At 42.2% G+C, this 72,089-nt stretch overlaps 1 protein-coding gene and 1 long non-coding RNA gene across 4 annotated transcripts in view; both read right to left on the bottom strand.

Moving 5' to 3' along the window:
• Positions 1-28,753: 28,753 nt before the first annotated feature.
• LOC143511632 (uncharacterized) lies at positions 28,754-58,977 on the bottom strand. The gene is made up of 3 exons (XR_013130201.1): positions 58,906-58,977; positions 41,256-41,394; positions 28,754-29,149 (listed from the first exon to the last, which is right to left on the bottom strand). It is a non-coding gene; the product is annotated as an uncharacterized LOC143511632 (long non-coding RNA).
• Positions 58,978-70,852: 11,875 nt separating this feature from the next.
• The window catches only part of slc20a1a (solute carrier family 20 member 1a), a 14,505-nt gene continuing 13,268 nt past the window's right edge, over positions 70,853-72,089 (bottom strand). For all 3 annotated transcript variants that reach the window (XM_077002956.1, XM_077002957.1, XM_077002955.1), the window contains one exon: positions 70,853-71,274. The gene's annotated coding sequence lies outside the window, so the exon portion shown is untranslated. The remainder of the gene's footprint in view (positions 71,275-72,089) is intronic.

Genomic DNA, 72,089 nt, shown 5'->3' on the forward strand with positions numbered 1-72,089 from the left:
GTGGCGAGTTGTTGACGGGGTGGCGAACGTAAATTGTTACCGGGGCGGTGTAAAATTGACACAAATTAAGTATTATATTGCATTGAGTAGGATCTGCCTCATCCGTCTGTAATTCTGTTTTGACTGTGCCTGTAACGATGTTAACCTTGTGCAGTTTGGTTGCCCCTATGATGTGTTTGATACCATGATTCTGCCCTTTTACGCTACTGGACTGTCCTGTGTGTGGTCGCCGGGATGGCTGACCTCCTGGGGGGGGGGGGGGGGGGGGGGTTGGCTGTGTAGCGTCGGGCCAATGGGGAGGGGTGCCAGAGGGTGATGTCATTACCCATGAGCCCTTGCGGCTCTGGCCCTGTTGTGCGTATTATGTGGTGTTTATGTCTGTATAGTGTTATTAATGATTATTAATTGTGTGTTATTAGTTAAGTCACCCCGGTCCATCTTTTTATGTACATATGCATTATCTTACTTCACCCTCCATGTATGTGTAACGTTGCCGTCTTCATGACCTCCCCATGTGTTTCATGTGCAAGGCCAACCTGACTTAGGTCTCAAGTTGTATGAATTGTGTTTGTGGGTGCTGGTTTTATTGAAAGTGAAGAATAAAACCTCTGTTCTGTGGGAGAATGGACTTGTCTGCAGCGTCTTTCTCACAAGTCACAATGTTGTATGACTGTTATGCAGTTTGGACATATTTGTTTAAAATAAAATGATCCGAATGATACATTTTAAGTGCATAGTATGCTTTAATGTTATGTTATTAGTTACATTGCATTTTATTTCTTTCAGCTAACCCATGGGTTAAAGCAAGAAATTTTCATTTGACTGAAAATTTTTCCTGGCAAAAGACAATGCCAGCAATTACTGAAAATGTGGTGTAGCCTCTTTTGTCTAATTCTACACAATAAACACATTTATAAAGTATATTTATCTAAACAGCCTGTGTAATGAGAGAAGAGAGAATCTATGAAGCGACAAAATGCAACACCTGAGCTATAAATGTACATAAATGTTTTTATAATGGAGTTATCTGGGGGTCCTCTTCCAGAACATTGTTTAAAGATCAAGTCAAATTTAGTGAATCCTGGTGAGTTTTAAAATGGTATGAAGCTCTCTTGTTTTTATCAGATTCACTATCGCAAAAACATAAGCAGTAAGATTACCTGGTTTATCTTACAAAAAAATTTAATGTCCAAAAATGGCAAATTAAATCGCACCACTGGATGGAGCTTTTAAATACAAACAGAACAACACCATCCATGTTAAACTGGCTTAGAAATAAAAAAGTTGACATTTCAAATGGAAGAAATGCGCCTTTTTTCTTCGACTATTAAAGCTAAACGAAGAAAAGTCTGTGATCGGTGGAGAGATTCTTCAGTATAAATAACCATAACTTCTATATTTCACTACAAATTCAAATAAAATTTGAAATGTAGTCACTTTATAGTATGGACATGACAGTATAATATTCAAAATGAATGAACAAATGAATATTTAATGATTAATCTTTAAATTAATTAATAAATAAGTCAGGTAATCATTATGGTGAAATAAAAAAAAACTACATTTCTATTAATATTCTGAGAAAACGCTGTAACCTAAAGATTCTGTTAACACAATTAAGACACAATATGATAAAAACAGGCATGTAGGCATGATTAATTCATTATTTATTTATTTATTACTGTTATTAAAATTATCTGATACAAGACAACTCAAAGAAATTATGTCAATAAAGTTTAAAAGTATTGCAACTATTATGATTATAGTTAGTTTAAATATATAAAATATTTTATAAATATTTCGTGTTGGTTTATTAGGACATAAATTATGTGATTTTGTATTACGCCTTACGGTCTGACCACCTGTACCGGCTCAAAAAAAAACACTCTTATATTTCTGATAAAAATTTAACTTTATCAGAATAAGGATAAAATACTGAATTTATCTTACATCTACCTCTGAAGCTCTTCGGATGTCTGAAATACAGGCGGTCCCTGGGTTATTACGACGTCGTGCGTCGTACACGGAACTTGGTGTTTGGTGTGCGCGGCGGAAGAATACACAGTTATGCGGCTCGAGACCGAGGAGGACGGCGTCAGGATAGGATAACTGCGTGCAGTACGTTATTCGCGTACAGTATGTACCTTTGTTCCGACAAAGCCTGGTTAAAGCAAGCACCCACACTACGCAAAGTAAAGCCTGTATACCTGACGAGTCGCCCTCGCGCCGAAAATGGCGTAATCGCGGTGGCTCCACCTGTGCACGAGAGCCTCGCGCGCTGGCGATTCGCGAGGTCGTGCACCTCTCGAATTTTGTAACTTCACTTCGCCCGCGCCGCGCTTCAGCGCAATGAACTAAGTCATGTTTGCAGGGTTCATACACCTTTACAAGGTGGAATTAAAACACTTGTACGTCACTTTCAAGGTCCATTTCAATATTTCCCAGCACGTTAAACTTAATAAAGTTAAATATTTATACATATACTCGAAACGATTCGAAATAATTCGCGTTTTATTCACATTATTTAGGGGTTGTTTATTTTCAAAACGACCGATCTTAACGTCTTCTCTCATGTTTCGTCCTGGAATTACAAGAGGCTCGTATTTGTTAACGTAATACAAGAGAATTGTTCAGTCAGATAGCTATTTGTTGTGAAACGAAGTAGATACAATTTCAAGCATGTTCATTTAGCCTAAATTCCAGCACTTTTTTTCCTGAAACACAAAGCAACATTAAAATTGGTCAGGTGAATGTTCCCTCCCCAGTTTTTGAGGGCTGTTTCTTTATACTACCACATATCGTTTCGGACAACACTGCAAAGAATGCGACGCGCCAAGTAGCCTCCGCCGTTTGCTCAGGTGTGCGGAGTCGCGCGCTTTCTTCTGTGCCCATGACAAGCTTGGCATGAAGTGGGGCAATGATAGACAGAGTGGGCATGCTCTCCTCTGACAGTACCAAGGTGGCATCTTTCATTGGCTTGAGTGCCTTGAGCACTTCTTCCGCACATGTGATGTCAGTCTCGCTAAGTGTGAAGATATCCTTTTCACTCTTTCTGACCTCTGTTGAAAGGAGTGCTGCACAGATGGCTGGTTGTTGTTCTAAAAACCTTTCTATCATGTCGTAAGAGCTGTTCCATCTTGTGACAACGTCTGTGATCAATCTGTGGTTTGGTAGCTGGAGCAGATCTTGTTTTTGTTTTAGCTGGTGGCTGGCTATGGTGCCGCGTCTGAAAAAGGTTGTAACGCGTCTGATCCTGCTGAGTAGTCGCTCTACTTTTGGCAATTTTAGTGCTTTCTGCGAGGTAAGATTGAGGCTGTGTGCAAAACATCGTATCTGGGTCATGTCTGCAAGTTTTGCCGCGATATTCATATTAGATGCATTGTCCGTAACAATAACAGGATCTTTCGCTTCAAGTCTCCATTCAGTAACGGCTTCCTTCAGTAACTCTGCGATGTTCTCTCCTGTGTGGCTGACATGCATCGCTCTTGTCTGTAGAACATAAGCGTCTAGCTTCCACTCACCCGTTATATGATGCGCTGTTATCGTTACGTACGATTCAGTTGCCCTCGATGTCCAAGCGTCGCATGTCAACGCAACCCTCTCGGACGAGCTGAGAGACTCTGCCACCCTCGTCTTTACCTCCTTGTACAACCTGGGTACAGCGATGTCAGTGATGTGTTGTCGGGATGGTATGGTGTAACGAGGCTCCATTATATTCAACATATTACGGAAGCCTTCGTTCTCTACAACGCTGAGAGGGCGCATATCTTTGCAAATAAAATAAAGTATTGACTGAGTTATTTTGGTTGCACGAGTTGAGGTTGGTGGTAACTTTAGTGTGTGAACTTGTCCTAGAGTTAGTTGAGAGGTGTCCACGCGTTTACCGTTAGCCGTTTGCTGTTCTGCTAACTGCACATCAGAATGGTGTCTTGCTAAGTGTGTTCTCAGATTTGTCGTGTTCCCCGAATATTTTATTTTGGCATGGCACATTTTGCAGATGGCATGGCTCTTATCGATCTTCGTTGTACTTTCTTCGTTGTAGAAGCCAAAATGAGTCCACACTTCAGCTCTGTACACCCCAGGAGCCGGTCTAAGGCTTTTGCATTCGGCCATCGCTAACGCAGTTAGGTTTGCTAATACAGTGAGGTGGAGATGCCGAATGGCTCAAGATTGATCACAGCACTGCCACCTCGCGGCCAGGTGGTTAAACGCAACACAAAATGAACCACTGTCTGCCATCTAGGGCTCGGTTGGTTAAACACAACTTAATTCATCGATGCTGTGTTTTTGAGAATCGATACAGTATCGCAAGACATAATATCGCGATATTCAAGTGAATCGATATTTTCTTACACCCCTAGTCCCTGTACTCAGGTACACCTGCTGCCCCTGATGTGCCTCAAGACTTATGTAGTCCTTCACCCTCTGTGTCAGTGCCTTCCTGTCTACTCCGAAAGTCCTAGACAGATGTGAGAGGTTCCGGATCGTACCCTCTTTATATAGGCGACATGCTTCCTTCATCTTTGGGCAGGAGCTGTAGTTTTGTCATCTTAACTCTGTAAAAATAAGATATTGCTAATTATTTTACCATAATTTACACAGAAAACTGACAGTGATTGTTTTTAGACCATAAATGAACTATTCACATAGGCAATCTATGTAAGTGAGCTTAAAGGGAGCACTCTGAGCTTAATGGGGACAGAAATACTTTCGCATTTAAAATGTAATGGACTTTATTTTAACATCAGTATTTTGTCACAAAAATGTTCTTTACCATGTATATAATCTTATAGTGTAGTGAAGCACGAAATACTGATTATATGTGTGACGCGCAGGCAGGGTGAAGGACGAGACACGGGAATCCTTGCTGACTGACGTCACGGTTACTTTATTTACAAATAAGCGCATAAAGCGCACGAAGAACATAGACGCATTCACAACAACGTGTAAACCTTAGACAACGACGAGCACAGGACACTGCGCGAGTGCACATTAAATAGACAAACCACATTAGCCCCAAATGATTACGAAACGATTCACAGGTGAGACATATTATCACACAACATAACAAAAACCACGGAGATCCACTGACGCAGACAAAGCACGTGGACAACGTTAACACACGCCCAAAAGGGAGGGGCCGGGGTCCTCAACGTGACAATATGTTTATACTTAAGCTTTTCTCCGATGTGCTCACACTGATGCACTCCATTTTTTATGCTGCTGTACCCTTTAAGCTCATGTAAAAATAATACAAAATCTTTAAAAAACCCTGCAATCTACAAATATTATTTCTCATCCATTTGGAAATAAATGATGTGCTAAATAGTAAAACACAAGAAATTATCATGTGTGATTTACTATATTGGTGTCTGCAGCAATCTCATATGACTAGCATGCTAACAAGGAATTGCAGCATTTGCTAAAATGCTGTAAACCTGTATTTTGAATTAACTGTAACTTTCTCTTACATCCAAGTTCCAACTTGTGCTAGGTTGTGTTAAAACTATTAATCTCTTAAATTTGTAAAAATTGGTGATACTTACCCAAATTAAAATTTGCTGTATATTAAAATTTTCCAAATCTGAGGGGTCTCTCCAGAGCAATGTTTTCATGTGGCTTTCAAAATGGCTGCCAGGAAGAGGGAAAACTGACAGGATATTGTTAAAATATGCAGCAGTATGATTGGCTTTAAGTTGCATGGGATATTTTTAAAAACAATTACATATCTTGATTTAGTTATCAAGCAGGATAATAACTTTTTTGTATTAAAATAATTTGTGTTCAAAGTTGCAAGTGCTTAATGGGTACGTGAGCTTAATAGGGGCCGTTACCCTATATATTGATATACTAATGCGAGCGGCCCGCTGCCCAGGCTAGTGAGGAGTAACAGATCCCGATAGGTCACAGTTCTCGGTGTAACACCTGTTTAACTTAACAAGTCAGTAAGCGATTGGCTAAGGCAGCATTATGGTAGCCAATCAGATCCAGTGTTTTTACATGCGCGCCGAACAGTGCCGCCGTTCGGCATACGCAGACCACGCAGGGCCCCAACCATACTGCGGGGCCTCCAATTAACTGAAAAATTTGTTGAAATTATGACACATTTTTGTCTTTAAACATTGTATGTGCCCCTACCCCATTACTTAATCGGGGTAAATAAATTAATAGTTTTTTTGCCTAATATAAAGCCCCCATGATCCACCCCCGCCACGATTCCCTGAAATGGCACGGTCCTGTTCGCTGTGTCACCTAGATTGCCAGATGTGACGATTTGCAGTCCAATAAATGCTCAATTAATGCGTCCAATAAATGCATAGAGGTGCTAAATCCAACACCATTTTAACTGATGTGGCAATTCTATACAGTGCCCAGTGCTATATTTTACCCTAAACAAACTAATTGGATGGAAAAACGTCCCCAATCTGGCAACCCTGGTCCTACGCGTAGCAATGCGAGCTCACTTTCGAATTAAATGCCTAAATGATAATGAAGTAAATGACAATGAAGAGACAGCAAGACTCCGGAGCTGAAAAGCAGAGGAAAAAAAAAACAAAAAGATGATGCCCGTGCAACACTTGCTGGTAAGTATGTGTTAAAGTTTTAAATCTGTGGATTGCTCTCAGAATCATCTTAACTCTTCCGATCACAGTTGCATCTGCTGAGCGTAGTTTCTCCAAACTGAAACTTATTAAAACATATCTACGGTCAACAATGGGACAGGAGCGTTTAAGTGGCCTTGCCGTCATCAGCAGAGCACATAGTCTGTCTTTTGATGACCTCATTAGTGATTTTGCTGCCAGGAAAGCTCGCCGTGCACTTGTGTAAAGCCTTCTTCTTTATTTAGAATTATTTATTATATTTTTATTGTAAAGCCGTCTTTATTCATTTGCATAATTATTTGTTTATTGCTCAATTGTTTATTTGGAATCTACAGGATTCTTTTATTTATTTTAATTCTAATTCTAGTGTTAAGAAAGTTATTTATTATTTATACACAGTGATGGCTAAGTTACCTTGAGAAAGTAATCCGATTACTGATTACTCCTTTTAAAAGTAACTTAGTTACGTTACATATTACTTGATTTTAAAAGTAACTACGTTAGATTACAAGTTACTTTAGTAGTTACATTCAGCAGCAAAATAAAATTTTCCAATACTCACTTTATTGGAAGTTCATTTTTAACAGTAACAATGTATTGAAGCAGGTTCAGTAACCGAGGCAGAAACTGCTTAATCCAAAAATCCCGAGGAGGGAGTGTCACTTAAAGGGCAAGACTCTCCTGACATTACGTTTGTGTAGCTGCGCGGTATTATTTGTAAATTTATTTGTAAACGTAATACAAGCGAACTGTGGTGGGTTTCCCGAAACGTTCGTAGCGCCAAGTACTTCGTAACCTCGTATGAAACGTACGAGGTTAAGAAGTACTTAGCGCTACGAACGTTTCGGGAAACCCACCCCTGTTCAGTCAGACAGCTTGTGAAACGAAATACCATTACAATTTCAAGCATTTTAAAGTAGGCAACGTTAGTCAAAATTCCAGCACTTTTCAAACGTGGAACACAGTGCGACATTAAAATTCTTCAGGTAAATGTTCCTTCCCCTGTTTTTGAGGGGTGTTTCTTTATACTACCTACCACATATCGTTACGGGAGGACACTGCAAAAAATGACTTGTAAAACGCGCTCGCGCTCTCACAGGGTCGCGCGCAGCGTGCAGAGTCGAGCGCTACGGTCAGACGCAAAAGTAGAACTGAGCCAAGAAGAAAGCGAAAATATATATTTTTACTAGGGAAAATAAAAATAGTAACGCACAGTTATTTGGATAAGTAACTTTAATCTGATTACTGGACTGGAAATAGTAGCGCGTTATATTACTCGTTACCGAAAAAAGTGGTAAGATTAGAGTAACGCGTTACTAAGTAACATGTTACTGACATCACTGTTTATACATTATGAGTGGTGCTGCTGTGCTGTTATTTACCATGGCTTATTATAACATTGTAAATGTTGCTACATTGCTACATGTGAATGGTTGTAATCAGAGGTGGGCAGTAACGAAGTACATTTACTTAAGTACTGTACTTAAGTACAGTTCTTGAGTATTTGTACTTTACTCAAGAAATAAATACTTATGACTTTCACTTCACTACAGTTGAATAACAAATACAGTACTTATCACTCCACTACATTTCTGTCCAGCTCTCGTTACTCGTTACTTCCACACACAACTCTCCTCCCCTCCCCCGATAGTATTTTCACAGGTGACAGCCTATCAGCAATCAAGGATGTGTCTGTGAGGTGTAAAATCAAGTTCGGTGTCGCTAGTCGTTCTTTTCCTAAATAACAGCAACATGAGCGGAGACGGCGGTGATGGAGCATGCCAGGGTTGCCAACTTTTCAAGATCGCTTGGAGGGAGATTTGAACCTGGACTTGGTGGCGAGTGTAAATTGTTGATCGGGGGTGACGAACGTTACCGGGGCGGTGAAAAATGGACACAAATTAAGTATTATATCGCGATCGCCGGTGGTTGATAGATATAGATCAGAGGTAAATAAACTAGATTTTTAATCGGTGTGAGATATCGGAACTGTGGCATGAGAGCGTGTGAAAACGGTCAAATGCGTGTGTCTCACGTTCAATGCGTGAGAGCTGGCAACCCTGGCATGCTCATTTGCACCCATGGCCGTAACTCGACAAAATGTTCGTTTTCTGAACGGATGAATCATTCCTATCGTTTTAAATGCATGCTTTGTTTGCCAAAAACAAACTATATCACTGCATACCAAAATTCACCGTCCCACCTGAGGAAGTATATTACGGTATGCAGCCTAAATGTTTTGTTAAGTGACTATGTAGTCAGAGGAGCTTTGCAGTAAGGCTAGTGAAATGACTTTGCCTGCTCACTCCACTGCTAGGATCACTATAAATAATGTTAACATTATATTGGCAAGTAATTCAAACTACGGAAACATCAATAAGGGAAACCGTGTGGGTTAATCGAACCTTGTCAAATAATGTTTCCATTCTAATGTCAGTGTAGAATTAATGTCAATAATTCTAATGTGGCTGTGATTTCTAGTTTGAAAAGAGTTTGTTAGCATGTTGGGTGGCATGGATTTGGTGGGCTTTATCCATACTGCAAAAGGTTGTAGCAAGGTTAGACTACCAAGATGTCACACTGCTAATTTTACTTTGTCTTTGTTTATATTGACTGTAGCATAATGTTGAATTGGATGACTGAATACCTAACTAGCAAAGAGAGAAAACCGTCATTTTATTATTGACTTTTAATATGGTAACATAATTTGCTTAAACAGGTTAGGCTAGCAGGGTCCCCGCGGGTCCTTAAAAAGTCTTAAATTTAGTTTTACATATTCAAGGTCTAAAAATGTCTTAAAATGTCTGGAATTTTAGGAGGGGAGGCATTAAAAAGTGTGTTGCTCAGTTTTTCTGTTTTATTTTACCGATGTATATCCCACAATAAGTATCATTTCCGCAACGGCCGTATACTCCGCCTAATGGCAGTAGTACGTCACCTAACAGGTGGAAAACAGCAGACGATGCTTTAGCTGCCAGCACGCTGCTTTTCTTATTTGAGGGCTGCGGCGGGAACAACAATACAAGGATACAGACATGTGTAAATGTCCATTCAGTGAAGTGGCTGGAGGATGAAAACATATTGTGGCTAGCTGAAACCTTCCAGTGATTCGTATGAGGCGATGTGAACTTGCCGAAAAACATTTAAACTTGGTACAATGGGCTGTAAAGCGCTGGATTCTCATATGAAATCTGAAAAACACAAGCGATATGATAGCACTCGTAATAGTAATATGCATATCGAGTCATTCGCTGCTAACTGCAGTTTAACTGTAAGTGCCAAAAATGATTTGTCTACTGTGTAGTGCGACCAAACGTCTGTATTTCCCGGAACGTATTTCACGTCCTGTGAGGAAATGTCCTGATTTTTAAATTACCTTCATTGGACCATTCAATTTAAATGTACAGGCACTAGGGCACTGCGCACGGCGCTGCATGTGCCGTAACCCCTCAAGCTTTGTTTATACATGACGCGTCACGACCGTCGCGAGGTTTCGCGTGCCGACAATGACGTAATCGCGGTGGCTCCGCCCCTGCGCAAGGTCCCCGCGTGCTGTTGCTTCGCGAGGTTGTGCACCCCCCCCCCCCCCCCCCCGTCAGCAACTTACGGTCGCCACCCCCCCGTCAACAATTTACACTCGCCACCTTCTCCAGGTTCAAATCTCACTCCAAGAGATCTTGAAAAGTTGGCAACCCTGGTATTATTTTTTCTTGTGAGAGGTATTAAAAAGGTCTTAAAAGTCATTGAATTTGAGATTAAAAAATGTGCAGATACCCTGGCTAGGCTAATCAGTGAATTGTGGTTTTAGAAAATGTTTTTGTTCCTTAAACTAAAGTGTAGGTTAAACTTTTCTGCTACCACTACCTGAATGATGTACATCATTGGAATATGCCTTATGGATTATTATCAAAGACTGTATGAATATTATGCCCAAAGAGGATTTGGTAGGATGTATAATACTTTTAAACTATAACTTTTTTACAAATGTGACGGAAGGTGTACTTTAATACTTAAATATTTTTAAAAGCAAGTACTTCAGTACTTTCACTTAAGTAAGATTTTGAACATGCAACTTTCACTTGTATCGGAGTAGCATTTGACCAGTGGTATCTGTACTTTGACTCAAGTAATGAAATTGAGTACTTCGTCCGCCTCTGGTTGTAATGCGGATTATATTAAATAGTAACAGTTTGAGTTGACCTTTTGTGTATATGTGTTTGTGTGTGTTTGTGTCGGGGGGGCTCCCTGACCAGTTATGCTTAGGGCCTCTAAAACCTTAGCAGCAGCCCTGGCGCCGAAGCATGCCAGTGACATGACACAAACGGAGAAGAGGCAGAAATGGCGAGTCAGGGGCAAGCCAAAGAAAAATTTGCATTTTCAAGGTGACGATATAAACATTATTTAAGAAAATACTTGAAGTTCCTGAATGTCTACCAGACTGGGTATTTGAGTTATTTAATTAGGAATATAGGTTTTATTGTTACGTTTACTTCTGTTGTGAACAAATCAGTTGTCTCAAGAATTTTTTTTAACAAAGATTTGGGATTTTAAAGGATTTTATGCTGCACTGGTCTGTGGATGTGCAATAAATATCAAAAGTTAAACACATTTCTGATCTACTCATTTCAACTGACTGTGAACTGCTTTTTCAAAAAATCCTTATTCATTGGCATATAACTTTTTTTTTTACTGTAATGCAAATAGTTACTTTCCTTGGTAATGAGTTACTTTTATTATAGAGTAATTCAGTTACTAACTCAGTTACTTTTTTGAACAAGTAGTCAGTAACTATAACTAATTACTTTTTTAAAGTAACGTTCCCAACACTGCTGATGATGCAGGTGAACAGAGGAACTTCAGTGCCATACAGTACAAATGGGGATGCACATGTTTCTGTGTATACCAATAATCCAATGAATCTTCATGTCTCCTTAGGTTCGTTTCAGCGAGGTATCGCTCCACTTCAACAATGGCATCTGCAGTGGCATTGGAGCAACGCCTCTTCTGGTCCACTGTAGAATCTAACAGAGACCACAGTTCACCTATAAATAACAAAAAAAAATAAAAATCATTACAGATAATACACAACACTTGTGGACATTTGACCTCCACCAGTCTTAACACTTTTCCTTTCTGAGTTCTGTCCCCTTATTTTTGACTTGACTACAGTTTTTTTGTTTTGTTTTTTCTGAATGTGAGGACCTTCCTCGAGCTATTGAAAACAGCAGGCTATACTTTTGTTTTTGGCTCAGTTCACTCGACAGAAAGTTTCATTTTCTGTGCCATGGTTTTAAATAACGTGTGAAAGGTTCATTGTGTGCCCTATTTATAGCCTTGATAAAAGCCTATGATCGGTCAGAATTGCAAATGTAATAACAAAAGTACACAAAAGTACTTAGTTCATGTTTTATGTTATATTACTTGCAGTAGGAATTTATTTAAGTAAATTAACAGCTGATCCTTCTAAAAATATTTAAGGACACATTGTTTAAGTTTAGTGTACTAGAAACATTTCTGCATTTTTTAAAGAGTACATACAAATTGATTTATACAGTACACTACAACAATACACAAAAATGTTAAAGGTAGGGTTCTCAAATGTGCAGGAGCAAAATATAAATAAACTTTATAGTCATTTGAAGGCATTAATGTTAAATACTAAAGCATATTCTTAGCTTTGAGTGTGATCATATATTTGGCAAGTTCAATCATACAAGCAAAAAAGGTTTGGTTCCATTGTATTTACATGTATAAATATGGAATTTAAGTTTTAATAATAAGATGTAAAAATACTTTCCTTATTTAACTTTTTATTTATTATAAAAAAATGCATTTCTTACTTCATTTCTCCCCTTCCTCATAAATAAATAAACCAAATAAAATCAATATATGTATGGATAACATATTTGGTAGCATTTTTGCAGGAAGAGTCGACAGTTACAATATTAAGTTTGTATCTCTTGAGAAAAGTTGTGCCAGATAGAATCTATATATTATTTTCAGAGTAGATTCTCTTGCTTTGTTGTTGGTAAGGTTATGTTCATACCACACCCTCTGGGTCAGTTAATAATCACTCAGCCAATCAGTGCTCAGTAGTAATCTGGCGCCATTTCAGGAGACTTTTCTCAAATCGTTCCTTCACCTGTAAGGATAGCTGTTGAACAATGTCCACTGAGGAGCTTCTGCAAAAGCTGGTAGATGGAGGCATAAAAATAACAAGAGAAAAGAAATTCAAAGGTGAGATAATTATTTTTTTCCATTTATTTCTGTGTTGGCCTCTTTCAGACGTGTAACTAGTTATCATAATCATAATATCTTAGCCAGTTAAGCCAGTTAGGTAGCTAGCTTAATTAGCTAACTGTTGGGAATTTTCTTCTCCGACCCAGACGGGCCCCAACACCGCCCCGATGAACCGACTGGTTTTTTGACTGAGTGGTCCAAGCAAAGTCTTGACAACAAAAGTTCTTTTAAAATGATTTATATAGAATATTAATGAATGCAATATAATAGAAGTATTCGTGGTACAAACTCTTCAGTGCACTGGTGCTAGTTGCCTAGGAATCTACCTAACCCAAGTGGATCTCAGCAGTGTCCAAGCGAAAAGCCTCTCGTGCTGGGCGATGTCCTTTCTTTCATACTCTCTGTCCATAAGTTTCGATTTGTTAAGTTTCGATAACTCCCCAATCCTGGCTGCTCTCCATGGAAATTCACCTGCTCCTCTTCTCCCAGCCTGTGTGCCTGGTTATCTAAAAACTGCTTGCTACACATCCTGCACTGAATAGGCCCCTTCTGTTCTCCTCAAGGCCACTGAGGCCTCCTTACTCCTGCTTTCCCACAGTCTTCCTGGAAAACACTAAATTGACACATCAAGTTATTAGCCTTTAATTTTCTTTTTTCCAACATTCCCCCTTTTAGACCAAAACATTGGTCTAACTCTAGTCTAATACTAAAATCTATCTAGCCCAGTGCACTTATTAAAAGAAAGACAATCATAAAAATTCCTAAATGTGTATACATTCATAGTGTGACTATGTCAGTTAGTACAACGTCTATGTGTTCTTTTATGTGATTGGTGGGTTCTGGATCACTCCCCAGTCGTGGGCCGAGACCTTTCAGACTATTCGGAGATGCCCCCCTTCATCTCCCACGGTCTCGTGACTTGACGTTGTCCCCGAGACCCAGGTCCCGCCTGGTGGGAGATCACCTCGACCCGTTCTATTAATGTGCCCATGTGTCATGCATATTACTTTTAAACTAGTGAATCAGCTTTCATGTGCTGTTGGTTGTGCTCTAATGTGTGGTGCGTCTTCATTCTTCATCAGTCGCAGACGCTGCCAATACCTACAAAGCAAGCATAATTAATCAAAAACAACAAGTTTTTCACACAGAATCGTCTTCTTCAGATGATATGTCATCATCATCCTCCGCCATCAGTGGCATGGTGTATGGTGGTGGGTTCTTTGCGTCCCCCTTCTCAATCGCGGCTGTGATCAACCTTTGGGTGAGAGATCTGATACATGGTATACAACAACATCCACAAATAACAACAATTGCAATAAACACTGCTACTGACATAAACAAAGACATAATTAGTGCCTTCCATTTCCCAAACACCTTCGTGAACCACTCCTCCATGGGGTTACTGATACCTGAGGCCTCCTGCATCTCCTTAGATAACGCCTTCAGTCCGTCCAGAGCTCTGGTCACCGACCCGTCCGGTGCGGTGTTATTGGGAATGAAGGTACAACAGTTGTCGCCAAACATGAAACATACACCCCCTTTTTCCGCCAGGAGCATATCTAGAGCCATTCTGTTTTGTACGGCCATCAGTGAGGTAGCTCTCAGTTGTTCGCTCAGCCCCTCTATTGCGTCTCTCGTTAGGTTGGTTAATCTCAGTACATTGTAATGGACAAAGTTGATCCTATCTACATTCTTGTTCGGTGTTACTGGAAACAAGGCTGATATAATTGGAATGTTCTCAAAGCCCGTAGCTATTTGATCAACTAGCTTGTATTCATTGGGAACCCCCCGAGGCACTCCTATGGAGTCAATGTATGTTGGTGACCCTATGGACAAATCAAAGGCATCACGCTTCTTTCTCCCTTGGGCTGTAGCAGGCTGCGGTGTGATTTCCCTCAGCCCTATCATTGTTATTGGTGTGATTAGTCTAACCATAGCACAGATTCCTTTAGCTTTTCCTGGTATTAATGCCAACAGAGTGTGTCCTCCGCAGTACCACCAGATCCCTGCCCGGGCTACTCTCCCTATCCCCGGGACCTTCGTTGTGGCGTTACACCAGTCTGGCTCTATTTCTCCCACACTTATGATTGTGTCTTTCTCGGTCAAGTTAAAACATTGGTATTGCCTTGTAAGTTTTACTGGCACGATCCTACTGGATCTGTTTCAGGATTCAGTGGGGCTGGTGAGGTCATTAACGCGGGTCGGGCCGCTGCACCGGCCACACAACCCTCTAACCCATTTTCTCTACTGTTTTGTTCTAGCCATGATGACAACCACAAATTCGAACCGCTGTAACCGGTTGCTAATTCTATTAACTGCTGGGACGATAATTTGGTGAAATCTGTGGTTAGAGTGAACTTGTCTGCTGAATCCTCCACCTCTTCTATTTCTGCCTCAGGTTTTGCTGGGCTGAGTGGCTTGGGTTTGGCTAAATAGCTGAGTTTAATTATTCCCCATATGTCACATCCTGATTGCTCCACCCCCAGGGTGAAGTACAACGGTCTGTTATTACCCCATATCTGCCCATTCCATTTGACAGAAAAAGTTACTGGATTTTGGGACACGTGATAATCTCGCTGAAACGACACATCGACCCACCATTTGCTCAAGGAGGTCGTGGACGGGTTACCCTTCTTATCTCCTAATGTCGGTTTCCATCTCCCCGAGTACTTTATCACTGACCCCCAACCAGGACACCAGTCTGCACTATAGAAACTCCCCCTTCCTTGACAGCCCGCATTAACTTGATTGGTCCAACATATGTACAAATCACATCCTCTGTATGAGGCATTGGCTCCCCCGTAGTCCACTACCTCACATAAGTCAAAAGTCCAGCTCTAGGCTGTACCATCTCTATAACTCAACTCCACACCTCCGTAGGTCCGTACACACCGGTCCTTGGACTGTCCTACTGGCCTGGTTCCAGCTTCTCTTGGTTTTCTTACTTTAAAGTCTATTTTCTCTGGTTTGGTCGCGTTTACTAGCGGGTTAGGGCTGTGGATCTCATCGGGCCTCACTTCTTTGCAGACAGTGCGATTGTCGTCCCACCGACACAAAGTTACGTTCACGTTATTGGGTTGTTTCTGATTTCCTACACTAAGTATTACCACCGCTCCTATTATCACCGCGGCTAGAAATGTTCCTCCCCATAGCCAAGTCCATGTTCTCAAAGTTAATCTCCCTACTCTAACATATTGTTGGTACTGAGCCTCATCTGGACGTCCGACACGTCCCGACAACATGTCTCTTATTTCCCACAGTTCCATCCTAGGATGGAAGATGGTGCACCACCACCTTGGTACCGGTTGGTTTAAGTAAAGTTTTAATGATTGGTTTCACAGTCCTCCAGTCTAATCCGTCTAGTCCACAACCCAGCTTCGGTATGGCTAGAGTGTTAATGTTCAATGATATTAACAATGTGGCCAGGTGTTGTATGCTTGAAATCAGATCTCCTAATTCTGGCTTCTCCCTGTAGTATCTTTTGGTCACTAAATGGAATATGATGTGTGTCTGTGTGGTTTGTATTCTCCCATGGGGGTTGCTCTCATGGACATCAACACTAGTGGCAGCGCCTGAACCCAGTCCATGTCTCCTGCTGCGCACACTTTGGCCAGTTTAGTCTTAATGGTCTGGTTGGCTCTTTCCACCAACCCCTGTGACTGTGGGTGGTAGACAGTGCCAAACTTGTGGGTTAGGCCCAGCTTTTGTTCTACTTCTGCCAAGTGTTTGTTATCAAAGTGGGACCCATTGTCACTCCTAATCACTTTTGGTAGGCCGTACCTGGGAATCAACTCATTTTGCAACCATTTTATGACTGATTTTGAATCTTCCTTTTTGGTGGGTATAGTTTCTACCCACTTGGTGAATCTGTCTACCATGACCAACAGGTACCTGTACCCCCTTACCCTGTTGTCTGGCCCCATGTCTGTGTAATCGATCACAATCTCCTCAAATGGCCCCGCGGGCACTGGGTATCCTCCAATTCTCACCCGGTATGGTTTCTTTACATTGTATGACTGACAGATATCACATTCGCTCACGTATTGCTTCACGTGATCTCTGAGGTATGGATGCCACCATAAACATTCTAATTTGGTCACCATGGCCGACACTCCGGAGTGAGTTGGCCCATGTGCTTCACATAGTATCAATTTCATCTTCTCTAAGGGCAAAACTACCCTCCCTTCTGGACTCCTCCAGAGTCCTTTAGTGACTGTGGCTCCCCGGTCTATCCACAATTGCTTCTCATAGACCGTGGCTTGTTCTTGGATCTGTGCCAGGTGGCCCTCTGTCAACTCAGGGATGTTATGAGTTTCCAGCAACAACAAGCTCTGTGGATTGTACCCTCCAGCAGCTTTGGCTGCTCTGTCAGCAGCTTCATGGCCTCTAGAAACAAAACTGTCATTACCCTGATGTCCCCATACCTTTATCACTGCCACTTCTTTGGGCAACATGATAGCTTCACTCAACTCATGTACTGCTCTCAAATGTTTGATTGGCTGTCCTGTGGCATTAGTGTACCCATTATCCATCCACCTGACTAGTTCATGGTGGATGACCCCATGCACGTATGCTGAATCTGTGTAAATGTTCACAATCTGACCTGACGCGTGTTCCAGTGCTCTAGTGAGTGCGACCATTTCTGCCAGCTGAGCTGAAGCTGGTTGTGGAACCACTCCTGATTCCACCTCCTCCCACTCTTCCCCACATGCTTGTACCACAGCGTAAGAGGCCTTCAGTTCGTTACCTTGTCTCCAACAACTCCCATCTGAACAGAGTTCCCATGCTCCTGGTTTAGTAATTCTGACCTTGTGCAGTTCTGGTCTGAGCTGAATGTATCTTTCTGTGGCGTCAGCGCAGTCATGTGGTGTCGCATCTTCTGCTACTTCAATGTTATCAGTCAGATTCACAAGTTTTGACGCAGTGTTGTACGTGATGTGTGGCTGTGTGAGTATGGCTTTTATCTTGTTCTGTCGTGCTCTTGACAAAGAAAAGGCTTGTGAGTTTATGAACGCCATTACTCCGTGATTGGTGCTGACTATTAGTGGGTGACACATTACCAAGTGTGCTGTCTTCTCTATCGCTGTGGTGAGTCCTGCCATGTATGTTGTGCATGGTCCTGTTCCCATCACTGGTTGATCTAATTTGGAACTGTGAAAAAATAAAATGTTCCTTCCTTCACTCTCCCCCTTCTGAAAGAGACAAGCATGAACATGATTGTCTCTTTCAGAAACATTTAAATGAAAAGGTTGTGTGTAGTCTGGTGCTGCTAATTCAGTAGCGCTAGCAAGTGCTTGTTTCAGAGTTATAAAATCCCTCTCTGCCTCAACTGTCCAGTCAAGCTCCACCTTCCCGTTACTCAGACCTTTTGACACTGCGAGTTTTCTGAGGCTGTGAGCTAAATCACTGTAGTTAGGTATGTAGTTGCGGCAGTAGCCTGTCAGGCCTAAAAATGACATCATTTGGGACACTGTAGTGGGCTTTGGAAATGACAGTATTGACTGTCTCTGATTTGGAGTCAGGGTGTGACCTTTGTGTGAGATGTTTCTCCCCAGAAAAGTGACCATTGGCCTGGCCACCTGCAGTTTTGACTTGTTCACTTTGTAGCCTAGTTCAGCTAACAATGTTAGAATTGTTATGGTGTCTCTAAGGCACTTATCAGGTGAAGTACTAGCTATTAACAAATCTTCCACGAACTGAATTAGTACGGTGTTAGGGTCAATCAAATCATTGTCAGTTAATCTAGACAGATCTTTCAACAGACATTGATTGAAGATGCCTGGTGAGTCTTTGTAGCCTTGAGGTAGCCTGTTGTATGTGTACTGTTGACCTTTAAAGGTAAACGCAAAAATGTCTTTCACATTCTCATCAATTGGTATAGAAAAGAAAGCATTAGCTAAATCTATGCATGAAAAGCTGCAGTGTTCAGTCGTCAGGTTCTGCAAAGATCAATAGGGGTCAGGTACTGGTATGTTCTCAGTTACAGTGACATCATTAATGCGCCTCAAATCATGCACCATACGATACTCATCTTTTCCAGGTTTTTTAACAGGTAGTATGGGCATGTTCCACGGTGATGTCGTGGGTTTCAGAACTCCAACTTTGATTAAATCTGCAATGGTGTCTGTAATACCTGCCTGGCTTGATTCGGTACTGTGGCTGATGAACGACTGTTTCTGCTGGCTTTAACCTAATAGGAGCCATGTGGTGTGATGCACATCCTACATCTACCTTTGTCGTGGTCCACAAGTTGGCTGGGACCGTCTCTAGTTGTTCTTTGGCCTGGGGGTGATCCAACAGTGCTCTGCCGTGTGTGGCTGACAGGGGCTGGTTACAGAAATACGCCAAGTCACTGGTGTCACATGCGACTCTCCAGTACTTACCATCCGACGTACCCTCTATCCCTGGCAGACAAGTTGGGCGAAACTGTTCCTTCATGGCAGTGGCCAGCATGGGGCCCAGCTCACGAGGTTCGTGTCCAGCCGAGACCAACAGCGAGACATGTGGTAGTGAATCCTGCTGGTCCGGGTTTCTCCAGTACGTCATCTGTTCTCCTGTTAACACAACTAGTGCAGCCACACCTTCAGGTCCAACAATCATTGATTCACAAATTATATTTTGTAATTGGCCTTCAATGTTATTCCACAGCTGTCCGTAAACCCCATCCTCCCCTCTGATGTAATTAAAAGTGCAGTGTGTGCTGTCTATTGGTGGGGTCATACTCTGAAGTGACAGGAACCATGGTTTCCATAAATTAAATGCGTAAAGCAAATTTTTAGCAGTTGCTTGTTCCTCAGGATGTTGTAATGTGGCCCAGTAAATGTGAGCTGGGCCGTCCGCTGCTTGTTTATTAAGTATTCTGAGGCGCTCATCGTGGTTGGTGACAGAGACAGCTAATTTACCTTCACTCTGTGTGCAATCAATAATAGCTGAAAATTGACACAACAAATCTCTATCTAACAAATTAATTGGGCACTGTTCTGAAAATAAAAATGTGTGCTCGACCTGTGGGCCTGAGCCCACTGACACCTTTAAGGGCACAGTCAGTGACTGCAGTGTAGTTTTTCCCAGAAATCCAGTAGTGGATAGTGACATCTTCGACAAGTAGCCTTTCCACTTCCTGTCTGTTAAGACTGACGTGGTGGCTCCCGTGTCGACTTAAGAACTCCTCTGGCTCCCCCTCCACCAATAGACATACAACTGGTTCACTGCATGTGGGGGAACTGGACATCGGGCAGCTTCATTGGCCACCAGGTGGCACTGGCATGTACTGCATGCCAGGAGGCACAACCTGTTGTCCTTGAGTGAGTGCGGGTTTCTGCTGGTAATTTGCGTTTTGGGGTTGCTGGTACTGTATTGGCTGTTGATACTGTACTGGTTGTTGCTGCTGTATTGGCTGTTGCTGCTGATACTGCATTGGTTGCTGCTGATATTGCATCACCAGGCAGTCTTTTGCCCAGTGGTCCATCTGGCCACAACTAAAACAGCCGTTGCTTTGTGTGGTTTGGAAGTTCCCTGCTCTGCCTCCCCTGAATCTACCTTTGGCTCTGCCTCTGCCTCGGTATGTGCCTGCCTGGGCGTAGTAACCGGGCTGTTGTGGCACCGCCCAGCTGTTGACCTGTTGTGGCATAACATAAGGTTGCATCATGGGTTGTATGGGTTGCATCACTGGTTGCGCGGGTGGCTGTACGGCCACTGCCTGTACAGAAGTGTCTTCCTTTGACACTAATTGCTTTTTAGGCTTTGAATTGTCCTTTTCCCTTAACGATTTAAGTAATGCATCTTTCATCAACTTATCGGTGTTTTCGCCCTTCTCTAGCTGTCTCACATGTTCTTTTTCCAACTTAGCTTCTTCCTGCCTGATGGCTTTCTCCACTTCCCAGACCACTCTCTCTGCTCTGTCTAGCGTCTGCTCCAAACGGGTTGGGCCACTCAGACTCAAACTCACAGCCATCCGCTGTTCAATTTTTTGCAATGCATTATTTAACTCTGTTTCTCTAGTTTTCTCGCGCACACAGTCTTCAAGCCTCTTTAGTCTACTCTCCATTTTATCCATAGTCATGTCACTAATAACTTCCATTACCACTTGTCTCCCCTCTTCACATTCACGCTCTCTCACTGATTTTGGATGTGCGGAAGCCCCGTCCAGATCAACGTCACTCATTTCACTCATTTCTCCCACAGACACAGGCACCATCAGCGCTGCACGCGGACGTTGAGGAGCACTGGGTTCACACGCTTTTTCTGCATAGGAAGGGGGCACAGGGAGTACTGTTTATCATCAAACGATTATCATTTCAAAATAAAAAGATTATCATTAATCTTTTGACAAATTTTTCGAAATGTTCTCACATACGACAAATAAGTTTCAGCTTCTTCCAGCTGGTTTTTGTGCTTTTGCTTAGTTAGGGCTCCGCTAGCCTCTAATCCAGGGGTGCTCATTACGTCGATCGCGATCGACCGGTCGATCGCGAAGGAACTGTCGGTCGATCGCGAAGGAATGTGCGTAGATCGCGTCACATAAAATAGTAGTAGATGAATCGCACATCTGCACTGACGGTTGTATTTTGATTGACATTCACGGCAGCCAATCTGCAATCCACTCAACAAATTACGTTCGCCACCCCCCCCCCCGCTCAACAAATTACGTTCGCCGCCACCCCGGTAGATCTTTCTGACTGGGTCATCTTATAAGTAGCTCGCAAGCTGAAAACAGTGGGCACCCCTGCTCTAATCTCTTTTTCTCTTTATTAACCTGGGTGACCCAATGCTTCTCGATGTCCTCCCAATCAACCTGATACACACCACGGTCGTCCGGGTCTGGCCACAACCCTTCGGATCGCATCTTCTCAAAACATTTTTTTACATACACCACTGTGTCCGACCTCATTTTCGGCACAGCACATTTCTCCATAGTATCAACCAAATAGTCCTCCAAACCCTTAATATTATCCATGATATAACTCCGATTTTTAAACTACTTCCAAATTACTTTTGCTTTGATTCGATTCAGTAAATTTTAAAACTTTTTCGTTGTACTCACTAGCGCTTTAATACCCCCGAATTAATTCAGTAAACTTTATCACTTTATCGTCGTGTTCGCGAGCGCTTTAATTCGCCAGCACACACCCCAAGGGCGGACAGACACAAGTTAATATTTCCACACTCCAAACAACTCCAGCTCAACACAGCTTGCGCAAGTTTCACTTCCAGCACTTAAATCGCACGTTTACGGAGCGTCACAAACCAAATTATTATTTCATGCATGAAAATATATATATAATAATTTTTGTTTTACACTTTAACCTCTTATGAAATGCTTCTCTTGTGCTTGTGTACACATTGATGAACGTCTTTCTTGGGGGCTCATGCAATTTACTCAGGGGTTTAAATGTCCTCACATAAGAGGCTCATGGATTTATGGGCGTGGGTTTATAAGTCCCCCAGTGAAAGGCTCACAAATTTTATTACAACACGTGTGCTCAAACAACAATCTATACAGGTCTTTATTCAACATAAAACCACACGATACATGAAAATCAACCCAACACTGCAAATTTGCAAACACACACACAGCTGTAATCTCACCAACCACACACGGAATTTTAACAAAACACACGGGGCCCCCAATAATCAAAATGGCGCGTCCTCCGGAATCCACAGGATTCCAGGCTACCTGCCTTAATTAAAACAACAAACTGGCGCGTCCTCCGGAATTCACAGAATTCCAGGCTACCTGCCTTAATTAAAATAATAAACTGGTGCGTCCTCCGGAATTCACAGAATTCCAGGCTACCTGCCTTAATTAAAATAAACTGGCGCGTTCTCCAATTGTTCCAAGAATAATCAGGCTACCTGCCAAATTTACTGCAGTTTACAGGGCGTCCTCCTACGACTTTGAGTCGTAGGGCAATCCTCCTGTCTATATATCGAATTTGTAACACGTATACAATTTCAATACTAAATTTACAGAGAGTATTTCGCCTCGACCATTTAGTGACTGAACTTTAATTTAGCCTATGACGTAGTAACATCAGCCAATAGGAGAGAATGGCTTCTTACCTTTTTTCAGACCGCGCGGTTTAGTTCAGTCACCTCACGGACGGATTGACCTCCTCTCTTGTCCTAATTGCAGAATTCGACTCCAGCCAAAAACCATCCTCTGCTACCAATTTGTTGGGAATTTTCTTCTCTGGACCCAGACGGGCCCCAACACCGCCCCGATGAACCGACTGGTTTTTGACTGAGTGGTCCAAGCAAAGTCTTGACAACAAAAGTTCTTTTAAAATGATTTATATAGAATATAAATGAATGCAATATAATAGAAGTATACATGGTACAAACTCTCCAGTGCACTGGTGCTAGTTGCCTAGAAATCTACCTAACCCAAGTGGATCTCAGCAGTGTCCAAGCGAAAAGCCCCCCGTGCTGGGCGATGTCCTTTCTTTCATACTCTCTGTCCATAAGTTTCGATTTGTTAAGTTTCGATAACTCCCCAATCCTGGCTGCTCTCCATGGAAATTCACCTGCTCCTCTTCTCCCAGCCTGTGTGCCTGGTTATCTAAAAACTGCTTGCTACACATCATGCACTGAATAGGCCCCTTCTGTTCTCCTCAAGGCCACTAAGGCCTCCTTACTCCTGCTTTCCCACAGTCTCCCTGAAAAACACTAAATTGACACATCAAGTTGTTAGCCTTTAATTTTCTTTTTCTTACAACACCTACTTGAGTTCTTGGTACGCGTGCATGCAGTGTCGTGTCCTCGGCTAGCTTCCCGTGCATCTCTTTCACATCCTTCGACGCTGATTCAATAGCTTGGCATACTTCCAAAGCCTTTTCAAATGTTAGCTTCATTTCAGATAAAAGTCGCCGTTGCATCCGGTCATCATTCACTCCACACACCAATCTGTCCCTTAACATTTCGGGCAATGCGTCTTTGTAGTCACAATGCAGTGCTAGTTTCCTCAATTCAGCCACATACTCAGCTATTGACTCACTGCTCTTCCGTATGCGTGAATTAAATTTAAATCGTTGCACTATTTCACTTGGTGTGGGGTTGAAGTGCTTCTTAAGCTCCGCAGTGAGCTGGTCATACGTCTTTTCTTTTGGCAATGCCGGACTGACTAAATTCCTCAGCAAGCTATAAGTAGTAGCACCAACTCCACTTAAAAGTACAGCCTTCCGTTTTTCTGGCTCATCAATATCATTAGCTTCGAAGAAAAAGTCCAACATTTCACTATACTCCTCCCACGACTGAGTTGCGTTATCAAAAGGGGCTACCGAGCCGATTACAGCTGCCATCATTGAGTTAGCCTGCCGCGGCGTTGGTGAAAACGGCTGCGGGAAAAACTACGCTCACCTCGTGAGAATCGGAACTGCTGGATTTACCGGAGCTCGCTTCTCCGTGACTCGTCGGTAAACTTCAAATCCTTTAAATCCTCGTCGCCAATTGTGTGATATCCTACGGTGGCGTGAAGCAACAATCACACTGGAGATGGTTTTTCTGGTCTTCAAGCCTTTTATTCGCCAATACTTCACAACTGTTGACATATGTTCGACTGCGCTAAAACTCTCTCTTGTTCTGTCTGCATCTCCGATAAGCGTATCGCTAGACTGAGAAAGTAGCTCCCTCTAGAGGCAATTATTATAATTATTCTAAATAGTCATTCAGTCTACCACAGGTATAAAGACACTTTTGACGTTTTACAAAATAAACAAAGATAAAAGGTTTTAATACTGCAGAACAAGAACATTGAGGTGTGGTATAAAGACACTTTTAACGTTTTACAAAATAAACAAAGGTAAAAGTTTTTAATACTGCTGTCGAGAGTTTTGATAAGAGTTTTGCTGTTGAGCGTGTTCACGTTTGAGCGTCTGGTATTAGCAGTTAACTTACATGGGAATGGGCGGGGTTAAAAGTTGTACTGCAGCCAGCCACTAGAGGGCAGCTGACACACGGAGGCTTCACTTTTCACTCGCGTCCAGTCCACTTATATATACAGTCTCTGGATCCAACTGAATGACACTGAATTCCGCGAAATGCAAATTATTCTAACGCAGTAGTGACCAACCTGTGGCTCATGAGCTGCATGCGGCTCTTTGCCTGGTTTCATGCGGCTCCCCAGCCGGTCCGCTCTCACCTGCACTAACGGTCTGTGCCGTGGACCGGTTACCTCATCAACTCTGAGGGCGACACTGCTACATCTTCGTGCTGCATGGTTTGTTTACAAGACTAGCGAGCCGCTAATACTTTTAAAACCGGCAAAGTGGAAAACACGCATTTAACTGTCTTCACACACTCACACGAGTTACTAATTCGCCAACTACTGGCGATCGATTGATCGCGATATAATACTTATTTTTTGTCCATTACACACCCCCCCCCCCCCCCCCCTCCGGTCAACAATCTACACTCGCCACCCCCCCCCCCCCCCCCCAGTCAACAATTTACATGCCCATGTATGATGTGGCTCTTTGCTGTAACACAGTAAAAAAAAAAGTGGCTCTTGGTTTCTGACGGTTTGGCCACCCCTGTTCTAATGGGATGATAGAAAGCAGTCATTCAATTATGCCATATTACCAAAACTCTGGGAAGAACCTCCTACAAACCGATGAAAACAGCTATTTATTACAGCGCGCTTGCGATCACTGACCTCGCTTAGACAGTGCGACCGGAGAAAAATGGCCACGGCTCAATCATTATCATGCGGGGAAATCCAAGTAACTACTTTAAATCCTCTCAGGTTAGCAAATTGTGCTAGCTAGTTCGTAGTTTAGCAAATTGAACAAAATGTACTTGAAGCATAGACCACGTATACATGTGTGTCTGTATATATATACATACACACACACAAGATTAATTATGTATATATAGTTGAAGTCATTCACATTAAACCTCATCAGACTATTCCTCCTTTGTGTAGGTCATTTCAGTCGTCATCGTACAGCAGTTTGTAATTCGTAGCAAGATTCCGTATGCGTGACCCCGTCTATACTGGTGGGGGTATCCTAACGAATGTGATCAGAGTTGGGGCAGAGATACTGTCCTGCCTACCGGTTCTAATGCGCATGCTCTGGCTCCAATTTTCATCTACTGCGCAAGCGCATCCAAGATGGCAGTGTCCATCTTGGTGGCTTCAAAAATTCACAATGGGAGTCAACGGTGACGTACCGTCCATTATATATACGGTCTCTGGTTGGATCATACTTTCAAAAATTTGTAAATGCAATATTGTCCCAAAGTTTCCATCAAACTCATGTTTACTAACAGGAGAATCAAATAAATCGTACTTAATTGTCATGTTTTAATTAATGTAGCCAATCTAATCCTTGACCATCAGTGGTTGTGTTGGGTTTTCTTGTATGTCATGGACTTATTTGACAATGAAGATATGTTGTACTTTACTATATTGGGAATTGAGTGATTGTTGAGGCAGACTGAATATTTTGAGTTAGAAACTTGCTTCCTGAAAAACAGAATGTGTTTAAAATAATCGCTTCTTGGGGGTTCTAGAGCTGGTTTTTAACATTAAATTATGAGTTTAGTCTCTTCCAATGGTTTATAGTCTGTTTTTGATGTGTGAATCTGATGTACATCCTGATCATACAAAAAGAATTTAGAACGCTCCAGATTTAAAATGTAATAGTTTTTATTTAGGAACAGGACTTTTTTCACTGTTTCAGGTTTTAGACGGTTTCTTAGTGGGCAGATGACCTCCCCCGCCTTGGAAAAAACTTGTTCACAAGGCACTGATGATCAGTGTTGCAAATAACGCCATTAAAAATAATGGCGTTAGGTAACAGCGTCATTTTGTCAGTAACGGGATAATATAATTAATTACTTTTCCTGTCTTTACAACGCCATTGACGTTACTAGGGTAAACGCCCCCATTAAGCTCACCCAAATCTAAAAATTGACATATTTAAAGCAAAAGTCATTCTGTTTAGCAGATGTTAAGTTAAAATGAAAGATTAATCTCTCATGTAACAATGGGGATTGTTTCCACACTCAAAACAATCTGTGATGTTATGTCCATGCCATTTGTTGGCAACACACCACTCACTTGGCATATAGATGCAGAGGTATTGCTGGGGTTTTCAGTGAGCTGCACCTGCTGCTGGACTTTAACGGACGTTTCCACAGCGGGTGTGTAAGCATTTTTTGTTTGGTCTTTTACCTGTCCTGGATTCCATGGAAAAATCCCACTTGATTTAAAACCACTTTTTATGTTCTCTGATTTTAAAGAAGCTTCCAAGACCTCTCTGAGTTTTGCAGGGAAATCCTCTTTTCTGATCTTATCCCTGGACACTCGGGCATGACACCGTAACTTCTTTCTCCACTGCCTCTTGACATCTCCAAATATTGCCTTGTCTAAAGGCTGGAGTAGGTGGGTGAGATTAGAAGGAAGTCGAAGTAGTTTGACATTGTTTCCCTCTGCCATTTGGGCCATCTTTAGAGAAATGTGTGATGAATGACCATCAAAAATAAGGATTCTGGGGAAGTTAGAGTCTGAATACTTGACAGACTCAGGCAAGAAAAGGTTTCTGAAGTAGTCCTCAAATAAGGGTCTTTCCATCCACCCATGTCCGGAAACTGCATATCTGGCTGATTCTAATCCACCAACACAACAAGAACTGTAGATGTGTTTTGCTTTGTAGACTGTGAAGGGTGGTAGACTATAACCAGCTGCATTGCTTGTTACTAGGGTTGCAACGGTATGAGATTTTCACGGTATGATAACCGTCTCAGAAAATACCGCGGTATCACGGTTATCACGGTATCACAGTTAGTTTGTATATTATTAAAAGATACACTGACCCTTAAAGAAATTACAACAAGTTTTTTTTTGTTCAATTAACTATTTATTGTAGAAACCTGCAACTATTGTATACAAAATGTCTCCTTAAAAAAAAAAAAAAAAGCTGTAAACATGTTTATATAAATACTGCAAAATTAGAGAAACCTAAATCATGGATTTCAGTACAAATATTTAAGTTTAAATTATTTAATATCTGATCAACTCAGCCTGGGTCAGTGTCTGATCAACAACTGTTGTAAACGTCCGTTGTACTGCCACCAGATACTGTAGAAAGAGAGGATTTATTTCTGACATCATCACAATAGAGATTTCTATTTTAAGGCTTTCACACCGAGTCTGGTTTTAACATGTGAAAAACAGGCACGTTAGAATTTGAAAATGAACGCATGTAAATTAATGGCGTCTTTCACATCCAGTGAAAGCAAGGACCATAAAAAGCTAGGTTTATACTTTTCACTAGTGACCGTAGCGCGCGACTCCGCACAGTTCTCTTGTATTAAATTAACAAATACGAGCCTCTTGTAATTCCAGGACGAAACATGAGAGAACGTGAAGACGTTAAGATTGGGGAAAATAAACAACCATTAAATAATGTGATGAAAAAGCGAATTATTTCGAGTATATGTATAAATATTTAACTTTATTAAGTTTATGGTGCTGGGAAATATTGAACTGGACCTTGAAAGTGAAGTACAAGTGTTTTAATTCCACCTTATAAAGGTGCATGAACCCTGCAAATAAGACTTTGTTCATCGCGCTGAGGCGCGGCGCGCGCAAAGTTACAAAATTCGAGAGGTGCACGACCTCGCTAATCGACAGCGCGATTACGTCATTTTCGCCGCTGACATTAGTTTAGCTTTTTTTGTTAAAAAATGTGTTAAGTCTGATACACTTTCTGCCATTCTCACCGCTGTGCTGAGTAGCTGAACCGGAGCGGAGTTGCGCATGCGCGGGTCAGTTTCTCCGCTGGCTTGCTTTTTACCGGTAATAAGCAAACGCACACGGTATGATAACCGTGCATTTTAATACCGTGGTATACCGTGAAACCGGATACCGCTGCAACCCTACTTGTTACACATACAGTTATCTGCTCTTTACCACTACCACCTGTTTTCTGATAGACATTCTTCGAACCTTTTAGGGCAATGACCATCTCAGAGGTAGGATCTGTTATGAAACCAGTTTCATCCACATTATAGATATTTTCTGGCTTGTTATGCAGCTGTGCGTCATCCAACGTTTTCTTAAGTACTTGATTAAACCAGTGGTCAAGAATGGCAGTCTCATTAGTTGCAATGGCCCTGGTCTCAGAAAACTGCTCAGATTTTCTTATGGACAACTCAGGGTGGTACCTCATAAATCTCTTGAACCACTTGCGACCAGGTCTTCCCTGTGTGATGGGTGTGTCCAGATTTTTAGCCACCACATACTCCTGTACCAGATCTGAAAGTTCAGATCTGGTGAATCCCCTGCCCCACATGGAAAGAACCTATAAAGGGGGAAAATTTAATAAATAGCTAAACAACACGGAATTGCATTTATACATACTCAAATATAGGAGAAGAACATAACCGTTTTGATAAATTCCCAGGTACAAAAAAAGCATTGGTTTTGCCTAACCTAGCCTACACTGTAAAAAGTGTATTTGAGCAGGAGTTCAAGTAATGTAATTTTTTGAGTCAGTTTTATTCAGTTTCCTGCTTTAGTGATGCTAATCTAATTTTGTGGATTGTATCAACTTAAAAATGACACCATGTTACCACAACCTGCGATTCTCAGTTCAGTAAAAGCATGTCAATTAAGTTTCTTTTGTGCGTCTGACTTCATAACGTTAACGCCATGACGTCCATGTAATTTCTAGATTTTACCCCCGCATTTTTTTGTACCGTGACTCGAAAAGAAGGTACGTCTAATACAAGACAAAAACTATATTTTTGTATTAATATGTAAAATTAGATGTAAAATGATGCACGCCGATTTTTGTTTACATTGTATTGTTTGCGTGAAAACTTGCTCAACCAAACCAGATATAGGGTTGCCAACTTTTCAAGCTTGCTTGGAGTGAGAATTGAACCTGGAGGGGGTGGCGAGTTGTTGACGGGGTGGCGAACGTAAATTGTTACCGGGGCGGTGTAAAATTGACACAAATTAAGTATTATATTGCATTGAGTAGGATCTGCCTCATCCGTCTGTAATTCTGTTTTGACTGTGCCTGTAACGATGTTAACCTTGTGCAGTTTGGTTGCCCCTATGATGTGTTTGATACCATGATTCTGCCCTTTTACGCTACTGGACTGTCCTGTGTGTGGTCGCCGGGATGGCTGACCTCCTGGGGGGGGGGGGGGGGGGGGGGGGGGGGTTGGCTGTGTAGCGTCGGGCCAATGGGGAGGGGTGCCAGAGGGTGATGTCATTACCCATGAGCCCTTGCGGCTCTGGCCCTGTTGTGCGTATTATGTGGTGTTTATGTCTGTATAGTGTTATTAATGATTATTAATTGTGTGTTATTAGTTAAGTCACCCCGGTCCATCTTTTTATGTACATATGCATTATCTTACTTCACCCTCCATGTATGTGTAACGTTGCCGTCTTCATGACCTCCCCATGTGTTTCATGTGCAAGGCCAACCTGACTTAGGTCTCAAGTTGTATGAATTGTGTTTGTGGGTGCTGGTTTTATTGAAAGTGAAGAATAAAACCTCTGTTCTGTGGGAGAATGGACTTGTCTGCAGCGTCTTTCTCACAAGTCACAATGTTGTATGACTGTTATGCAGTTTGGACATATTTGTTTAAAATAAAATGATCCGAATGATACATTTTAAGTGCATAGTATGCTTTAATGTTATGTTATTAGTTACATTGCATTTTATTTCTTTCAGCTAACCCATGGGTTAAAGCAAGAAATTTTCATTTGACTGAAAATTTTTCCTGGCAAAAGACAATGCCAGCAATTACTGAAAATGTGGTGTAGCCTCTTTTGTCTAATTCTACACAATAAACACATTTATAAAGTATATTTATCTAAACAGCCTGTGTAATGAGAGAAGAGAGAATCTATGAAGCGACAAAATGCAACACCTGAGCTATAAATGTACATAAATGTTTTTATAATGGAGTTATCTGGGGGTCCTCTTCCAGAACATTGTTTAAAGATCAAGTCAAATTTAGTGAATCCTGGTGAGTTTTAAAATGGTATGAAGCTCTCTTGTTTTTATCAGATTCACTATCGCAAAAACATAAGCAGTAAGATTACCTGGTTTATCTTACAAAAAAATTTAATGTCCAAAAATGGCAAATTAAATCGCACCACTGGATGGAGCTTTTAAATACAAACAGAACAACACCATCCATGTTAAACTGGCTTAGAAATAAAAAAGTTGACATTTCAAATGGAAGAAATGCGCCTTTTTTCTTCGACTATTAAAGCTAAACGAAGAAAAGTCTGTGATCGGTGGAGAGATTCTTCAGTATAAATAACCATAACTTCTATATTTCACTACAAATTCAAATAAAATTTGAAATGTAGTCACTTTATAGTATGGACATGACAGTATAATATTCAAAATGAATGAACAAATGAATATTTAATGATTAATCTTTAAATTAATTAATAAATAAGTCAGGTAATCATTATGGTGAAATAAAAAAAAACTACATTTCTATTAATATTCTGAGAAAACGCTGTAACCTAAAGATTCTGTTAACACAATTAAGACACAATATGATAAAAACAGGCATGTAGGCATGATTAATTCATTATTTATTTATTTATTACTGTTATTAAAATTATCTGATACAAGACAACTCAAAGAAATTATGTCAATAAAGTTTAAAAGTATTGCAACTATTATGATTATAGTTAGTTTAAATATATAAAATATTTTATAAATATTTCGTGTTGGTTTATTAGGACATAAATTATGTGATTTTGTATTACGCCTTACGGTCTGACCACCTGTACCGGCTCAAAAAAAAACACTCTTATATTTCTGATAAAAATTTAACTTTATCAGAATAAGGATAAAATACTGAATTTATCTTACATCTACCTCTGAAGCTCTTCGGATGTCTGAAATACAGGCGGTCCCTGGGTTATTACGACGTCGTGCGTCGTACACGGAACTTGGTGTTTGGTGTGCGCGGCGGAAGAATACACAGTTATGCGGCTCGAGACCGAGGAGGACGGCGTCAGGATAGGATAACTGCGTGCAGTACGTTATTCGCGTACAGTATGTACCTTTGTTCCGACAAAGCCTGGTTAAAGCAAGCACCCACACTACGCAAAGTAAAGCCTGTATACCTGACGAGTCGCCCTCGCGCCGAAAATGGCGTAATCGCGGTGGCTCCACCTGTGCACGAGAGCCTCGCGCGCTGGCGATTCGCGAGGTCGTGCACCTCTCGAATTTTGTAACTTCACTTCGCCCGCGCTTCAGCGCAATGAACTAAGTCATGTTTGCAGGGTTCATACACCTTTACAAGGTGGAATTAAAACACTTGTACGTCACTTTCAAGGTCCATTTCAATATTTCCCAGCACGTTAAACTTAATAAAGTTAAATATTTATACATATACTCGAAACGATTCGAAATAATTCGCGTTTTATTCACATTATTTAGGGGTTGTTTATTTTCAAAACGACCGATCTTAACGTCTTCTCTCATGTTTCGTCCTGGAATTACAAGAGGCTCGTATTTGTTAACGTAATACAAGAGAATTGTTCAGTCAGATAGCTATTTGTTGTGAAACGAAGTAGATACAATTTCAAGCATGTTCATTTAGCCTAAATTCCAGCACTTTTTTTCCTGAAACACAAAGCAACATTAAAATTGGTCAGGTGAATGTTCCCTCCCCAGTTTTTGAGGGCTGTTTCTTTATACTACCACATATCGTTTCGGACAACACTGCAAAGAATGCGACGCGCCAAGTAGCCTCCGCCGTTTGCTCAGGTGTGCGGAGTCGCGCGCTTTCTTCTGTGCCCATGACAAGCTTGGCATGAAGTGGGGCAATGATAGACAGAGTGGGCATGCTCTCCTCTGACAGTACCAAGGTGGCATCTTTCATTGGCTTGAGTGCCTTGAGCACTTCTTCCGCACATGTGATGTCAGTCTCGCTAAGTGTGAAGATATCCTTTTCACTCTTTCTGACCTCTGTTGAAAGGAGTGCTGCACAGATGGCTGGTTGTTGTTCTAAAAACCTTTCTATCATGTCGTAAGAGCTGTTCCATCTTGTGACAACGTCTGTGATCAATCTGTGGTTTGGTAGCTGGAGCAGATCTTGTTTTTGTTTTAGCTGGTGGCTGGCTATGGTGCCGCGTCTGAAAAAGGTTGTAACGCGTCTGATCCTGCTGAGTAGTCGCTCTACTTTTGGCAATTTTAGTGCTTTCTGCGAGGTAAGATTGAGGCTGTGTGCAAAACATCGTATCTGGGTCATGTCTGCAAGTTTTGCCGCGATATTCATATTAGATGCATTGTCCGTAACAATAACAGGATCTTTCGCTTCAAGTCTCCATTCAGTAACGGCTTCCTTCAGTAACTCTGCGATGTTCTCTCCTGTGTGGCTGACATGCATCGCTCTTGTCTGTAGAACATAAGCGTCTAGCTTCCACTCACCCGTTATATGATGCGCTGTTATCGTTACGTACGATTCAGTTGCCCTCGATGTCCAAGCGTCGCATGTCAACGCAACCCTCTCGGACGAGCTGAGAGACTCTGCCACCCTCGTCTTTACCTCCTTGTACAACCTGGGTACAGCGATGTCAGTGATGTGTTGTCGGGATGGTATGGTGTAACGAGGCTCCATTATATTCAACATATTACGGAAGCCTTCGTTCTCTACAACGCTGAGAGGGCGCATATCTTTGCAAATAAAATAAAGTATTGACTGAGTTATTTTGGTTGCACGAGTTGAGGTTGGTGGTAACTTTAGTGTGTGAACTTGTCCTAGAGTTAGTTGAGAGGTGTCCACGCGTTTACCGTTAGCCGTTTGCTGTTCTGCTAACTGCACATCAGAATGGTGTCTTGCTAAGTGTGTTCTCAGATTTGTCGTGTTCCCCGAATATTTTATTTTGGCATGGCACATTTTGCAGATGGCATGGCTCTTATCGATCTTCGTTGTACTTTCTTCGTTGTAGAAGCCAAAATGAGTCCACACTTCAGCTCTGTACACCCCAGGAGCCGGTCTAAGGCTTTTGCATTCGGCCATCGCTAACGCAGTTAGGTTTGCTAATACAGTGAGGTGGAGATGCCGAATGGCTCAAGATTGATCACAGCACTGCCACCTCGCGGCCAGGTGGTTAAACGCAACACAAAATGAACCACTGTCTGCCATCTAGGGCTCGGTTGGTTAAACACAACTTAATTCATCGATGCTGTGTTTTTGAGAATCGATACAGTATCGCAAGACATAATATCGCGATATTCAAGTGAATCGATATTTTCTTACACCCCTAGTCCCTGTACTCAGGTACACCTGCTGCCCCTGATGTGCCTCAAGACTTATGTAGTCCTTCACCCTCTGTGTCAGTGCCTTCCTGTCTACTCCGAAAGTCCTAGACAGATGTGAGAGGTTCCGGATCGTACCCTCTTTATATAGGCGACATGCTTCCTTCATCTTTGGGCAGGAGCTGTAGTTTTGTCATCTTAACTCTGTAAAAATAAGATATTGCTAATTATTTTACCATAATGTACACAGAAAACTGACAGTGATTGTTTTTAGACCATAAATGAACTATTCACATAGGCAATCTATGTAAGTGAGCTTAAAGGGAGCACTCTGAGCTTAATGGGGACAGAAATACTTTCGCATTTAAAATGTAATGGACTTTATTTTAACATCAGTATTTTGTCACAAAAATGTTCTTTACCATGTATATAATCTTATAGTGTAGTGAAGCACGAAATACTGATTATATGTGTGACGCGCAGGCAGGGTGAAGGACGAGACACGGGAATCCTTGCTGACTGACGTCACGGTTACTTTATTTACAAATAAGCGCATAAAGCGCACGAAGAACATAGACGCATTCACAACAACGTGTAAACCTTAGACAACGACGAGCACAGGACACTGCGCGAGTGCACATTAAATAGACAAACCACATTAGCCCCAAATGATTACGAAACGATTCACAGGTGAGACATATTATCACACAACATAACAAAAACCACGGAGATCCACTGACGCAGACAAAGCACGTGGACAACGTTAACACACGCCCAAAAGGGAGGGGCCGGGGTCCTCAACGTGACAATATGTTTATACTTAAGCTTTTCTCCGATGTGCTCACACTGATGCACTCCATTTTTTATGCTGCTGTACCCTTTAAGCTCATGTAAAAATAATACAAAATCTTTAAAAAACCCTGCAATCTACAAATATTATTTCTCATCCATTTGGAAATAAATGATGTGCTAAATAGTAAAACACAAGAAATTATCATGTGTGATTTACTATATTGGTGTCTGCAGCAATCTCATATGACTAGCATGCTAACAAGGAATTGCAGCATTTGCTAAAATGCTGTAAACCTGTATTTTGAATTAACTGTAACTTTCTCTTACATCCAAGTTCCAACTTGTGCTAGGTTGTGTTAAAACTATTAATCTCTTAAATTTGTAAAAATTGGTGATACTTACCCAAATTAAAATTTGCTGTATATTAAAATTTTCCAAATCTGAGGGGTCTCTCCAGAGCAATGTTTTCATGTGGCTTTCAAAATGGCTGCCAGGAAGAGGGAAAACTGACAGGATATTGTTAAAATATGCAGCAGTATGATTGGCTTTAAGTTGCATGGGATATTTTTAAAAACAATTACATATCTTGATTTAGTTATCAAGCAGGATAATAACTTTTTTGTATTAAAATAATTTGTGTTCAAAGTTGCAAGTGCTTAATGGGTACGTGAGCTTAATAGGGGCCGTTACCCTATATATTGATATACTAATGCGAGCGGCCCGCTGCCCAGGCTAGTGAGGTGTAACAGATCCCGATAGGTCACAGTTCTCGGTGTAACACCTGTTTAACTTAACAAGTCAGTAAGCGATTGGCTAAGGCAGCATTATGGTAGCCAATCAGATCCAGTGTTTTTACATGCGCGCCGAACAGTGCCGCCGTTCGGCATACGCAGACCACGCAGGGCCCCAACCATACTGCGGGGCCTCCAATTAACTGAAAAATTTGTTGAAATTATGACACATTTTTGTCTTTAAACATTGTATGTGCCCCTACCCCATTACTTAATCGGGGTAAATAAATTAATAGTTTTTTTGCCTAATATAAAGCCCCCATGATCCACCCCCGCCACGATTCCCTGAAATGGCACGGTCCTGTTCGCTGTGTCACCTAGATTGCCAGATGTGACGATTTGCAGTCCAATAAATGCTCAATTAATGCGTCCAATAAATGCATAGAGGTGCTAAATCCAACACCATTTTAACTGATGTGGCAATTCTATACAGTGCCCAGTGCTATATTTTACCCTAAACAAACTAATTGGATGGAAAAACGTCCCCAATCTGGCAACCCTGGTCCTACGCGTAGCAATGCGAGCTCACTTTCGAATTAAATGCCTAAATGATAATGAAGTAAATGACAATGAAGAGACAGCAAGACTCCGGAGCTGAAAAGCAGAGGAAAAAAAAAACAAAAAGATGATGCCCGTGCAACACTTGCTGGTAAGTATGTGTTAAAGTTTTAAATCTGTGGATTGCTCTCAGAATCATCTTAACTCTTCCGATCACAGTTGCATCTGCTGAGCGTAGTTTCTCCAAACTGAAACTTATTAAAACATATCTACGGTCAACAATGGGACAGGAGCGTTTAAGTGGCCTTGCCGTCATCAGCAGAGCACATAGTCTGTCTTTTGATGACCTCATTAGTGATTTTGCTGCCAGGAAAGCTCGCCGTGCACTTGTGTAAAGCCTTCTTCTTTATTTAGAATTATTTATTATATTTTTATTGTAAAGCCGTCTTTATTCATTTGCATAATTATTTGTTTATTGCTCAATTGTTTATTTGGAATCTACAGGATTCTTTTATTTATTTTAATTCTAATTCTAGTGTTAAGAAAGTTATTTATTATTTATACACAGTGATGGCTAAGTTACCTTGAGAAAGTAATCCGATTACTGATTACTCCTTTTAAAAGTAACTTAGTTACGTTACATATTACTTGATTTTAAAAGTAACTACGTTAGATTACAAGTTACTTTAGTAGTTACATTCAGCAGCAAAATAAAATTTTCCAATACTCACTTTATTGGAAGTTCATTTTTAACAGTAACAATGTATTGAAGCAGGTTCAGTAACCGAGGCAGAAACTGCTTAATCCAAAAATCCCGAGGAGGGAGTGTCACTTAAAGGGCAAGACTCTCCTGACATTACGTTTGTGTAGCTGCGCGGTATTATTTGTAAATTTATTTGTAAACGTAATACAAGCGAACTGTGGTGGGTTTCCCGAAACGTTCGTAGCGCCAAGTACTTCGTAACCTCGTATGAAACGTACGAGGTTAAGAAGTACTTAGCGCTACGAACGTTTCGGGAAACCCACCCCTGTTCAGTCAGACAGCTTGTGAAACGAAATACCATTACAATTTCAAGCATTTTAAAGTAGGCAACGTTAGTCAAAATTCCAGCACTTTTCAAACGTGGAACACAGTGCGACATTAAAATTCTTCAGGTAAATGTTCCTTCCCCTGTTTTTGAGGGGTGTTTCTTTATACTACCTACCACATATCGTTACGGGAGGACACTGCAAAAAATGACTTGTAAAACGCGCTCGCGCTCTCACAGGGTCGCGCGCAGCGTGCAGAGTCGAGCGCTACGGTCAGACGCAAAAGTAGAACTGAGCCAAGAAGAAAGCGAAAATATATATTTTTACTAGGGAAAATAAAAATAGTAACGCACAGTTATTTGGATAAGTAACTTTAATCTGATTACTGGACTGGAAATAGTAGCGCGTTATATTACTCGTTACCGAAAAAAGTGGTAAGATTAGAGTAACGCGTTACTAAGTAACATGTTACTGACATCACTGTTTATACATTATGAGTGGTGCTGCTGTGCTGTTATTTACCATGGCTTATTATAACATTGTAAATGTTGCTACATTGCTACATGTGAATGGTTGTAATCAGAGGTGGGCAGTAACGAAGTACATTTACTTAAGTACTGTACTTAAGTACAGTTCTTGAGTATTTGTACTTTACTCAAGAAATAAATACTTATGACTTTCACTTCACTACAGTTGAATAACAAATACAGTACTTATCACTCCACTACATTTCTGTCCAGCTCTCGTTACTCGTTACTTCCACACACAACTCTCCTCCCCTCCCCCGATAGTATTTTCACAGGTGACAGCCTATCAGCAATCAAGGATGTGTCTGTGAGGTGTAAAATCAAGTTCGGTGTCGCTAGTCGTTCTTTTCCTAAATAACAGCAACATGAGCGGAGACGGCGGTGATGGAGCATGCCAGGGTTGCCAACTTTTCAAGATCGCTTGGAGGGAGATTTGAACCTGGACTTGGTGGCGAGTGTAAATTGTTGATCGGGGGTGACGAACGTTACCGGGGCGGTGAAAAATGGACACAAATTAAGTATTATATCGCGATCGCCGGTGGTTGATAGATATAGATCAGAGGTAAATAAACTAGATTTTTAATCGGTGTGAGATATCGGAACTGTGGCATGAGAGCGTGTGAAAACGGTCAAATGCGTGTGTCTCACGTTCAATGCGTGAGAGCTGGCAACCCTGGCATGCTCATTTGCACCCATGGCCGTAACTCGACAAAATGTTCGTTTTCTGAACGGATGAATCATTCCTATCGTTTTAAATGCATGCTTTGTTTGCCAAAAACAAACTATATCACTGCATACCAAAATTCACCGTCCCACCTGAGGAAGTATATTACGGTATGCAGCCTAAATGTTTTGTTAAGTGACTATGTAGTCAGAGGAGCTTTGCAGTAAGGCTAGTGAAATGACTTTGCCTGCTCACTCCACTGCTAGGATCACTATAAATAATGTTAACATTATATTGGCAAGTAATTCAAACTACGGAAACATCAATAAGGGAAACCGTGTGGGTTAATCGAACCTTGTCAAATAATGTTTCCATTCTAATGTCAGTGTAGAATTAATGTCAATAATTCTAATGTGGCTGTGATTTCTAGTTTGAAAAGAGTTTGTTAGCATGTTGGGTGGCATGGATTTGGTGGGCTTTATCCATACTGCAAAAGGTTGTAGCAAGGTTAGACTACCAAGATGTCACACTGCTAATTTTACTTTGTCTTTGTTTATATTGACTGTAGCATAATGTTGAATTGGATGACTGAATACCTAACTAGCAAAGAGAGAAAACCGTCATTTTATTATTGACTTTTAATATGGTAACATAATTTGCTTAAACAGGTTAGGCTAGCAGGGTCCCCGCGGGTCCTTAAAAAGTCTTAAATTTAGTTTTACATATTCAAGGTCTAAAAATGTCTTAAAATGTCTGGAATTTTAGGAGGGGAGGCATTAAAAAGTGTGTTGCTCAGTTTTTCTGTTTTATTTTACCGATGTATATCCCACAATAAGTATCATTTCCGCAACGGCCGTATACTCCGCCTAATGGCAGTAGTACGTCACCTAACAGGTGGAAAACAGCAGACGATGCTTTAGCTGCCAGCACGCTGCTTTTCTTATTTGAGGGCTGCGGCGGGAACAACAATACAAGGATACAGACATGTGTAAATGTCCATTCAGTGAAGTGGCTGGAGGATGAAAACATATTGTGGCTAGCTGAAACCTTCCAGTGATTCGTATGAGGCGATGTGAACTTGCCGAAAAACATTTAAACTTGGTACAATGGGCTGTAAAGCGCTGGATTCTCATATGAAATCTGAAAAACACAAGCGATATGATAGCACTCGTAATAGTAATATGCATATCGAGTCATTCGCTGCTAACTGCAGTTTAACTGTAAGTGCCAAAAATGATTTGTCTACTGTGTAGTGCGACCAAACGTCTGTATTTCCCGGAACGTATTTCACGTCCTGTGAGGAAATGTCCTGATTTTTAAATTACCTTCATTGGACCATTCAATTTAAATGTACAGGCACTAGGGCACTGCGCACGGCGCTGCATGTGCCGTAACCCCTCAAGCTTTGTTTATACATGACGCGTCACGACCGTCGCGAGGTTTCGCGTGCCGACAATGACGTAATCGCGGTGGCTCCGCCCCTGCGCAAGGTCCCCGCGTGCTGTTGCTTCGCGAGGTTGTGCACCCCCCCCCCCCCCCCCCCCCCCCCCGTCAGCAACTTACGGTCGCCACCCCCCCGTCAACAATTTACACTCGCCACCTTCTCCAGGTTCAAATCTCACTCCAAGAGATCTTGAAAAGTTGGCAACCCTGGTATTATTTTTTCTTGTGAGAGGTATTAAAAGGTCTTAAAAGTCATTGAATTTGAGATTAAAAAATGTGCAGATACCCTGGCTAGGCTAATCAGTGAATTGTGGTTTTAGAAAATGTTTTTGTTCCTTAAACTAAAGTGTAGGTTAAACTTTTCTGCTACCACTACCTGAATGATGTACATCATTGGAATATGCCTTATGGATTATTATCAAAGACTGTATGAATATTATGCCCAAAGAGGATTTGGTAGGATGTATAATACTTTTAAACTATAACTTTTTTACAAATGTGACGGAAGGTGTACTTTAATACTTAAATATTTTTAAAAGCAAGTACTTCAGTACTTTCACTTAAGTAAGATTTTGAACATGCAACTTTCACTTGTATCGGAGTAGCATTTGACCAGTGGTATCTGTACTTTGACTCAAGTAATGAAATTGAGTACTTCGTCCGCCTCTGGTTGTAATGCGGATTATATTAAATAGTAACAGTTTGAGTTGACCTTTTGTGTATATGTGTTTGTGTGTGTTTGTGTCGGGGGGGCTCCCTGACCAGTTATGCTTAGGGCCTCTAAAACCTTAGCAGCAGCCCTGGCGCCGAAGCATGCCAGTGACATGACACAAACGGAGAAGAGGCAGAAATGGCGAGTCAGGGGCAAGCCAAAGAAAAATTTGCATTTTCAAGGTGACGATATAAACATTATTTAAGAAAATACTTGAAGTTCCTGAATGTCTACCAGACTGGGTATTTGAGTTATTTAATTAGGAATATAGGTTTTATTGTTACGTTTACTTCTGTTGTGAACAAATCAGTTGTCTCAAGAATTTTTTTTAACAAAGATTTGGGATTTTAAAGGATTTTATGCTGCACTGGTCTGTGGATGTGCAATAAATATCAAAAGTTAAACACATTTCTGATCTACTCATTTCAACTGACTGTGAACTGCTTTTTCAAAAAATCCTTATTCATTGGCATATAACTTTTTTTTTTACTGTAATGCAAATAGTTACTTTCCTTGGTAATGAGTTACTTTTATTATAGAGTAATTCAGTTACTAACTCAGTTACTTTTTTGAACAAGTAGTCAGTAACTATAACTAATTACTTTTTTAAAGTAACGTTCCCAACACTGCTGATGATGCAGGTGAACAGAGGAACTTCAGTGCCATACAGTACAAATGGGGATGCACATGTTTCTGTGTATACCAATAATCCAATGAATCTTCATGTCTCCTTAGGTTCGTTTCAGCGAGGTATCGCTCCACTTCAACAATGGCATCTGCAGTGGCATTGGAGCAACGCCTCTTCTGGTCCACTGTAGAATCTAACAGAGACCACAGTTCACCTATAAATAACAAAAAAAAATAAAAATCATTACAGATAATACACAACACTTGTGGACATTTGACCTCCACCAGTCTTAACACTTTTCCTTTCTGAGTTCTGTCCCCTTATTTTTGACTTGACTACAGTTTTTTTGTTTTGTTTTTTCTGAATGTGAGGACCTTCCTCGAGCTATTGAAAACAGCAGGCTATACTTTTGTTTTTGGCTCAGTTCACTCGACAGAAAGTTTCATTTTCTGTGCCATGGTTTTAAATAACGTGTGAAAGGTTCATTGTGTGCCCTATTTATAGCCTTGATAAAAGCCTATGATCGGTCAGAATTGCAAATGTAATAACAAAAGTACACAAAAGTACTTAGTTCATGTTTTATGTTATATTACTTGCAGTAGGAATTTATTTAAGTAAATTAACAGCTGATCCTTCTAAAAATATTTAAGGACACATTGTTTAAGTTTAGTGTACTAGAAACATTTCTGCATTTTTTAAAGAGTACATACAAATTGATTTATACAGTACACTACAACAATACACAAAAATGTTAAAGGTAGGGTTCTCAAATGTGCAGGAGCAAAATATAAATAAACTTTATAGTCATTTGAAGGCATTAATGTTAAATACTAAAGCATATTCTTAGCTTTGAGTGTGATCATATATTTGGCAAGTTCAATCATACAAGCAAAAAAGGTTTGGTTCCATTGTATTTACATGTATAAATATGGAATTTAAGTTTTAATAATAAGATGTAAAAATACTTTCCTTATTTAACTTTTTATTTATTATAAAAAAATGCATTTCTTACTTCATTTCTCCCCTTCCTCATAAATAAATAAACCAAATAAAATCAATATATGTATGGATAACATATTTGGTAGCATTTTTGCAGGAAGAGTCGACAGTTACAATATTAAGTTTGTATCTCTTGAGAAAAGTTGTGCCAGATAGAATCTATATATTATTTTCAGAGTAGATTCTCTTGCTTTGTTGTTGGTAAGGTTATGTTCATACCACACCCTCTGGGTCAGTTAATAATCACTCAGCCAATCAGTGCTCAGTAGTAATCTGGCGCCATTTCAGGAGACTTTTCTCAAATCGTTCCTTCACCTGTAAGGATAGCTGTTGAACAATGTCCACTGAGGAGCTTCTGCAAAAGCTGGTAGATGGAGGCATAAAAATAACAAGAGAAAAGAAATTCAAAGGTGAGATAATTATTTTTTTCCATTTATTTCTGTGTTGGCCTCTTTCAGACGTGTAACTAGTTATCATAATCATAATATCTTAGCCAGTTAAGCCAGTTAGGTAGCTAGCTTAATTAGCTAACTGTTGGGAATTTTCTTCTCCGACCCAGACGGGCCCCAACACCGCCCCGATGAACCGACTGGTTTTTTGACTGAGTGGTCCAAGCAAAGTCTTGACAACAAAAGTTCTTTTAAAATGATTTATATAGAATATTAATGAATGCAATATAATAGAAGTATTCGTGGTACAAACTCTTCAGTGCACTGGTGCTAGTTGCCTAGGAATCTACCTAACCCAAGTGGATCTCAGCAGTGTCCAAGCGAAAAGCCTCTCGTGCTGGGCGATGTCCTTTCTTTCATACTCTCTGTCCATAAGTTTCGATTTGTTAAGTTTCGATAACTCCCCAATCCTGGCTGCTCTCCATGGAAATTCACCTGCTCCTCTTCTCCCAGCCTGTGTGCCTGGTTATCTAAAAACTGCTTGCTACACATCCTGCACTGAATAGGCCCCTTCTGTTCTCCTCAAGGCCACTGAGGCCTCCTTACTCCTGCTTTCCCACAGTCTTCCTGGAAAACACTAAATTGACACATCAAGTTATTAGCCTTTAATTTTCTTTTTTCCAACATTCCCCCTTTTAGACCAAAACATTGGTCTAACTCTAGTCTAATACTAAAATCTATCTAGCCCAGTGCACTTATTAAAAGAAAGACAATCATAAAAATTCCTAAATGTGTATACATTCATAGTGTGACTATGTCAGTTAGTACAACGTCTATGTGTTCTTTTATGTGATTGGTGGGTTCTGGATCACTCCCCAGTCGTGGGCCGAGACCTTTCAGACTATTCGGAGATGCCCCCCTTCATCTCCCACGGTCTCGTGACTTGACGTTGTCCCCGAGACCCAGGTCCCGCCTGGTGGGAGATCACCTCGACCCGTTCTATTAATGTGCCCATGTGTCATGCATATTACTTTTAAACTAGTGAATCAGCTTTCATGTGCTGTTGGTTGTGCTCTAATGTGTGGTGCGTCTTCATTCTTCATCAGTCGCAGACGCTGCCAATACCTACAAAGCAAGCATAATTAATCAAAAACAACAAGTTTTTCACACAGAATCGTCTTCTTCAGATGATATGTCATCATCATCCTCCGCCATCAGTGGCATGGTGTATGGTGGTGGGTTCTTTGCGTCCCCCTTCTCAATCGCGGCTGTGATCAACCTTTGGGTGAGAGATCTGATACATGGTATACAACAACATCCACAAATAACAACAATTGCAATGAACACTGCTACTGACATAAACAAGGACATAATCAGTGCCTTCCATTTCCCAAACACCTTCGTGAACCACTCCTCCATGGGGTTACTGATACCTGAGGCCTCCTGCATCTCCTTAGATAAAGCCTTCAGTCCGTCCAGAGCTCTGGTCACCGACCCGTCCGGTGCGGTGTTATTGGGAATGAAGGTACAACAGTTGTCGCCAAACATGAAACATACACCCCCTTTTTCCGCTAGGAGCATATCTAGAGCCATTCTGTTTTGTACGGCCATCAGTGAGGTAGCTCTCAGTTGTTCGCTCAGCCCCTCTATTGCGTCTCTCGTTAGGTTGGTTAATCTCAGCACATTGTAATGGACAAAGTTGATCCTATCTACATTCTTGTTCGGTGTTACTGGAAACAAGGCTGATATAATTGGAATGTTCTCAAAGCCCGTAGCTATTTGATCAACTAGCTTGTATTCATTGGGAACCCCCCGAGGCACTCCTATGGAGTCAATGTATGTTGGTGACCCTATGGACAAATCAAAGGCATCACGCTTCTTTCTCCCTTGGGCTGTAGCAGGCTGCGGTGTGATTTCCCTCAGCCCTATCATTGTTATTGGTGTGATTAGTCTAACCATAGCACAGATTGCTTTAGCTCTTCCTGGTATTAATGCCAACAGAGTGTGTCCTCCGCAGTACCACCAGATCCCTGCCCGGGCTACTCTCCCTATCCCCGGGACCTTCGTTGTGGCGTTGCACCAATCTGGTTCAATTTCTCCCACACTCATGATTGCGTCTTTCTCGGTCAAGTTAAAACATTGGTATTGCCCTGTAAGTTTTACTGGCACGAAAGGAGCGTTACCTCCTTCCAAATTTTTGACGTACGGAAAAATACTGTCCAGGCTGGAACAATTTGAGGTCGCAATACTTTTCACCTTAGTTAAATTCAACATACACTGATATCCTGCTGGATCTGTTTCAGGATTCAGTGGGGCTGGTGAGGTCATTAACGCGGGTCGGGCCGCTGCACAGGCCACACAACCTTCTAACCCATTTTCTCTACTGTTTTGTTCTAGCCATGACAACCACAAATTCGAGCCGCTGTAACCGGTTGCTAATTCTATTAACTGCTGGGACGATAATTTAGTGAAATCTGTGGTTAGAGTGAACTTATCTGCTGAATCCTCCACCTCTTTTATTTTTGCCTCAGGTTTTGCTGGGCTGAGTGGCTTGGGTTTGGCTAAATAGCTGAGTTTAATTATTCCCCATATGTCACGTCCTGATTGTTCCACCCCCAGGGTGAAGTACAACGGTCTGTTATTACCCCATATCTGCCCATTCCATTTGACAGAAAAAGTTACTGGATTTTGGGACACGTGATAGTCTCGCTGAAACGACACATCGACCCACCATTTGCTCAAAGAGGTCGTGGACGGGTTACCTTTCTTATCTCCTAATGTCGGTTTCCATCTCCCCGAGTACTTTATCACTGACCCCCAACCAGGACACCAGTCTGCACTATAGAAACTCCCCCTTCCATGACAGCCCGCATTAACTTGATTGGTCCAACATATGTACAAATCACATCCTCTGTATGAGGCATTGGCTCCCCCGCAGTCCACTACCTCACATAAGTCAAAAGTCCAGCTCGAGGCTGTACCATCTCTATAACTCAACTCCACACCTCCGTATGTCCGTACACACCGGTCCTTGGACTGTCCTACTGGCCTGGTTCCAGCTCCTCTTGGTTTTCTTACTTTAAAGTCTATTTTCTCTGGTTTGGTCGCGTTTACTAGCGGGTTAGGGCTGTGGATCTCATCGGGCCTCACCTCTTTGCAGGCAGTGTGATTGTCGTCCCACCGACATAAAGTCACGTTCACGTTATTGGATTGTTTCTGATTTCCTACACTAAATATCACCACCGCTCCTATTATCACCGCGGCTAGAAATGTTCCCCCCCATAGCCAAGTCCATGTTCTCAAAGTTAATCTCCCTACTCTAACATATTGTTGGTACTGAGCCTCATCTGGACGTCCAACACGTCCCGACAACATGTCTCTTATTTCCCACAATTCCATCCTAGGATGGAAGATGGTGCACCACCACCTTGGTACCGGTTGGTTTAAGTAAAGTTTTAATGATTGGTTTCACAGTCCTCCAGTCTAATCCGTCTAGTCCACAACCCAGCTTCGGTATGGCTAGAGTGTTAATGTTCAATGATATTAACAATGTGGCCAGGTGTTGTATGCTTGAAATCAGATCTCCTAATTCTGGCTTCTCCCTCTAGTATCTTTTGGTCACTAAATGGAATATGATGTGTGTCTGTGTGGTTTGTGTGGCACACTTGCCTATGGGCACCTTGGCTATACCTGTAGTGCCAAACGCTTGTCTGACCTGCAGAGCCACTCCAGCTCCCAGGTTCAGGTCTGCGCTCACACAGTGTGCTATAGCCTCACAGTCAGTCTCCAACAGGTCTCCTTCACCTTCCTCCCACCAGTCCTCGGCTGTGATGTATTCTCTGTAAAAAGCTACACTGGGGTCGGTACTCACCACCAACTCCTTCCCTGGGGCTTCTCCTGTCTCCTCCAGGTGTGTCTTGATCTCTCCTGTGGTTCTTGTTGGTTCTTTTGCTGCAACACAGTGTGAAATGTGGTACCAGGTCTTACCTTTGTCTTTCCTCACTTTCACTGAGTGCTCGTTGGCACCTTCGACCTCCCACGGGCCTGTCCACCGTGGCTCGTTCCACTTCCTCTTGTGCACCTTGATCCTTACCCAATCCCCTGGCTTCACCTTCACCTTGGGTGATTCCAGGTCTTCTTTTCCTTTTTCCTGTTGAACAGACTTATTGATTTCACAAAGCAATTTGGTTAATTCTCTCATGTACTCTGACATCTCCTGTTCCTGGATTTCTAAAGCTGGTCCCTCAATCCTTGGTCGAGGGCACCCTGGCATGGGTCGTCCTGTCATGAGCTGGTGTGGTGAGAGATTGTATTCTCCCGTGGGGGTTGCTCTCATGGACATCAACACTAGTGGCAGCGCCTGAACCCAGTCCATGTCTCCTGCTGCGCACACCTTGGCCAGTTTAGTCTTAATGGTCTGGTTGGCTCTTTCCACCAACCCCTGTGACTGCGGGTGGTAGACAGTGCCAAACTTGTGGGTTAGGCCCAGCTTTTGTTCTACTTCTGCCAAGTGTTTGTTATCAAAGTGGGACCCATTGTCACTTCTAATCACTTTTGGTAGGCCGTACCTGGGAATCAACTCATTTTGCAACCATTTTATGACTGATTTTGAATCTTCCTTTTTGGTGGGTATAGCTTCTACCCACTTGGTGAATCTGTCTACCATGACCAGCAGGTACCTGTACCCCCTTACCCTGTTGTCTGGCCCCATGTCTGTGTAATCGATCACAATCTCCTCAAATGGCCCCGCGGGCACTGGGTATCCTCCAATTCTCACCCGGTATGGTTTCTTCACATTGTATGACTGACAGATATCACATTCGCTCACGTATTGCTTCACATGGTCTCTGAGGTATGGATGCCACCATAAACATTCTAATTTGGTCACCATGGCCGACACTCCGGAGTGAGTAGGCCCATGTGCTTCGCATAGTATCAATTTCATCTTCTCTAAGGGCAAAACTACTCTCCCTTCTGGACTCCTCCAGAGTCCTTTAGTGACTGTGGCTCCCCGGTCTATCCACAATTGCTTCTCATAGACTGTGGCCTGTTCTTGGATCTGTGCCAGGTGGCTCTCTGTCAACTCAGGCATGTTATGAGTTTCCAGCAACAACAAGCTCTGTGGGTTGTACCCTCCAGCAGCTTTGGCTGCTCTGTCAGCAGCTTCATTACCTCTAGAAACAAAACTGTCATTACCCTGATGTCCTCTTACCTTTATCACTGCCACTTCTTTGGGTAACATGATAGCTTCACTCAACTCATGTACTGCTCTCAAATGTTTGATTGGCTGTCCTGTGGCATTAGTGTACCCATTATCCATCCACCTGACTAGTTCATGGTGGATGACCCCGTGCACGTATGCTGAATCTGTGTAAATGTTCACAATCTGACCTGATGCGTGTTCCAGTGCTCTAGTGAGTGCGACCATTTCTGCCAGCTGAGCTGAAGCTGGTTGTGGAACCACTCCTGATTCCACCTCCTCCCACTCTTCCCCACATGCTTGTACCACAGCGTAAGAGGCCTTCAGTTCGTTACCTTGTCTCCAACAACTCCCATCTGAACAGAGTTCCCATGCTCCTGGTTTAGTAATTCTGACCTTGTGCAGTTCTGGTCTGAGCTGAATGTATCTTTCTGTGGCGTCAGCGCAGTCATGTGGTGTCGCATCTTCGGCTACTTCAATGTTATCAGTCAGATTCACAAGTTTTGACGCAGTGTTGTACGTGATGTGTGGCTGTGTGAGTATGGCTTTTATCTTGTTCTGTCGTGCTCTTGACAAAGAAAAGGCTTGTGAGTTTATGAACGCCATTACTCCGTGATTGGTGCTGACTATTAGTGGGTGACACATTACCAAGTGTGCTGTCTTCTCTATCGCTGTGGTGAGTCCTGCCATGTATGTTGTGCATGGTCCTGTTCCTATCACTGGTTGATCTAATTTGGAACTGTGAAAAAATAAAATGTTCCTTCCTTCACTCTCCCCCTTCTGAAAGAGACAAGCATGAACATGATTGTCTCTTACAGAAACGTTTAAATGAAAAGGTTGTGTGTAGTCTGGTGCTGCTAATTCAGTAGCGCTAGCAAGTGCTTGTTTCAGAGTTATAAAATCCCTCTCTGCCTCAACTGTCCAGTCAAGCTCCACCTTCCCGTTACTCAGACCTTTTGACACTGCGAGTTTTCTGAGGCTGTGAGCTAAATCACTGTAGTTAGGTATGTAGTTGCGGCAGTAGCCTGTCAGGCCTAAAAATGACATCATTTGGGACACTGTAGTGGGCTTTGGAAATGACAGTATTGACTGTCTCTGATTTGGAGTCAGGGTGTGACCTCTGTGTGAGATGTTTCTCCCCAGAAAGGTGACCATCGGCCTGGCCACCTGGAGTTTTGACTTGTTCACTTTGTAACCTAATTCAGCTAACAAGGTTAGAATGGTTATGGTGTCTCTAAGGCACTTATCAGGTGAAGTACTAGCTATTAACAAATCGTCCACGAACTGTATTAGTACGGTGTTAGAGTCAATCAAATCATTGTCAGTTAATTTAGACAGATCTTTCAACAGACATTGATTGAAGATGCCTGGTGAGTCTTTGTAGCCTTGAGGTAGCCTGTTGTATGTGTACTGTTGACCTTTAAAGGTAAATGCAAAAATGTCTTTCACATTCTCATCAATTGGTATAGAAAAGAAAGCATTAGCTAAATCTATGCATGAAAAGCTGCAGTGTTCAGTCGTCAGGTTCTGCAAAGATCGATATGGGTCAGGTACTGGTATGTTCTCAGTTACAGTGACATCATGAATGCGCCTCAAATCATGCACCATACGATACTCATCTTTTCCAGGTTTTTTAACAGGTAGTATGGGCGTGTTCCACGGTGACGTCGTGGGTTTCAGAACTCCAACTTTGATTAAATCTGCAATGGTGTCTGTAATACCTGCCATGGCTTCTGGCTTGATTCGGTACTGTGGCTGATGAACGACTGTTTCTCCTGGCTTTAACCTAATAGGAGCCATGTGGTGTGATGCACATCCTACATCTACCTTTGTCGTGGTCCACAAGTTGGCTGGGACCGTCTCTAGTTGTTCTTTGGCCTGGGGGTGATCCAACAGTGCTCTGCCGTGTGTGGCTGTCAGGGGCTGGTTACAGAAGTACGCCAAGTCACTGGTGTCACATGCGACTCTCCAGTACTTACCATTCGACGTACCCTCTACCCCTGGCAGACAGGTTGGGCGAAACTGTTCCTTCATGGCAGTGGCCAGCATGGGGCCCAGCTCACGAGGTTCGTGTCCAGCCGAGACCAACAGCGAGACATGTGGTAGTGAATCCTGCTGGTCCGGGTTTCTCCAGTACGTCATCTGTTCTCCTGTTAACACAACTAGTGCAGCCACACCTTCAGGTCCAAAAATCATTGATTCACAATTTATATTTTGTAATTGACCTTCAATGTTATTCCACAGCTGTCCGTAAACCCCATCCTCCCCTCTGATGTAATTAAAAGTGCAGTGTGCGCTGTCTATTGGTGGGGTCATACTCTGAAGTGACAGGAACCATGGTTTCCACAAATTAAACGTGTAAAGCAAATTTTTTGCAGTTGCTTGTTCCTCAGGATGTTGTAATGTGGCCGAGTAAATGTGAGCTGGGCCGTCTGCTGCTTGTTGATTAAGTATTCTGAGGCGCTCATCGTGGTTGGTGACAGAGACAGCTAATTTACCTTCACTCGGTGTGCATTCAATAATAGCTGAAAATTGACACAACAAATCTCTACCTAACAAATTAATTGGGCACTGTTAGACAAGAAATACTGAACGCCCTTTTTAGGATTGGGTAATTTATCTATCATGGTGTGCAAATCTCTGTGTGTCCACGGAGCGTATGTGTGTGCGTAACTGCTCCCTGGTACTGCCATTATCGGATAATGACCACCAGGGGTCGACATGTTCTTGGCTTTTGATCGCGTGACTACACCGTGCCTGTCATAGTAGGCGGGCACTCTCACCCATTGCTCGGATTCAGTCAGGTTAATAATACATTCATCTCCCACCTCGCTCTCCTCTGAAGAGGGAGTTTTCACTCGTCTGTTCGCCCCACCCTCGTCATTCTCCGCTTCCCATTCTAAATTTTCACCAGTCACAATCAATGTATCTCTACAGTCAGGTGCGCCTCTATTTCTCCTTTTATCATCCGCAGCGCATTTCTTTTGCTGTCTCGCACGCTCTTTTTCCAACTTAGCTTCTTCTTGCCTGATGGCTTTCTCCACATCACAGACCACTTTCTCTGCTCTGTTCAACGTCTGTTCGAACCGTGTGGGGGCACTCAGACTCAAACTCTCAGCCATTCGCTGTTCAATTCTTTGCAATGCATCACTTATCTCTGTTTCTCCAGTTTTCTCACGCGCACAGTCTTCGAGCCTCGCTAGTCCACTCTCTATTTTGTCCATAGCCACATCACTGACAACCTCCATTACCACTTGTCTCCCCTCATCACATTCACGCTCTCTCACTGATTTTGGACGTGCAGAAGCCCCGTCCACATCAACGTCACTCATTTCACTCACAGACACAGGCGCCATCAGCGCTGCACGCGGACATTGAGGAGCACTGGGTTCACACGCTTTTTCTGCATAGGGAGGGGGCACAGGGAGTTCTGTCTTTTTGGTTTCAACTCGTTCTTTATTATTAATCTTCTGACAAATTTTCCGAAATGTTCTCACATACGACAAATAAGTTTCAGCTTCTTCCAGCTGGATTTTACGCTTTTGCTTAGTTAGGGCTCCGCTAGCCTCTAATCTTTTTTTCTCTTTATTAACCTGTGTGACCCAATGCTTCTCGATCTGCTCCCAATCAACCTGAGACACACCACGGTCGTCCGGGTCTGGCCACAACCCTTCGGATCGCATCTTCTCAAAACATTTTTTCACATACATCACCGTGTCAGACCTCATTCTCGGCACAGCACGTTTCTCCATAGTATCAACCAAATAATCCTCCAAACCCTTAATGTTATCCATGATATAACTCTGATTTTTAAACTACTTCCAAATTACTTTTGCTTCGATTCAGTAAATTTTAAAACTTTTTCGTTGTACTCACTAGCACTTTAATACCCCCAAATTAATTCAGTAAACTTTATCACTTTATCGTCGTGTTCGCAAGCGCTTTAACTCGCCAGCGCGCACCCCAAGGGCAGACAGACACAAGTTAATATCTCCACACTCCAAACAACTCCAGCTCAACACAGCTCACGCGAGTTTCACTTCCAGCACTTAAATCGTACGTTTACGGAGCGTCATAAACCAAATTATAATTTCATGCATGAAAAAAATATATAATAATTTTTGTTTTACACTTTAACCTCTTATGAAATGTTTCTCTTGTGCTTGTGTACACAATGACGAACGTCTTTCTTGGGGGCTCATGCAATTTACTCAGGGGTTCAAATGTCCTCACATAAGAGGCTCATGGATTTTTGGGCGTGGGTTTGTAAGTCCCCCAATGAAAGGCTCTCAAGTTTTATTATAGCACGTATGCTCAAACAATTTATACAGGTCTTTAATCAACATAAAACCACACGGTACATGAAAACCAACCCAACACTGCAATTTTGCAAACACGCATACACAGATACAGCTGTAATTTCACCAATCACGCACGCAATTTCAACAAAACACACGGGGGCCCCCCAAAACCGGCTGAGCGCGTCCTCCGGAATTTCTTTGAATATATATTATTCTTGGAATCCCAGGCTACCTACTCATTCTACTCATTCATTTAACCGTGACCGAGCGCGTCCTCCACCGTTCTCTTTTTTTTTTTTTTTTAGAACAATAGTTCCCCTTTTTTTTGAACGTGGGCTACCTACTCGTCACCTGAGCGCGTCCTCCACCGTTCTTTTTTAGAACCAAAGTTCTTTTTAAGAACGTGGGCTACCTGCTCTTTCTCTGGGCACGTCCTCCACCGTTCTCTTTTAGAACCAAGGTTCTTTTTAGAACGTGGGCTGCCTACTCTTCAACCGTTTACTGCAGTTTACAGGGCGTCCTCCTCCCGACTTTATGAGTCGTAGGGCAATCCTCCTGTCTATATATCGAGTTTGTAACACGTATACAATTTCAATACTAAATTTACAGAGAGTATTTCGCCTCGACCATTTAGTGACTGAACTTTAATTTAGCCTATGACGTAGTAACATCAGCCAATAGGAGAGAATGGCTCCTTACCTTTTTTCAGACCGCGCGGTTTAGTTCAGTCACCTCACGGACGGATTGACCTCCTCTCTTGTCCTAATTGCAGAATTCGACTCCAGTCAAAAAACCATCCTCTGCTACCAATTTGTTGGGAATTTTCTTCTCCGACCCAGACGGGCCCCAACACCGCCCCGATGAACCGACTGGTTTTTTGACTGAGTGGTCCAAGCAAAGTCTTGACAACAAAAGTTCTTTTAAAATGATTTATATAGAATATTAATGAATGCAATATAATAGAAGTATTCGTGGTACAAACTCTTCAGTGCACTGGTGCTAGTTGCCTAGGAATCTACCTAACCCAAGTGGATCTCAGCAGTGTCCAAGCGAAAAGCCTCTCGTGCTGGGCGATGTCCTTTCTTTCATACTCTCTGTCCATAAGTTTCGATTTGTTAAGTTTCGATAACTCCCCAATCCTGGCTGCTCTCCATGGAAATTCACCTGCTCCTCTTCTCCCAGCCTGTGTGCCTGGTTATCTAAAAACTGCTTGCTACACATCCTGCACTGAATAGGCCCCTTCTGTTCTCCTCAAGGCCACTGAGGCCTCCTTACTCCTGCTTTCCCACAGTCTTCCTGGAAAACACTAAATTGACACATCAAGTTATTAGCCTTTAATTTTCTTTTTTCCAACATAACCCATTTAGCTGGTTAAGTAACTGGTGAATAGACTGATGCAACCAAATTTAATGAAATTTCTTATGGTTTTAATTATGTTGAATATGTTTGGGTGTGATTATATACTTTATATCAGGGCTAATCAACTATATTTTTCTGCGGGCCAAATTTGGCAGATAGCTCTGACGTAAGTGTTTTTTCAATAGCCCTGAACAATTTATTCTGGGTCCGGATGGGATGGCATTTGGGTCCGTATCCGGACAGAGGTCTGTTGGTTGTGGACCACAGAAATAGAGTTAATCAGGAATGAGATTGGGTCCGGACAGGACTGTGTTCGGGTCCGGATCCGGACCGCGGTCCACCTGTTAGTGACCTCTGGTCTATATGCAAGATTGTTAGCTAATGTTAATTACGTTAGCTAACTTAAACTAGGTTGCTTAGCTAACCTATCTGTTAGTTTGCTAAGCTAGCTAACTTAGCTAACTGTTAGCTAAGTTACCTAACTTGCACTCATTTTTGCACTCGTTTTACTTTGTGAGGAAACTTTTACACTTGATGCCAAAAACCCAAAAATGTGTTTATAAAATGTTAATTAGGTTAGTCTAGCTATGTTAACTAAGTTAGCTAACGTTAATTGGCTATGGTTTATTGGCAGTGGATTTTTTTTGGGGGGGGGGGGGGGGGTGAGAGAAAATTCCCCACTGAGAGAGACGCTGCTTAGCTTATTTGATTTTAACATTGAGCCAGTTGCTGGATGTGTATGACCTTAGTGTGTGGTGGTGTACACAGGGCAGAATGTGTGTGTGTGGGGGGGGGGGGGGGGGGGGGGGGGGTCTCTAGATTTTTGGCTTGCGTTGGAGGGTCCCGTTTTTGCTGGCTCATCAAAATCATTTAAAGTATATATATTTTTTTGTGGTAATAACGTGAACATGACTGTTAATTGTATAAAAAATTACTATTTGTAATGACTTGTGTATAGAATATAAATATGTACTTTTTTATTTCCGAATATGAGGTTGACGGAGAAAATGTTCACTGTGGTTTAACGGACCACATGGTGTCAGTTATTTCCAGGACCTTTCAAAAAGCAAGCTAAATTCGTCAGTCTTATCCGCCAGTAAATCTCTCAGTTGAAAGCCAGGCTGCACCCGTTCTTCAGGAAAGGCCAGTGTTGAGCCAGTGTTTTATTTGGCATTTTTCTTGGCATTTTTTTTTATTACTAATGCTGATGTAATTTAAGTGTTAATTTATATTTATTACATTTATTTTGCAGTTCCCCAGTGTCTTTGAAATACCGAAGTTCCCTAAAGACTTGCAGAAAAGGTTGGAAAAAAGAGCCATTTCACAAAAACAGCATTGACCGGCATAAAATCGTTCGAGTTCTACAAGAGGCAATGGCACAATACACACTATAAGTACAGAGATACTGATTTATTTTATTTTATTTTCAGTAAACATTGTTTTTGCAACCTCGCTGTATAGTGGCATTTTGTCATAGATATCCATCAAATTGACTATGTTAATGTGGCCAAAGCTCTCATCATAAAGTTCCCCTTCTTGAGAGATGTGGAGGGTAATGGATATGTAAGTGTTTTATTTCTTATATTCTGAATTTTAGATCACTTGATTTGTAGTGCAAATATAATCATTAACAAAATTGATTAAGGCTGGAACCGAATGAGCATCTATTTGGATATTTATTTGGACAGCCCTAGTGTTTCCAAACAGGAACAAATAGTCTTAAAAGATTTTCCTTTTTCTTCTGTAGCATACCTGGCACATGTCCTTAAAGAGAAAATTCAAAACTGAGCGTGCTCCCCTTGTCAGTGATGAAGAGGTACAGAAGTTTAAAGAACAGATCCATTATAATGCTGTCTTTTAAGCATAAAAGGTATGTTTTTAGATAAAACTCATCTGCAAATACACATTTTATTTTATGCTAACTTCAAAGTGATACAAATATACACATGTAGACAATTCATTTTAAATAGATAGATAGATAGATAGATAGATAGATAAAATTAGAACCTGTGTGAACAGTTAATTTACAAAACAGATAAGAGATATTCTTTAAACATGAAGTAAATCACTTTTCTGTTTCGCAAAATAACTTCTCACACACACACCATATATAAAAGTTATTTTTCCATTTCTTGCAGGGAGAAAGACCTACAAGATACTGTGCTCTGAACACAAGTGTACCACTTCTGAAAATATTCCTGGATGACACCCAAGACACCAAGCATGACTTTCGCCTGAACCGTGAATCCCTGAAAGTGCTTTTACAACTCATCAAGCATGAGAGCACCCATGGTTGGGGGGGGAGCCATCGAAGTGTTGGTTTTTCTTTTTTGGTTGGCCTGTGGCACATCATACCGCATTGTATCCCGTGCTTTTTCTATTCCCCGTTCTACAGTGCACCGTGTAATTCACAGAGTGGCCAATGAAATGCGGCGAATCCTTCCGAAAGTTATCCGGTACCCAAAACCAGAAGAACTGCAGAGCATCTCTGATGGCTTTGTGAGGCTGGGAAACCATGCATCTTTCCACTCTGTAGTTGGTGCAATAGATGGGTGCCATGTGCGAATCAAAGCCCCTGGAGAACCTGATGCACAGTGCTACAGAAACCGTAAGCTCTACCCCTCTGTGCAATTTCAGGCTGTCTGTGACCACCAGGCAAAGTTTCTCTATGTTTTTATTGGCTTTCCAGGCTCGGTACACGATATAAGGGTGCTCCGTCACAGCACTCTGTACCAGCAGGCCACTTTCCCACCCAGAGGCTACATGATACTTGGAGATGGTGGGTACCCATGCATCTCTCAGCCCATAGCCCTCATCACTCCATTTAAGAAGCCTGTCGGAGCAAAAGAGAGGGTGGTCTTCAATAGGCATCATGCAAAGGCACGTTCTATAATTGAACGTGCTCTTGGGATGCTGAAGACCAGATGGAGGTCTATTTTCCTGCACGCTCAAGAAGTTAACCCAAGGTTTGTGCCAGAGGTGATTGCTGCCTGTGTCACTCTGCACAATATCTGCATGGGAGCAGGAGATGTTGTTCAGCCTGAGGAAGAAGCTGATATGCAGGAAGACGATGACATCACAGCTGTCAGTGGCCACCAATTACGGGAGTAATTTTGTGCCAACATTGCTGGTGTTCAGTGATGCAAACAATTTAAGAGGAGTATGAATTTCAGCAAGTGTTATTGTAACGCAGGGCGTACAGATCGGTACACACTGCGTTATGAAACGAAGGGGAACGTGAACCCAAATGCCGTATGAACACCAATCTGCATGCACATAAAAACACACACACACACCGAAGCAAAACGAAACTAAAATAGACGCGGAAAACTCAACGCGTAAACGAAACTCAACCGTCTAGGCACGGGAGGAATAAATAACCAAGGCAACCGAAATAACGCGGAAGTATTACAATGCGTGAAAACGCAACAAAGGACTCCAGGGGAAGACTGGACACAGGCAAACGCCGCAACAAAACAAAACCTTTCCCAAAAATAAAAGAGTAACTGACAGGAAGAGATAAAGCTGGAGGAAAACTTGAGAAGGGCCAGAAGTGGCGCAGGAGGTAGATACTCGAATAAGTGACAGGTAAGTAAGAGAGATAAAGGTGATGAGACACCTTGTAACGACACGCAACACTAGAGAAGAGACAAGAGAGAGAGAAGGCTGAGACCGTGACGGCAAGACACCAAAACGAATCAGCAGTGATCCGCTTCACCAAGCTTCCTTAAGAAGCCTTAGAAACGGCTGAAACGGATCAGCGCTGATTGCGCCCAGCTAGTCTAGGACTGACTCGGGTGCCTCTTCTGGAGGTAGAAGGTGTGGCATCTGAGCCAGCCCTGACAGTTATTATACAATGAACAACCGATTAAGTAAGTTTTTATCAGTATAGTTATCACGTTGTGGGGGCGCCCCCTGCCGGTCGCCCCCGGTTACAGCGGCAGCTGTCCAGTTTTGGTCACGTGATGTTCGTCCCTCAGGTGGGCGGGACCCGTGATCCGTCTCACCTGAGGGTCGTTTGTTCGTCTATATATGTCTTGTCTTTGTACCAGTTGACTGCTGGTTATTATTTCCTTAATCTGGATCTATGTCACGGGTATTTGGTTTGCGCACTTTCTATTAAACCATCCTCTTTCCCTGAGACTTGGCGTGATCGCTTCCTTTTTAGTTGCTCACCCTGCCCGTCACAGAATAACCAGCCACCCTTCGGAAGCCGCCAGTCTCTTTTGCTTTCTCCTTCGTTCGTGGTCATGTCTCGTGGTGAGTGTGTCTGTGTGTTTGTCGTGTGTTGTCTGAGAGTGTGTTGAGTCCTGTCCCCACTCGTCCCGCTGTGTTTAAATGTTGTGTTTGTGTAAGACCCGTTCGTAACACGGTGGTGACTAGAGCTGGGGACCTGTAGACTCCGCTCTCACCCAGCGTAACTACCGGTACCTCACAATGCGCTCGTCCGTTGATTGATTGAGAGAGAGAGCGGGAGTTGGTGTGTCACGCTCTACAGAGCGCGCGCATCGGTGGGTCCTGTCCGTTTGTTTGTATTTTCTGTCTTTGCGTGTTCGTTTTGTTATAGCGTGTAGCGTGAATTGTTTTATGTAATTCCTCACTTGCACCCCTCTTTACTGTGTGTGGGGAGGGGCCCATTTGGAGGCCGTCTTAGGCGCGTAAATGTTATATGTTGTGTTTGTGTTTGTATGTTGTCCTGTCTTGTCCCCGCCCTCCCGGCCCTTTGTTGTGTTTTGTGTGCTGCTGCTGTAAGCCGCACATCCGGAGAGGAGTGCAGCTTTGGTGGGGGTGTCTGTCACGTTGTGGGGGGGCCCCCTGCCGGTCGCCCCCGGTTACAGCAGGTATACAATAGTATACCTGCAAGGCATGCATTAGTTAGTTTTCCATGGTCGCTTAAAAAAAAAGCACACATAAATGCCAGTTCTTAAATTCAAAAAATTTGTTATTTTAGAATTCACAAATAAATTGGTTAATTTCGTTAACTAGCTTTTCTAGCAAGTTATACAAGCGATCTGACTGCTCCTGCTCTGCCGTCTCTCTTCTCTCTCCCTCTCTCTCTCCATGTCCTCTCGCAGGAGGTCAAGAAGTGTTCCCTGCCGCTTCCTTCCTCTCTCCTCAGACAACGGGGAAGCCACAACAGAAGATGGCCCTGGGTCCTCCTCGTTAGATGAGGCTACTAGCAAAAGTGACCGATGGTCGATTGCCAAGAGCCTCATCCATGAGGCTGAACCAGGGCCACGTAGCTACAGTGGCTTCCCCATTGTCTGTCCCACTCCCTGAAGGCGGACACTTAAGCTCCTAAAATAAATTTAAACCTGTAATCCAAACTCAATCTGCTATCCTCTCTAACTGAATTATTTTACAACATAAACAATTATTTACATATCTGAACTACACTTAAATCAATACATAAAAATCTATAAAATACATATATTATTCATTATTCTACACAATTTCAGGTTAATCTTTGAACTTACTTTGTACTTCTTTTTATGTTGTCCCATTTTTTTCTGGCTTGTTGGGGCGTTACTTTGTCCGCAAGCCCTAAGTCCAGAACAATAGTCCTGTCAAAAAACAAACAAAAACAAATTATGGCATTAAGATGCTTTATAATTCAGGAAAATACAACATTTTAACCTCAGTGTTCTACACAAACGCTTCGAGTGTAATCAAACATTTTGCAATATAAATAGTTTAGAAAGATGCCTAAATACACGAATATTAAGCAATTATTAGCTTAATATTAGCTTATACTGTAACTGACAATGCATTAGTTACGTATTAACTATTTAGTTTTCTAAAGCAGGTTTTCTATCAACTTATTTGCCACAAACCTATCATTTTATTATTGTAATCAGAACCAGTTAGCTAGCTGATTTATTGTATCAAAGTGTAACAGCTGCATCATTTAAGATGGAATAGAATAAGAATATATTATCGTTAAATAACTAACTAGTTTGGTTAATATAAGCTCTTACTTCCAAGCTAAGAGCAGAGTTTTTCTGCCCGGTGAAGAGCCTCTCTTTTCCTATTCGAGCCTTTAGAAAGGCTTCGATTGCTGATCTGGTCCCTAAAAGAGTGGAAATCATTTGTATATCTGAACACTGGCTATCACGTTAAAAAGCCCACATACATGTCTTATTAACCCAACAGGGCTAATAAACTATACAAGAAAGGAATAACTAAGATAACTAATAAAATATTACAGTGAATGATAAAAAAAACGCTTTTAGATGGGCTGTTAGCATCAGCCCATCTAAAACAGTGCTCTGACGCTTCAAAACCCGCTAGCATAAATGCTAACACATCGATATATAAAAAACTGGAAAAAGGCCACCGACTAACCCAATAAATCACTAATTTGTGTTCTGTTATGCTAAGAAAACCTATAAAATACCACACGCTATAAAAACTTAAATAACTTACATTTGAAAATGACTTTGCCGCTGGCCGTCCTTCTTCCGTCCGCCATGATGAAAAAAGTCGAGCTGCGCCGTGCTGCCCCGCGTTGCATCATGGGATTGCCTTACCGGCTGAGGAAGGGTCTAATGCTCATTTATTACAGGGTCAGATTAAGGTATCTTAGTAGACAGCATTTTTAAGGTATCTAAGAATTGGGACAGCCTACTTCTCAGGAACGCGCATCCCATGACGTAAGATGCTGTCTATATAGAGAGCTCACTAGGTTTTGGGACAGACCCTATATACACAAAGCCTAACAAGCACCGTGTGAAACACATTATTCTAACGAGACAAGTGAACACACACACCCAGCCACACCCACGGACGTACATATACAGACATGGAGAACATTAACACACACCCGAAGGGAGGGGTTCGGGGCTGTAGCGTGACAGAGCCCCCCACCAAGGGCAGTACCCGTCCTGGGGTGCCTATTGCAGCAACAAAGCCCCGGACCCACAACGATGGGCGGCTCTGGAACCGCCGGAATCACGCGTGCCCTGGAGATGTTGACCCAGATCTGGAGCGCGTGCCCTGGAGATATCGATCCAGATCCAAATCACGCGTGCCCTGGAGATGTTGCGGTGGAGAGCCCGCCACACACCAGCCTAGAACATCCTCCCTGCGAAGACAGGGGAAAACACGTTAGACAACACAGGCACATTCACAAAAATACAAACATGAAGGGGAACAAGGGATTGGGGAGAAACACCGGGACAAACAAAAACACAGGCACGTGAATCTGGGGAAACAGAAGACCAGGCTTCCACGCCTGCAACCCCGCGAATGAGGTAAGGGCAGTCCTGGAGTGATCGGTTTCGACCCCGATCCTTCTCCCTTCTGTCCTCTCGCGGCCCCGACTACTACGGTGAGGGCGAAGAAGAAGACTATCCTCCGTCCGTGTGCTCGGGTGTCTCTGATTGCACGGACAGCGAGCTGTATACTGAGGACGAGGGTAGTTCGGCCCCCTCGGAACATTCCGCTAGGACCGTGAAGGGGAGGAACAGCCCGGAGGTGAGCACTCCTGAACACACGGAAGGGAGCGCTATGGACTGCTCCTGGGGTGAGAGTCCGGCAGAGCCCATGAGCTGGAGCCTGGGCAGTGAGGAGGAAGAGGAGATGGAGGTCGCGAACAGCGCTCCCACTGCCGGGTTAGGAAGGCTTTCACCCGGAGGGAGGGAGAATCACCAGTGGACTCCACCGAGAAGAGAGAGAGCGCGTGGGCGGAGCCATCCTGCGGCACGCCCCTCGGGGGCTACTGGAGAGACCAGTCACGCTGCACCAAGCACGTTCCCCTGCCGCGCTGCACGCGGTGGAGGGTTTGCGGCGAGGGCGGGAAGAGGACCGCCCACCGCAGCGCCTGCAGATCCCGTGTTCTCCCCGCTGGCAGCTCTTCTCCTGGCGCAAAGCCTGGCGCCATTTACATGTTTGTCTGTCCCAGTGTTTGTGTCTATTCCCGTGTTTCTGCCTTATTCCCTTTTCCCTCTCGTGCCCCTGTGTGTAAATGTTCCTGTTTGTGTGTTTGTGAACGTCCTGTTATGTCTGTCTAACGTGTTTTCCCCGGTCTTCCCAGGGAGGGTGTTCTAGGCTGTTCGTGGCGGACTCTCCCAAATTTGGGCATCTCCCAAATTCAGGACTGAGCGCGTCGGATCCGCCCATCTACGTGGGTTCGGGGCACTTGGTCCTATTGGCACCCCGGGACAGGTAGTGCCCTTGGTGGGGGAGTCTGTCACGTTGAGGTCCCCGACCCCTCCCTTTGGGCGTGTGTTTACGTTGTCTGCATCTACTCGTCTGCGTCTGTGGATCTCCGTGGGTGCGGTTATGTCTTGTGATCATCCGTCTCACATGTGGCTCGTCTCGTCATCACGTGGGGTTTATGTGGTCTGTCTTTGCGCAGTGTCTTGTGCTCGTCGTTGTTTGAGTCGTGTATGTTGATACATGTTAAGTGTTCTCCGTGCGCTGTCTGTGCTCTTTATATGTAAATAAAGTGTAACGTTTGGAAACACAAGTGGATTTCTGTCTCGTCCGTTGCCTGGCACCAGACGTCACAATATATATTTCTAAAAAAAAAGCAAAATTATTCATTGAAATACTGAAATGATATCCATTTACCACTTAGCTGCTATGTTTGACACACAAACATTTCTGGTAGGAAGAACATAGGTTGGATCCAGCAAATGAATGAGCTCTCTGAACCCCTCATCCTCCACTACTGAAAAGGGTTGGGTATCCTTTACAATCAAGTTTACCACAGCCTCATGTAGCACCTGCTTCCTGGAATCTGTAAGACGCATAAATATAAAACAATTGAAATGACACAATAATATACTGATAGATATATGATATGTACCTTACCTGCTTAGGGTGTAGCTGGATGGTGATGTCCTCGTCTGTTCTCCTAGACTGGGTTTCTTGGTTTTTGTTTGTGAGGTCAAAACGGGCAAATAACTGGTTTAGTGTGTCTGGATGGGTATCGGCTGTGGCAGTTGTGGGCAAGTCTCTGTATCCTGTGAGATTTAATTCCTCTCCACACACTTCTGGTATTGTTCTGGTTGAAGGGCTCCTGAATGCGCAGTTGGTGTTTGCGCTTGGCCTTTACGATGCCTCTACTCAGGTTGGACCTTGCTTCCTTGTATAGGCCAGTTGATCCCCCTGTCAAAAAGCAGAGATCTTGGCTTTCAGCAGCATCCTCAGTTGGTTTATGGTTTGGAAACACTTTGAACGTGCGGGTCTGTCACATTTTCAGCACAGAAATTAACATAGTCTAGTACAGATGATGTATGGTCATTTAAGTCTGTCCCAGCAGCAAAAACCTCCCAGTCGGTGATCTCAAAGCAGTCCTGCAGGTTGAAGTGGCTTCTTCAGTCCATACTTTAACTGTATTTATGGTTGGTTTTTATCTGCAGATTAGTGGTTTATATGCTGGTGTTAGGGACAGGGACACATGATCCGAGAGACCAAGATGTGACAGGGGTCTGGCTCTGTAAGCGTGAGGGATATTACATTAGACCTGGTCTAGGATGTTGCTCTCTCTTGTGGGAAAGTTGACATATTTATGGAATTTTGGCAGGACAGTCTTAAGGTTGGCATGATTAAAGTCCCCTGCCACGATGATAATGCTGTCTGGTTGAGCTGCTAGCTGTTTGCTAATGGAGGAGTGTAGTTGTTCCATGGCAAATTTAGCATTAGTTTGTGGTGGTACGTAGACTGCAATAATGGTCACAGATATGAACTCTACATAAAAAAATGGTCTACACTGTAGTATCAGAAATTCGATGTCCAGAGAGCAGTAAGAAACTTTAATGGTAGTATTAGAACACCAGCGATTATCAATATAGGTGCAAAGTCCCCCTCCTTTGCTCTTACCGGAGTCCGCTGTTCCGTCTGCTCTAAGCACGGTACGTCCCGCTAGCGCGATGCAAGCATGAGGTGTGTTTTTTTCCAGCCAAGACTCCGTGAATGAGTGCACAATAATCCAATTCTTGTGATCTTCAGTCGTAGTTCGTCCATTTTGTTATAAAGCGACCGTGTGTTGGCTATAAACAGACTTGGAATGGCTGGTTTAAATGGCTTAGCTTTTAGCTTTGATGTTATCCCTCCTCTCTTTCCCCTCTTTTGTTTCCTATCACGCCGCCGTCTGCGTCGTTTCAACGGTGGAAGAGCAGTGTTGCGAATAATGTCGTTGGGTAACGGCGTCATTTTGTCAGTAACGGGATAATATAATTAATTACTTTTCCTGTCGTTACAACGCCGTTGATGTTACTGGTCATTAAAAGCGATGCGTTACTATATATTGATATACTAATGGTAATGCGAGCGGATCGCTGCCCAGGCTAGTGAGGAGTAACAGATCTCGATAGGTTCGATACAGATTACAGTTCTCGGTGTAACACCTGTTTAACTTAACAAGTCAGTAAGCGGCGCGCGAGCGGTGGAGGCGTTTAAACTTGACGCATCACATTATTTGCAGTGTTGTTTGCTCTCTGTGGTCGAAGATAAAGGCTTACAATAAGCACTGCACATTTCGTCAACTGATGCAAGTTACGAACTGCCGTCCTGAAAGACAATGTCGAAGAAAATCCAGCAGCTGTATGATGAGGAAAGTAAAACAGGTTATTGTGAAGAGTGCCACAAATGTGGCTCTGACTGGGTATCACTGGATTCCAATATCCTGAGCAAAACTCCCAAAATTAAACATTTTTGGTCAGAATTTCCAGTGTTCTGAAAACTGTTTGCTGTTTTCTGCACTCATCTATTGGTCTGTGTAGTAGACTGGTGGAAAAATAAACAAGATGTTGAAGTTTATGCTTATGTTCATTGATTCATTCAATCATTCAAACTTAAATTAATATTTCTCATGTTAAATACCGAAATGCGATTAATTTTGATTAATTAATTACAAAGCTTCTGATTAATTTAGATTAATTCGATTTGATCGCGTTGTCACGGAACAGCTCCGGACCCTTCCCTGTGGGCGTGCCGTTACGTTGTCTGCGTGTCGTTATGTCCATGTTTGTACTTCCATGGGCGTGGGTCGTCTGTGAGCGTGTTCGTTTGTTACACCTGTGCCTTGTCTCGAGGTCACGTGGGTCCGTGTAATTCACCTATTTAATTGGCGTTCACGCAGTGTCTTGTGCTCGTCTTTGTCTAAAGTTCATGCCCGTGTAAGCACTAGTGTCAGCGTGCTTGCACCATTTGTGCTGGGCTTTGCGTTGTGTGTAGGGATGTCCCGATCCAGCTTTTTGAACATCCGATACCGATATTTATTTGCACTTCCGATCCGATACCGATATCGGCCGATACCGATACCGGCCTATCCAAGCATGTATTAAAGTTTAAAGTTATTTAGCCAACTTACTTTGTTGTCAAACTCATGTTGAAAAGCGTTTTACTCTTGATAACAAGTAGCCAGCTGAATTAGGTGTGTTTGAATAATACACAATGGTTGGTAAGGAGAAACTGACCTGTTTATTAAACTCAAAATAGACAAAATATTAAATAACAAACAGAAATAGCATCAGTAAACCAAGGATTAAAAAGCCACAAGTGCAAATAATATTGTAAATTATATAAAAAAAAAAACACACAACCTGAGTGGAAAATAGTCTATTATTAACATTAACATTAACATCCATCAGTGCTCTTGAACAAGTGTAAACCAAAGCTTAAAAAAAAATCCGTGCACATATCGTAAACTAATTAAAAGCAAAATGCTTTCTACTCCACACTTTGCTGCTCCATCCCCATCTATACACTCCCTTCAATTCAAACGTTTCTGCCAGTGTTAGTTGTGTAGGACCTTTCTTTTTGTCTTCGGTTTTCATTAGAAACTCGTCATGTTGTTTATGGTGGTATTTTGCCAAATGCTTGATTAGATTGGTGGTATTAAAAGTTCTTACAGCTTTACCACAACGCTTGACTTTACTGTGGCATATGTTGCACTCTACCTCTTCGTCTTTGTCATCCTTTAAGGTAAAATAATCCCACACAACTGACCGATAACTTCAAATTCACACGGCGGTCCGAGATGCCACGGAGCTAAATTGGGGCAGAAACTACGCTCGTGTGCTGAAGGTGTGCTGGAAAATGCGGACCGGATTTTACTCTCACTAGCAAAAACTGGAATGGATTATCTAAATGGGTGCGCAGGAAAACGGGATAGGACTTAAAAAAACTGGATCGGGAGTCTGGATCGGCATTTTCTCGTGTCTGCCGATCCGATACGCATTTTTTGCTAATATCGGCGGCCGGGACAACCCTAGTTGTGTGGATGAAATAAATGTTCTGTGTGCACCGTAAGACGCTGGTAGTGTCTCCTTCTTCCTCCGTCACCACAGCGTCACACGCGTCCCACCCCTAGTATATTATGCTTATTATGTATTGATATATATAAAAGACAAGATGTAATTTGATCATTTGTATGATGCGTAAAATTACGCTTTACTTTGTGAATTAAGCTAGAGAAGGAATTTATTTGTCGAAGAGTGACTAGGAGGGTAATTGTTGGTTAGTTTCTTTCACACTAGTAGGTATAGGCCTGTAGTGTATGAGAAATAATTAAACACAATCCCTTGATACCTCTGAAAGAAATGCAGTATGTGCCACTATTGTTATTTTATTTATGTGCTATGTTATGTAGTTTGATATAGATTATATAGATTTGAATGTGAATGGTCACATACCACATTATTGAAACACTATTGTATTCATTCACCTTCCTTAAGCTTAAGTGACTTTCCATTCCTAATCCATAGGGTTCAAAATGACATTGGTCCACCCATTGCAGCTAGAACAGCTTCAACTCTTCTGGGAAGGCTGTCCACAAGGTTTAGGAATGTGTTTATAGGTATTTTTGACCATTCTTCCAGAAGCGCATTTGTGAGGTAACATATCGATGTTGGATTAGAAGGCCTGGCTCTCAATCGCCACTAATTCAACCCAAAGGTGTTATATCAGGTTGAGGTCAGGACTCTGTGCAGGCCAGTCAAGTTCATCCACACCAGACTCTGCCATCCATGTCTTTATGGAACCCTTGCTTTGTGCACTGGTTGGAAGAGGAAGGGGCCACCTCCAAACTGTTCCCACAAATTTTGGAGCATGGAATTGCTTTGGAGCATGGAGTTCCTTTGACTGGAACTAAGAAGCCAAGCCCAGCTCCTGAAAACAACCCCACACCATAGTCCCCCCTCCATTAAACTTTACACATGGCACAATGCAGTCAGACAAGTATCATTCTCCTGGCAATTGTTAAACCCAGACTTGTCCATCAGATTGCCAGATGGAAAAGCATGATTCATTTCTCCAGAGAAAACCGTCTCCACTGCTCTACAGTCCAGTGGCGGTGTCCTCTACACCAGTAGTCCCCAAACTTTTTTGCGCCATGGACCGGTTACATGTCAGACAATATTTTCACGGACCGGCGGGGTAAATATGACAAAATAAAATGATACGACTGGCATAAAAACAAATATAAAGCACATAAAAATAACACACCAGACGCACCGACTGATGTAATTGGGAAGAAAATCCCAATTTTATCCCCCCACAATAAATCATCACTCAGACTCTGATCATCAATAAAATATATACTTTTTCTGTGCGGCCTGGTACCAAATGACCCACAGACCGGTACCAGTCCGCGGCCCAGGGGTTGATGACTGCTGCTCTACACCACTGCATCCGATACTTTGCATTGCACTTGGTGATGTATGGCTTAGATTCAGCTGCTCGACCATGGAAACCCATTCCATGAAGCTCTCTGCACACTGTTCTTGAGCTAATCTGAAGGCCACATGAAGTTTGGATGTCTGTAGTGATTGACTGCAGAAAGTTGGCGACCTCTTCACACAATGCGCTTCAGTGTCTGACCCCGCTCTGTCAGTTTACATGGCCTACCACTTTGTGACTGACTTGCTGTCGTTACCAAACACACCCCTTTTCTTATATTACAGCTGACATTTGACTGTGGAATATTGAAGAGTGAGGAAATTTTGTTGGACAGGTGGCATCCTATCACAGTTCCATGCTGGAATTCACTGAGCTCCTCAGAGCAACCCATTCTTTCACAAATGTTTGTAAAAACAGTCTGCATGCCTGTAATGTTTAGGCAAGGTGGGCTGGACACAAGTGTGGACACTATAGTAGTTTATTAGCAAACCTACTAACACTACATAAAATACACTGACATAAAACAAGACAAACCAAACATTAATCAAAAAAACCAACACTAAAGAACAACACTAATACACAGAACTGGGGAGACATAAAAAGTAGCATAAAATACATGAAACAGCAAGATCACTAACAGAATAGAAACTCGTAGTACTTACAATAACCAATAAAGAAATGACAAACCACAGGACTTCAAAACACAGACTGAACCAAGAACCAAACAAGACAGACCTGACAACAATGATGAGGTGGCAGCGTGAAGTCGGACACAATAAGGAATTTCAAAATAAAAGCACACAAAGAGGAAACCAGAAAATAAATCAAAATAAGAGGGGTTGCTGTGGGGAGGTCACAATGCCTAGGTGCTTAATTTTATACACCTATGCTTGAATGTTTCTTCTCATATTTGAACTGATATCTTTGTTCAGAGGTGTACAAAGAACTGAGATTGGATAAGACTTATGATATTTAATGCAATATGTAGCATTTCGACATTGAAACCTGTAATGATGCAACTGAGGACAGAATATAATGTGCATGATCTTGCTTATAGGTCATGTTTTTTGAGAGGACAGGGAACACTCGAGGACCAGCAGGGGATCCTGATTGAATTAGATGGTCTTCGAGTAAAAGACAAACAAGGAGATACACAAGTACTGCTTGCATCCACATACATTTGCATGACATGGCAATTGAATGAAATGCCAGGTGTATCTGCAAGAATTTTAGTTTTGTCCAGTTTTGCCCCAACGGACACTCATTCTTTTGTGTGCACATTTTTTTGTTTCTGGGGTGCGTTTCTTGAAAACGAATGATCTTAGAAACTTACGAACAACTTTAAGAGCGATGTAACTTTAAGAATGCCTTCTTAGTCTCCCAATTTACGAACGAGTTCTAAGTAGTTCTTTGTTGACTCCGCCTCTGCATCTGCCCTGGAAAAGCTCCTCTACTCGAAAACCGAACCACCAATTTACCTATTTATTTTCATTATTACAGCACAAAAGTATCATTGGCAAAATGACAATCATAAAAACTAACAACTAATAAGTGTTGAAATTTCAAGTACAAGGAAAAAATTAGTAGAACTCTAAAATTATTATCTTTGCAATTCTGACCGATCGTAGGCTTTTATCAAGGCTATGAATAGGGCACACAACCTTTCACACATTATCCAAAACCATGGCAAACAAGCGGAGAAAGTGAAAAATTCTGTCGAGTGAAATGAGCCAAAAACAAAAGTAGACTGTTTTCAAAACCTTGAGGAAGTTCCTCAAATTCAGGGAAAAAAAGAGATCAGACATGGCATGTGGCATGACTTCTGTAGTCAAGGGGGCAGAACTCAGAAAGGAGAGGGCTAAGATTGGTGGAGGTCAAATGTTCACAAGTGCTTTTACTGTTAAGGAAGAGAAGGCACTGGGGATACTGGGCCCCACAGCTACTGAAGGGATACCAGGGGATATGATACATTTGATTATATTTGATATATATTTTTTTGGCATACAGCTCATGAAAACCCAAAATTCTCACAAAATTAGCATATCATGAAAAGGTTCTCTAAACGAGCTATTAACCTAATCATCTGAATCAACAAATTAACTCTAAACACCTGCAAAAGATTCCTGAGGCTTTTAAAAACTCCCAGCCTGGTTCATTACTCAAAACCACAATCATGGGTAAGACTGCCGACCTGACTGCTGTCCAGAAGGCCATCACTGACACCCTCAAGCAAGAGGGTCAGACCATACCTGTCAAGTGTCCCGTTTTGGCCGGGAAAGTCCCGTATTTTACCGCTCTGTCCCGGCGTTATCCCGTATTTGTCCCGTATTTTCAGTTTTCAATTTTAATTTTTTTTAAAGCATTCATGTGCCGCTCCAAACAGAATTCTGTCACTAGCCTCGCGAGAACAGCCACCCAGACTACTGCAGGTGGCAGTTCTCGCGAGGCTAGTGACAGAATTCTGTTTGGAGCGGCACATGAATGCTTAAAAAAAAATTTGAAAACTCGCGAGTTTAGTCACATTTGTAGTTCAAAACATATTTGGGGTGTTTTTTCTTCACTTTTTGCCACTCCAAAGATGTTTTTCGTCTCTCCTACAGCCTCGATTGCAGCTATATGCAAATAACCGATTATGCAAATTAGGCGATGACATCATATACGGGAAATAAGGAAAAAGTGTGGCAGAAAACGCTGCACAACGAGAAGAGGTGACTGGACCCTGAGGATGATTGTGGATAAGGGCCGATTCCAGATTCCAGACATTGGGGGACCTGCAGAAGCAGTGGACTGAGTCTGCGGTAGAAACATCCAGAGCCACTGTGCACAGGCGTGTGCAAGAAATGGGCTACAGGTGCTGCATTCCCCAGGTCAAGCCACTTTTGAACCAGAAACAGCGGCAGAAGCGCCTGACCTGGGCTACAGAGAACCAGCACTGGACTGTTGCTCAGTGGTCCAAAGTACTTTTTTCAGATGAAAGCAAATTTTGCATGTCATTCGGAAATAAAGGTGCCAGAGTCTGGAGGAAGACTGGGTAGAAGCATGTCAGTGATGGTCTGGGGTGCCATGTCAGCTGCTGGTGTTGGTCCACTGTGTTTTATCAACGGCAGGGTCAATGCAGCTAGCTATCAGGAGATTTTGGAGCACTTCATGCTTCCATCTGCTGAAATCTTTATGGAGATGAAGATTTCATTTTTCTGCACAACCTGGGACCTCCTTACAGTGCCAAAACCACTGGTAAATGGTTTAATGACCATGGTATTACTGTGCTCAATTGGCCTGCCAACTCTCCTGACCTGAACCTCATAAATAATCTGTGGGATATTGTCAAGAGACAGTTGAGAGACGCAAGACCCAACACTCTGGATGAGCTTAAGGCTGCTATCAAAGCATCCTGGGCCTCCATAACACCTCAGCAGTGTTACAGGCTGATTGCCTCCATGCCACGCTGCAGTGAAGTAGTCATTTCTGCAGGATTGCCGACCAAGTATTGAGTGCATAACTGAACATAATTATTTGAAGGTTGACTTTTTTTGTATTAAAAACACTTTTCTTTTATTGGTTGGATGAAATATGTGTGTAATGAATCTAAAATATATGAAAGTCTAATGTTTATCAGTACATTACAGAAAATAATGAACTTTTTCACAATATGCTAATTTTTTTAGAAGGACCTGTAGATTGGGTTCAAGAGGCTGGGAGTGTGTATGGGGATCATAGTGCCGTACACTGCACCAACATTTCCAGGATGTGACGGGCAGGGAGTACGAAATAAAATAGAAGCAATCATGCCAAGTCTCAGAGAAAAAGGATGGTTTAATGAAGAAAGTGCACAAACCGAAAACCCGTGATGCAATCCAAATCAAGGATATAATGACCAGCAGTCAACTGGTACAAAGATAAGACATATATAGACAAACAAACGACCCTCAGGTGAGATGAATTGCGGGCCCCGCCCACCTGAGGGACGAACAAAACACAACAACAACAAGACAGCTGCCACTGTGGACGAAGGCGACCAGTAGGGGGCCCGCCGTACCGTGACACAGGAATGTTTACAATTGCATGAAAACCAATTTTGGTTTTATGTAATGCATTCCTAGTCCTTGGAAATTATATTGCTGCATGGCGAAGCAATGCTTTAGTAACAGCATGCACACATTTAGATACGTCAGCTTTTCTTAGTCCGTGGGCATCACCAACAGTCTGCAGAATCCCACCTGTGGCATAAAATCGGAGAGCGGTCAGTAACTGCGTCGTGGAGCTAAGGGCAAAATTCTGCTTTCAGGCGAACTGCATGGATGTTGTCTTCTTAAATTATGTCTTCTATTCAAAGCCAATACTCTTTGAAGAGCTGCCATGTTCATCATACAAGCACAATTGCTAGACTTAATCTAAGTTACTTATATGTGCTACTGACTAATCAATCAATTTTATTGGTTAAGTTAAAACAAGCTTAACAGGCCAACTTGTAGCCATTTCTTTGCAAAGAATACATTAATTGTGAAAGTCTGAAAGCGTGGCCACTCTAGGTTCTCGGTGCTTTACACTGGGATCCTGGGGGAACGGAATTTCCCATTCGTCGGATCAATAAAAGGTTTATCTTATCTTATTAACTGTACGATAATGAACGGAGAGATTTAATTAAATATTGGGAACATGTCAGCTAATGCTAAATAATTCAAAGTAGTACATTTGATTTTTGTTGACACTTAATGTGGTATATGTGATGTAATTACTTAACATGTGTATATATATATATATATATATATATATATATATATATATATATATATATTAGGGGTGGGACGCGATCAAAAAAATTAATCGAATTAATTACAAGCGTTGTAATTAATTAATCGAAATTAATCGCATTTCAATATTTAACGTGAGAAATATTAATTTAAGTTTGAATGATGAATGAATCAATGAACATAAGCATAAACTTCAACATCTTGTTTATTTTTCCACCAGTCTACTACACAGACCAATAGATGAGTGCAGAAAACAGAGCAAACAGTTTTCAGAACACTGG

Source organism: Brachyhypopomus gauderio, chromosome 4, assembly GCF_052324685.1.
Source record: "Brachyhypopomus gauderio isolate BG-103 chromosome 4, BGAUD_0.2, whole genome shotgun sequence".
NCBI lineage: Eukaryota > Metazoa > Chordata > Actinopteri > Gymnotiformes > Hypopomidae > Brachyhypopomus > Brachyhypopomus gauderio.